At 39.4% G+C, this 72,089-nt stretch overlaps 1 protein-coding gene across 1 annotated transcript; it reads left to right on the top strand.

The window, feature by feature from the left end:
• Positions 1-2,819: 2,819 nt before the first annotated feature.
• Positions 2,820-31,542, top strand: LOC138889602 (uncharacterized). Its single transcript, XM_070172933.1, has 2 exons — positions 2,820-3,115; positions 31,368-31,542. The coding sequence occupies exons 1-2, from the start codon at positions 2,820-2,822 to the stop codon at positions 31,540-31,542; spliced, it is 471 nt and encodes a 156-aa protein (XP_070029034.1).
• The last annotated feature ends 40,547 nt before the right edge of the window (positions 31,543-72,089 follow it).

The raw sequence follows: 72,089 nt of genomic DNA on the forward strand, positions 1-72,089 counted from the left end.
ACACGAATCAACGTTCCCCTGTCGCCATCAGAAATGAAAGAATACATAGAATTTCTAAAAGAATATGAGGACATATTCGCATGGTCGTATGATGACATGACTGGTCTGAGTACGTCTATTGTGGCTCACAAACTGCCAACCAATCCAACGTGTCCACTGGTAAAGCAAAAGCTCAAAAAGTTCAAACCTGATATGAGTCTAAAAATCAAGGAAGAGGTCACCAAGAAGGTCAAAGCTAAGGTTCTCAGGATAGTAGAATACCCGACATGGTTAGCCAACATCGTGCCAGTGCCAAAAAAGGACGGGAAGGTCAGGGTCTGTGTCGATTATCGGGATCTCAACCGGGCCAGTCCAAAAGACTCTTCCCTTTGCCAAATATACACATCCTGATTGACAAATTGCGCCAAGCATGGGCTGCAGTCATTTGTAGATTACTTCATTGGTTATCATCAGATCTGGATGGATGAAGAATATTCTGAGAAAACGGCTTTCATTACGTCGTAGGTAATGTACTATTACAAGATGATGCCGTTCGGCCTCAAGAATGCAGGTGCCACCTACATGAGGGCCATGAATACCATTTTCCATGATATGATACACAAGGAGATAGAGGTATATGTAGATGATGTTATCATCAAATCCAAGAAGGCCACTGATCACATGGAAGATCTGAGGAAGTTCTTCAATAGATTGCGAAGGTACAACCTGAAACTGAATCCTGCCAAGTGCGCATTTGGGGTTCCTGCTGAGAAATTGCTTAGGTTTATTGTGAGTCGCCGAGGAATAGAAATGGATCCATCAAAAGTCAAAGCCATTCAAGAATTGCCACCGCCAAAGAACAAGAAGGATGTGATGAGTTTCTTGGGAAGGCTCAACTACATCAGCCGATTCATAGCATAGTCTACAGTTATTTGTGAGCCAATCTTTAAGATGTTGAAGAAGGACACCACTACCAAATGGACTGATGACTTCCAAAAGGCCTTCGATAGAATCAAGGAGTACATATCAACACCACCAGTCTTAGTCCCGCCCGAGCTAGGTAGACCCTTATCACTCTACCTTGCAGTGTTCGATGGAGCTTTCAGTTGCATTTTGGGGCAGCATGACGGAACGGGGAGGAAAGAACAGGCCATTTATTACCTCAGTAAGAAGTTCACCCCGTACGAGGCCCGGTATTCTCTATTAGGGCGCACCTGTTGTGCTTTGACCTGGGTAGCTCAGAAGCTAAGGCATTACTTCTGAGCCTATACTACATATCTCATATCAAGTATGGACCCCTTAAAGTACATCTTTCAGAAGCCCATGCCCACTGGAAAGCTAGCCAAATGGCAAATCCTGTTAAGTGAGTTCAACATTGTTTACGTAACTCAGAAAGCGGTCAAGGGACAAGCACTGGCAGACCACCGTGCTGAGAATCCCGTGGATGGATAATACAAACCCCTGAAAACGTATTTTCCTGATGAAGAGGTATCATTCATAGGAGAAGATATTGCAGAATCCTATGACGGTTGGAGAATGTTCTTCAATGGAGCAACAAATTTCAAAGGAGTTGGATAGGAGCAGTCCTTGTATCAAAAATTGGTCAGCATTATCCAGTGTCCACCAAACTCAGGTTCTCGTGCACCAACAATATGGACGGGTACGAAGCCTGCATCTTAGGGCTCAAGATGTCTATTGACATGAACATTCAAGAATTTCTAGTGATTGGAGATTCAGACCTACTCATACATCAGGTGCGTGAAGTATGGGCAACCAAGAACTCCAAGATATTCCAGTATCTGCATCATGTACAGGAACTGAGGAAAAGGTTCATGAAGACGGAGTTCCATCATGTTCCCAGAGTCCATAATGAGTTCGCCGATGCATTGGCTACCCTGTCATCTATGATACAACATCCAAACAAAAATTTCATTGATCCCATTCCAGTAAAGATCCATGATCTGCCAGCTTACTGTGCCCATGTTGAAGAAGAAGCAGACGGAAAGCCTTGGTTTCATGATATCAAGGAATATTTGGCAAAAGGAGAGTACCCAGAGCTTGAAAATCCTACTCAGAAACGCACACTTCGGAGATTGTCCAACAACTTCTTTCACAGTGGGGGAATCCTGTATAAGAGGACTCCTGATTTGGGACTATTAAGGTATGTCGACGCAAAGAAAACATCTAGGCTACTAGAGGAAATTCATGCTGGGACCTGCCATCCACATATGAATGGTTTTGTCTTAGCAAAGAAGATACTCCGAGCCGGTTACTTTTGGATGACTATGGAGACGGACTGCATCCAGTATGTCCGAAAATGCCACCGCTGTCAGATACACGCAAACATGATAAAGGTACCTCCAAATGTGCTCAATGCAACGAGCTCGCCATAGTCGTTCGCCGCCTGGAGAATGGATGTTATCGGACCAATCGAGCCTGCCGCTTCAAACCAGCACAGGTTTATCCTAGTAGCAATAGAATATTTCACCAAATGGGTCGAAGCAGCATCTTACAGAGCAGTAACTAAGAATGTCGTGGCAGACTTTGTCCACAACCGCATTGTTTGTCGATTTGGGATTCCAGAGTCGATCATTATTGATAATGGCTCCAACCTCAGCAGTGACTTGATGAAAGCTATGTGTGAAACCTTCAGGATCAAACACAAGAATTCCACAGCTTATAGGCCTTAGATGAATGGAGCTGTAGAGGCCGCCAACAAAAATATCAAGAAGATATTGAGGAAAATGATAAAGAAGCATAAACAGTGGCACGAGAAGTTATCGTTTGCTCTATTGGGGTATCACACCACAGTCCGCACATCAACCGGGGCAACCCCCTATATGCTGGTTTACGGTACGGAGGCTGTCATTCCCGCTGAAGTAGAAATTCCTTCCCTAAGGATCATACAAGAAGCTTGGCTCGACGATACAGAGTGGGTAAAAAGACGTTATGAACAACTAGCCCTTGTAGACGGAAAGAGAATGAATGCAGTTTGCCATGGTCAACTCTATCAGAACAGAATGTCCAGAGCCTTCAACAAAAGAGAGAAGCCAAGACAGTTCACACCGGGGCAGGAGGTGTTAAAGAAATTTGTTTCATATCAAGATGAAGCCAAGGGGAAATTCTCTCCCAACTGGCAAGGTCCATACATGGTTCACCGGGTTCTAACAGGGGGAGCCCTCATACTTGCAGAGATGGACGGAGAAGTCTGGCCAAAGCCAATTAACTCAGATGCAGTCAAGCGTTACTATGTGTAATCTTTATGCTTCCTTTATATGATGTAAATTGAACTACGCCTGACCTAATTCCCATTTCAGAGGGGATATATAGGCAGCCCTGTGGGTTCGGTCACAATGCAATAAAAATTTTCATTTCCCCCACAATTGGAAACTGGGGCAGAATTTTGAGGAGGACCCTTAAAATTCCGAAGTAATTAAAGCCAATCGTCGCGAGCAGTAGTCAGAAACATCAACTCATCAAACTGGGGCAAAATTTTGAGGGGGACCCTCAAAATTCCATAGCTAGAGAGGTTGCAATGTCCCGAGCCACGTCACAATCATCAGTTCATCTAAAAGCTACCCCAATGATACGTACAGTATCACTAGATCAAAGCCGAGCAGGACAAGTAAAGCCAGCGGGGATACGAGCTAACCTCCCCCTCTACAAAACTCACGATTTTCCTTTGGATGCAGGCACCAGGATTGCAAAATCATTAAACATACTATACACTCATGGCCAAACATTATTCAGGAACACGACTCTCCGAACCGTTACACTTGCAAACAGTTGATATCAACATACACCAGTGACGTTCCATCTATCATAATGCTCTCAGTAATCACGACATCGCAATCTGCTATCAGCTAAGAAAACTCTACTATCATTCGTTATTTCGTTTTTGCATAAGGCTACCATTCTGCCTTCCGAGACTAAACGTTGTCTCCATCTGCACTCCTACATAAGGCTATCATTCTGCCTTCCAAGGTTAAACTCTACCTCCATTTGCATTTGCATTGCATAAGGCTACTCTTCTACCTTCCAACTTGCATAAGGCTACCATTCTACCTTCCAAGACTAAACGCTATCTCCATCTGCACTCCTGCATAAGGCTACCATTCTGCCTTCCGAGGTTAAGCTCTACCTTCATCTGCATTAGCATTGCATAAGGCTACTATTCTACCTTCCAACTTGCATAAGGCTACCATTCTGCCTTCCGAGGTTAAGCTCTACCTCTCTCCGCATTTGCATCTTTGCATAATGCTAGCATTCTGCCTTCCGAGGCTAAGCTCTGCCTCTAATTTTATTCGGAACTAAGCACTATCTCAAGCATCGTTTATTTCGTTTCTCTTACGGGCTAAGCTCAGCCTTTCAATGGGCAAGACTAAGCTTTGTCTTGTCCGCATTATGCTACTGCATCTCATGGGCTGAAAGATCGCCTCATACTACATCTCATGGGCTGAAAGATCGCCAAATTATCCAAAGGCGTCATCGTTCGGAGGCACCATCTTCATAGCCCGAGAACACCATGTCATGGCCTGATGATCCCTTTCAATCTTTTGCATATCATTATTCAAAGGAACGATGATTCGGAGGCACCATCCTCATAGCCCGAGAGCATCATTTCATGGCCTGTGAATCTTTATCATATGCTTCACGGCCCAAGACTTCATGGTCTAAGGACGTTATCCTAATCGTCCAAAGACAACATTCATGGTCCGACGGGAATTTGCATCATGTTTAAATTTATGCGCGATATACACTTGTATTATTTCTAATTGCAGGTAAACCGGCGAGCAACGACTATCCCGGTAGGAGCGATCCCACTCCAGTTCCCGCAGCCACATCAAACCTAACCATTCCCGTAAACCTTTCACTCACCCGACCCTAGATATTGCGTTCGTTCTTGAAAAGCCTCCATCGGCATACTCCGCCGATGGATCCTGAACTACATATAGCCTAATTCCTATAAAACCAGGGATATGTAAGTAGCTCAGAAGTCAGGGAATGACCTAAACCTCTTCGGTCAAAATTGGCCATCATATCTTTACCCGACAACTCTTTCATCCTTCCCGGGTAAAGAGGGGTAGCTGTTGATACCCAATTTTTCCCTATATATTTTCAATATGCAAAATAACTTCAAATAGCATATATATGCATATGTAAGCATATCCAAGTGTTTTATTTCAACCCAGTTTTAAATAAATCTTTGTATTATGCACTTCCACTATATTCTTAGAACCTAGGTTCTGCCCCTCTTATGTGGGCCTTGCCTTGGGACCCTTAAGCTCCCTCTAAACTTGGACACATAGGGGATGTCCCTTCCACACTGCACTCATCTCTATCTGGTTATGCAAACCTGGGTGTAAGCACTGCCGAGGTCCCTTGAGACCCTTAGGGAACTTTGGCATACCCAGGTCTGAGAAAGGCTTTGAAACAAGTGGCATTTGAGGTGGTTTATTCTATAACTCAGAGAGGAAGTCCGAATTAGGCTTCCTATGGTTGTAACTTCTTATTTTACACTTTTCTGATGTAATTCAGTAATTAGTCTGTAATAATATGTAACAAATATTGGGGGCTGGCTAGTGAAAAAGGATGGGGTAATTATGGATGTTTTAGCTATTAGAAGGGTAGAGAACATGCCTATAGGATCTGTTCTGTTATAATTCAAGTTCTGCATGCTTTATTTTCACACAGATAAAGATCATGCCTATAGGATAAAAAAATCAATTTAATAGAAATCATGCCTATAGGAATTTCGCTTTAATCAAATAAATCCTGCCTACTTCACTGCATGTTCCATACTTATAGGATCAAAATCAGTCATTAACACTTAGATACCATGCCTATAGGAATTGAAATCAGCTATAATAGAGATCATGCCTATAGGATTTAAAACTAGTATAGTTAAAATCAGTTTGACTCGTACTGTTTTGAATCATTTTAAACAACCTACTCCTTTTATTAATACGGTCTAGAAAGCATGCCTATAGGATCCAAATCACCTGTTTAAATTAACCACTGCTCTGCTGCATTCTTAATTAGTGATAGATATCATGCTTATAGTACATCACCAATACACACTAAGGCAAGTCTTAGATAATTGCTTAATAAAACTGGATTCGCCTTTGTTTAATTAGCAACTGCTACAACCAGCAGGCATGCCTGATTCAGACTTCTTATCTGAGTTATATAATAAATATGGTCTGCTTCAACAATTAAAACACACTACCTTAGTACTTTAAATCCTGACCTTAAGTGTGTTTAAGTCATGTCATTTATGTGCATTGTCTGCGGAGGTATATATGATCCTCTTATTTGTTTTTATGTTTCCCCTAATATGTAGTCCTACGTGTTTTGTATATCGCCTTAGACTTTTTACATTAAAACCCAAGAGTCAGCCTAAAACCCTCTCTCTTATAGGAATAGTAGTCCTAAATTCCTCCGGGACTAATAGGAGTGGGACGGGTAATAGCATGAAATAGAGGTCGAGACCAATCCGCGCTTTAATACCTTAACTGGGTGGGAAGGGTAGATATGGATATGATGACAAGTGCACTAATACCATGTGTATCCTGTGAGCATGTGATTTTGCCTCACGAAAACAACTCCAAAATAAATCAAAAATAAATAAAACAAATCTCTGTTAGTATGCAATTTTTAGAATTTGTGTGGTGTTTGTTAATTATTTGTTTTGTCCGTAAATATTTTTTTTAAATAAGCAAAATTAAAATAAAAATACATGTTTAATGTATATCTAGGATTTAATTATGCATTTAATAATTGATTTAAAAATAAAAACACAAAAAATATGCATTGGTTCTATTTTAAATGTTTCACGGTGTGATTAATGTTTTGTCTATGTGTTAATAGTTGTTAAAAGTAATTAATATTTTGTAAGAGTAATTTAGTTTTTATAATTTTAATTAGGATTTTAATAATTGAAGAATTAAATTGGAAATTAAATAAAAAAAGTGGAAATTAAATGGGTAAAACAGATCTGGGCCAAAAATCCTAAACAAAAATCAGGCCCAAACAATTTCAACCCCCCACAGCCCAATCCCAACACTCCCATGTCCGGTCCAATTCAAACGAACCAAACGACAGCGTTTGGTCGTATTTCATCAAGGGCCGTTGGATCAAATCTATCCAACGGCTGAGATCTCACCCCTTACCCGTAACCCTTTACCCGATCCAGTACCCGGTTCAACCCGTCCCCCAACTTAAACCAAACGACATCGTTTGGTTAAGTGAATAGATCCTAGCCATCCATTCTGCTTGATCTAACAATCATTATCAATCCACCCCACCCCTATATAAACCCAAATCCTTACCCCGGCCCCCCTAACTGAACACCCCCCTTCCTCTCCTGTTCATCATCATCTTCAAACATACCCCTAACCCTAGCCGCCCTCATTCCCCACCGCCTGAAACCTGGCGGCAACAATGCCGCCGGTCACCACCTTAACACCCCGGAACCCCCTGACCATCCTCTATCCAAATATGTTAGCCACTTGGCTCGAATCCTCCTGAAGGTTCTCGAATCTTCATTTGAAGATTCGAGCCAAACTCAGATCCAAACTCAACCACCTCCGATGGTCCCCAAATTAACACCGTAGCTTCCCCTAACTACCCTAGCTATGGATCTGGTGTTGGTTTGGTTCGAATCACCTCAGAGTTCTTCGAATCTTCTTTTGAAGGTTCGAACCAAACATGAACTCACTCAGATTCGTTCCAAACTAACACCAAATGACCCCTAGGCCTCTCTCACCCTTGTGTCATCTTTGGTTCCCTTCGAATCTGCCCAGAAGTGTTCGGATTTAAGATCCAAGAATCTGAAACCCTAAAAATTTTCCAATCTTGGAATTTTTCCGATTCGAGTGAAGGATTGAGGTCTAAGAGATTTTAATCGAGGTATTCTCAACTGAGAATACTTCGAATAAAGTCTGTTCAACCTCAAAAATGTCCGAGTCCAAGTTGAGTCTGTGTCTGAATAAATTTGAAGATTCAGAGGTATTTTTTCTATTTCTTTTGTGTATTCTACGTGTATTTTATGTTTGTTTCATTAGTCTGTGTAATTTTCTCATCTTTTATTGTTATTCTGTCTCATACCCGTCTATATGATCAAAATATGAAACTGTTTCTGTTGGTTGTGATTATTTACAATGTGAGTAATCGACTAGATTAAGTTCGTCGATTAGTTATATTATGAATTCTCGTTTATGATAAATACTGATTGAAACAATCTGTTTACCTATTGTTTGTTGACAATTGTTATAGATAGTCAGTTAATTAGTCTTTTAAATCATGCTTGTTTGTAAATCAATGAGTCCGTCAAATGGATGTTGTGTGTGTATTGATTTCTGGGCAGTTAGTTTCAGGTAATGCATATACTGACAATGCCCCTGCACTTATGCTAAATTCAATTTCAATTCAGATTTTGTTCTGTTAAGTTCTGTGTATTGTTAATATGTTTGTGTACAAGTTCAGTGTTCAATCTGAATTTAGTTTTGTCCATTAGCTATTAGACATTGGGTGTTGGATCAATTAGCTATCATTGAAAAGACAGAATGTTTGTTTGATTTAGGAATTGGTTATTAGTTGCTAAACAGGTTTAATTCAGATAATTTGGTTAAGGTTTAAGCAGTTTTGGTCTGGGACAGTAATAACAGTAATATTAAGGGATTTTCAGGGGTATTTGAGGAATGAAACATTAGGGTAATGTAATAATAATAGTGTGCTTATAATAGAATGTTAGTGGCTATAATTTAATGGGATAATGGGAAACAAAGGGTAATGGAATGCTGAAAATAAAGGAAAGGTATCCTTAGTACTGTTTAAATAAGAAAAAGCAGTTCAGTGGCAGATTTTAAGGAAAAATCTGCCTTAGATAACAAAAGGCGGGGTCCGGGCAGCATTAGGGGAATGAGTTATATAAGAGAGGAGTTGGGACTGAGATTTTTGGGGGACAGATTTTAAGACTGAGATTTTTGGGGACAGATTTTAAGACTGAGATTTTAAGAGAGAAAAGATCAGTTTTAGAAAGAGATTTTGAAGAAAAGAAAAGAACTCAGATTTTAAAAAAGAGATCAGAAATTAAGAGAGGAAAACTGAACAGAAAAATCAGAAATAGGAATCCGAAACAGACAGAAGAAAGAAACTGAAATCTGAAATGTTATCTTTCTAGAATCTATCCGTTGTTTGTTTGTGGATATTGTTCGGTTTAAATCTGAAATTTTTCTCAAGTTTCTGTCACTGTTCATCTGGGTTAACGGGTCTTGTTCAGACTTGCTGTGTTATTGGTATATTCTGCCGGTGTTTTGTTGATGCTATTATTGCTGAAATTTACTCCTTCTACCTTCATTTCCAGGTACATATCTTTTAAACTCATGTTGTGAAGAGCTTCAACATGACAAATAAATGAAGCTTGAATTGTAATTTTGTCTTCTATTCGTTTAAGCTCATTAGTTTAAATTTCAGCTTTGTTTCATGTTGGTTAACTAGTAGTGAGTTCGACACGATGGCTATAAGTTAATTGTCTTATTTTGAAATTCGTATAAAAGCTTTGTAATAATGTTATCCATTTCGAAATCTCATTAGTTTAGTTATATTTGAATTGTCAAAATAGGGAACATGGCAGAAAGTTGGCCATTATTTAAACTTTATGGTATTGTTAGTTAGGTATAGCATAATATGGAAATATCAAGGAAAAATACGTTATTAGTTTATTTTGTTAGTTAGTTAGTTGTGGTTTAAAGCTAGATGATGTTGGTTGCAATTTGCTATATTTTGGCATAACAATGGTTATGTTTATAATCAATAGTTGAAAGATGCATTAATAAAATCCGCTATGTTCACAATGTCAAAATATGGCGAATAATGTTGTATGCAATATCATTTTATTAAGTCAACAGGTAGACTTGTTCTCTTTCTTAATAACAAATGGCCTAGGAATTTATACAATGCGAATGTTAGTGTTTAGCAATAATTCACATAGATTGAGAATCAAATTGGTTTGATTATATATATATATATCCCAAACTCAATCATAAGCAGAATTAATTAAAGTAATTTCGCCTATTAGATTAAAAACAAGTATATGAGAATGAGATAAGATGTATAAGCACGAATTGCAACATTTTATATCAATGGTATGTAGAAATAGAATTTGCATTAAATAAAAATAATGAAAATTCTTCGAAAACATCTCTTCCTTTCATAAATCATTTTTTTTAGTTTCATATGCAATTCATTTTTGGGTATATATATATATATATATATATATATTGTATTTACGAGAAAAATGGTAGTCTTAATCACACTTTGTTTACTTTTACTCCTAAAAATTTGAATGGCTCGAAAGAATATAATTCACACGTAAAAAAATATAATCAGCGGTAAACATTTAATAAATTGTGAATTCTTTTCAAAGAATTTAAGGGCACCTTAAATGGGAATTTCTCATGATTTTCACATAAAAATGTGTGGATATAATAAACAATTTGTGGAAAATCCATAATACCATTACAAATATTTTGCGCGATTAGGGATGCGTTCGCGTAACCTGATTATTTTTTTTAAAAGCAAATTCGGATTATGCGTTCGCGCAACTTCGAGCGAATATTCAATAAAAGGGATTTCTCCGAGGATGTTAAAATAATTTCATATAACCGAATATGTGCAGTTCACTGTTTAATAATATAAGGGTGATGATGTTCTTAATTTTATTTTTAATCTCGAGCATATGATTTTTAATAAAAAATATAATATGGTCAATTTTATTGTGTACACGTATGCGTGACATGATTCTTTATATCTATAAAAATGTATAAGGCGAATATACGTACGCGTGATTCGTTTCAAGAAAATCTTTAATTTGGTAAACAATATTAACGAAAGCGGTAACAAAATCATGCAATAAAAATGTATTTAATAAATCAAGATAATTAAGGCAAAAAAAAAAAACAGTTAAGCGACCGTGCTAGAACCACAGAATTCGGAAATGCCTAACACCTTCTTCCGGATTAACAGAATTCCTTACTCAGGATTTTTGGTTCGCAAAATAACAAACAGAGTCATATTCTCATTGATTCAGGGATTAAAACCGGTGACTTGGGATGCCTTAAAATTCTCAGGTGGCGACTCTGAAACAAATAAATAAATCCCGTTTCGACTGTCCTTCAATTGGAGAAAACTCCCTACGCGCCTCGCGGGTGCGGGAAAAGGAGGTGTGACAGCTCTAGCGACTCTGCTGGGGACATATTGTGAAAACTGTAACCCAGAACCACTGGTTCAGGGTTTAAAGAATTCGAGCTTAAAATAACTGTGATAATTGGCTTTATTTACTATATGATTTTCAACTGTTTATATGCTTAATATGCTAAATGTTGCTTTTTACCGCTTTAATATTATTTGAATTGTGAATATATACAACTGCTACGAAACCCCCTTCTTTCTGAGTCTTCTGAATTTATGGTGTACACGTGCGCGTGGCCCACCTTTCTGTTAAAGTCATACCAAATAAGACGGAGTTGGGACAAGTAACTAGGCCGGGTAGACTTTCGTGCTCCCGGTACGTTGCCCCCACTTCGGCTCAAACTGTCCGTTTGGGTAAGCCAGGTTTAGAACAATATGCCTCAGGTTTTTACCTAGAATAACTCAGACATGTACCGGATCCCTAGTAGGAACGTCTATTTGCATCATATGCACTTGACCTTGGAGACTCAACACAGGGGTTGGGTCTGTCTAGGACAGGTGAACCCGAAATAAAAAGACCATCATGATGCATCCTACTTGCTACCTGTGCATTCATTTACCTCGGATTTGCTTGTTGACCAGCTTAATCAAAATCATTGTGAGAGTCGAGGAATAAAATGGGTTGTTTTAAGAAATTCCCAAAAAATAGTTTTAAATCTTGAAATAAAAGTGTTTAATAAATAAAAAATTGAAAATGATTTTTTATATTTTCAAAATGAGTCTTGACTTTATTAAAATTAAATTTCAGATACAAAATGAGCACCACACAAAACCCCCCATCCATGAATACAGACGAGTTTCTATTTCAGCTTCAAATGTGGTGGTATGAATTAGGCGAAGATGGTCGAAAATGGGTTGTCAAGCATTTGGGAAATCTCACGGATATTATGAAAGTTAAACCCCGTGATGATCTGATTGCGGCGTTAGTAACTTTTTGGGACCCTGTGCACAATGTCTTTCATTTCTCTGATTTCGAGCTTACTCCTACATTAGAGGAGATAGCTGGATATGCTGGTTTTGACGGAAGTCTAAGAAATCAGAGCCTGATATTCACAAAGGCTCCCTCGGTACATCGATTCTTCGGTCTTCTGAACATCAGTAATCAAATCAGGAAAAGCAATGTCATCAACGGATGTTGTTCTTTCAACTTCTTATATTCAAGGTTCGGAAAGCCAGATGGATTTGAAATTCATGAGAAAGGCCTTACTAACAAGCAAAACAAAGACACTTGGCAGATTCACCGTCGCTTTGCCTTCATGGTGGCTTTTCTAGGAATCATGGTCTTCCCAAACAAAGAGCGAACAATTGATATTCGCACCGCGAAAGTTGTGCAAGTCCTCACCACCAAGGAAAATCACACCCTTGTCCCCATCATTCTCTCAGACATTTATCGGTCATTGACTTTATGTAAATCAGGAGAGAAAGTCTTCGAAGGATGCAAAATTTTGTTGCAAATGTGGGTGATTGAACATCTCCAACAACAACCCAAGATCATACAGTATGGGCCAAACAATGATAATTGCATCGAGAGTTATGAGGAAAGAATAAAAGATTATAAGTCTCCAGAAGGGATAGAAGCATGGGTATCTCATCTAAGGGCTTTAATGGCAAATCAAATTGAGTGGACTTTGGGATGGCTCCCGATAAGGGAAGTAATACACATGTCAACCTCAAACAGTTATTTGCTACTATTGGGATTGAGAAGCATCCAGCCATATGCACCCCTAAGAGTCCTAAGACAACTAGGGAGATACCAAGTAGTTCCTGATGATGAAGATTTGAGTATGCAAGTAATCGAATTACACCCAGAAGCCACTATTCCCGAGGCTCTAATTCAGCAGATGTGGAATGGATGTCGATACTTGAAAAGTGATACTCAAGTCCCAGACACTACCAAGGGTGAGATAAATCCTGGATATGCAAGGTGGTTTGGGAAACGGTCTCGCGTGGATGATGTACCAGAACCTGAGCTAAGAAGGCCAACAAAAAGACCCCATATTCAAAACTTTAATGATAAAATCCAAGAGCGGTTGATCTGGGGAGAAAAGGAAAAAGGGTACAAAGCAACTATCCATGCCCTAAAGGAAAATCTGAGGAGCCTCAGCCTGGAGAAAGATTTGCAAGCACAAGAAGCCGAAGGCGAGAAGAAGAGTCTAGCTTGTGAGAATGAAAATCTTCATGCTCGATTTCAAAAAATGAAAAAGGCTTCTGAAACACCAATGAGGAGTTGGAAGGATCAAAAAACCATCGCCAATCTTTTTGGAAGAATGCAAGATTATGATTCCATTCTTGCTACAAACGAAAGGGCGTTGAGCAAAGCAAAAGAAAGAATCCAACAATTAAACGAAGAAGCCAGATCTAATAAGGAACACCAAGTAAGGCAATCCGAAGAAGACAGGGCACAATTCAAGAAGGAAAAAGACCATTGGATACGATCAGAAGACCAACTTCATGCACAACTAGAAGAGGCAAGAAGATACAACAGAGAACATCAACAAGCGGACATCGATAGAGAAAGAGCGCAGGCAAGATTAGAGCAGGCCAGACTCCGAGCTCTATTAGAGTCAGCTCTAGATCGTGAAGACCGTGTCAGAGATATAGCCACCACTCGCCAGCAGCAATTGCAGAACCAAGACCAACATCTTCAAGATTTCAGGGCACAAATCCACGACCTGGCGGTCTACACCTCTCAAAGTTATGTAAACTGCCAAGGAATGGATTATGAAATGTTTACAGAGCATGCACCCATTTTTACCCGTCATCTAGCAATGGAGTTGGAAAGGATGTATCGTACGCTGGGAGGTCATCCAGGTCAAGCCCCACATTGAGCAGATAATCCAATAATTGACAACAAAAGTGGAAAGTGGGGAATGTTGTGAGATGTTAAGAGTTGTATCTTTTATTTTGATTTAAGTGTGTGTGTTTCAAACCATTTTCTTATAAGGTTTTCAAATGTAATGACTGTTCCATCTTTGTGTAATGAATAAAAGTGTTTGCCTTATGACCGAACTACGCAAGGTCTGATTCATGCGGGGGCATGATACATAGGCAATCTCTATAAGATTCGACCACAATAAAGAATATAATAAATAAAATAAAAGTGAGTAACAATAAAAATTTCAAGAAAGCTGGGATGACACAAGCAGCCGAGCAAATGCATAATAGAAAGGGGTTACTTGTTTAGGACCATTGCATCTCAACGTGTAATTATATGTGTTAAACTCTCAAAACTAACAAGTTTGTTCATTTCCAGAATTCAACCAGTTAGTTTCTCTAAAGAGTATACTGGCATATTATCATTATCATACGAGATCAAAAGGACCAATACCCGAAAGTATGTCTATCCCAGATGTTGACACACGTATTGAGCTAGAGGAGATGGATGTCGGGAAAATGAAAGAAGAGATGTTTAAACTCAAGCAGCAAATGGCTGAGATGTACCAAGCCTGGTCTACAGGGCAGTTACCCCTATCTTACTCAACTAACCCTGCTCCATCAATGACCCAAACTCAGGATAATATTACCACGTAATTATCCCCAAATTTCCCCATTTACCAACACTACCGAGGAACCACCTCTCAGACACCGTAGTCTCCCCCTCCTAAACCAGTTCCATACTTTCCTCCACCTGTAACTCCTGTCTTTGTGGCACCTCCCACAGCTACACTCCACAAATCTCCTAGTGAGCCTACATTCCAGGCCCAGGACAACCAATATTACCCCCGGAGCCCACCCTCAAAGCCTCTGAAATCCATTCAACTACTCCTCGTTTTGACCTCCCAACCGAAAGTGACAATCCAGCCAAAAATGCTGAACAAGAAGAGATGTTCAGGAAGGTCAAAAGTCTGGAACAATCGTTTCGAGACATGCGAGGGTTAGGTGGGCAAGTCAGTGTAGCATACAAGGATTTGTGTTTGTTCCCAAATGTACAATTACCAGTTGGCTTCAAGATGCCTAAATTTGACCTATACAATGGGCACGGCGATCCAGTAGCCCACTTAAGGGGTTTCTGCAGCAAGATGCGAGGAGCTGGGGGAAAGGATGAATTATTGATGGCTTACTTCAGTCAAAGTCTAAGCGGATCAGCTTTGGAGTGGTATACACGCCAGGACCATGGGAGATGGTACACCTGGGATGACCTGGCACAGGCATTCACATACCATTTCCAATACAATCTGGAAATCATCCCAGATCGACTATCTTTGACAAAATTTGAGAAGAAACACAATGAAAGTTTCAGAGAGTATGGTTTCCGGTGGAGAGAACAGGCAGCAAGAGTGGATCCTCCTATGAAGGAGAGTGAAATGGTAGACTACTTCCTCCAAGCCTTGGAACCAACTTACTATGCCCATTTGGTTTCAGCAGTAGGTAAATCATTCAACGAAGTAGTAAAAATGGGAGGTATGGTGGAAGAAGGCCTTAAGACAAATAAAATCATGAGCTATTCAGCAATTAAGGCGACTACTCAAGTTATTCAAGGCGGGGTAGGAGGAATCGGAAGAAAGAAGAGGGAGGAATCAGCGGTAGTTGATTCAGGAATTTGGTTGGGACCTAGAGGTTCACCGCCTTACTATAATCAACAACGACCTCGCCAATCAACTTACCACCACAATTCATCCCAACACTACTATCACACTTCAGAGCCTCATTTTTCCATTAACCATGCACAAGCATACAATCAGCCACCTGTTCACGCTAATTGGCGTGCTTCTGCCATACCAAGTACTTACCCACGAGCCTATCCCGGACCAGGTTTCAGGCCTAGGCCAACATTCAGGGGAGAAAGGGAACAGAAAAAGAAAACCTACACTCCATTGGGAGAATCTTACACTAGTCTGTTCCACAGGCTGAGACAGCTGGACATGCTAAGACCAATACAATCCAAGCTACCCAATCCTCCTCCAAAGAATCTGGACTACACCATTAGCTGTGAGTATTGCTCCGGTATACCAGGCCATGATACGGAGAAATGCTGGCATTTAAAAAATGCAATACAAGAGCTGATTGATACTAATAAAATCGAGGTTTAAACCCCCGAAGCTCCCAATATCAATAGAAATCCAATGCCAGCCCATCAGGAGGCCAATATGATAGAAATCATACAAGCTGATGGGGAGACAAAGAAGCCGTCACAAACTGTCATGATGAACAAGTCTCATGAAGCCAAGCCAGATAAGCAGTTAACAGAGGAGAAGCCGGTACCTAAGCAGAACAGAAATGGTGATGAACCATCTGTGGTAGACGAGAAGGGGTCTTCGAGCAAGGTTGTCACAAAGCAAGAAAGGTTGAAAGTGATAGTACCAGGGGTTGCCAGTAAACCCATTTTAGTCGTGGAAGGAGCCCGTATAGATCGGGTTATTATCAAACCTGTAACCCAGCTACCAGTGATCAACAACAAAGCTATTCCATGGAACTATGAACGGGTGACTGTAATGTACAAGGGAAAAGAAGTCAAGGAAGAAGTATGTGAGGTGCAAGGCTTGACTCGTTCGGGAAGATGTTTTACGCCCGAAGAGTTAAGAAAAACTAAAACTAATCCAACACCAATAAAGAGAGCTGTGACGGAAGAAGAAGCGGAGGAGTTTTTAAGAAAAATGAAACTCCATGACTATTCTGTTGTGGATCAATTGAAGAAGAGGCCCGCTCAAATTTCATTATTGTCATTACTGATCCATTCAGAGGAGCACCGTCTGGCTTTGATGAAAATCCTGAATGAGGCTCATATTCCTGAAAAAATCTCTGTAAATCATTTGGGAAGAATAGCCAACAGAATCTTTGAGGCAAACAGAATTACATTTTCTGATGATGAATTGCCTGTGGAAGGTACTGAGCACAACAGAGCTCTTTACCTCACCGTGAAATGTGAAAACTCCGTAGTAACCCGGGTATTGGTTGACAACGGGTCAAGTGCAAACATCTGCCCTCTCTCCACTTTAAGAAAATTGAAAATCAAAGAGGAGAGGATCCAGAAGAATAGTATTTGCGTACGGGGGTTTGACGGTGGAAGCAGAGATTCATTTGGCGACATAGTGTTGGAACTGACAATAGGGCCAGTTGAATTCACAATGGAGTTTCAAGTACTGGACATAACTGTTTCTTATAATTTGTTGTTGGGTCGACCATGGATCCATGCTGCTAAAGCAGTCCCGTCAACACTACACCAGGCGGTCAAGTTTGAATGGGATCATCAAGAAATAGTTGTGCATGGGGAAGAAAGTTTAAATGCTCACAGCAGTGCCATTGTACCGGTCGAGGGAATAGAAAATGACCAGGGACCATGGGTATACCAAGTGTCCGATACAGTGTCGGTAGAGAAAATTCCAGAGGGGAAGTACCTTCCGAATCCAAAGATAACCTCTGCATCAGTCATGGTAGCCTATGAAATGTTAAAAAATGGTTTTATACCCGGCAAAGGTCAATTATACAACCAGTATCTCTCCCCGAGAACTGGGAAACATTCAGTTTGGGGTTCATACCCACTATCACCGACGTGAAAAAGGCCAGAAAGCTGAAACACAAGGCATGGGTTCTTCCAAAACCAGTCCCACATCTGTCAAAGTCTTTTGTCAAGACCGGTGCTAAAAATCGCCCGATAACAACAATTCCTATATCCCTGGTCAATCCTGAGGAGGAATTAATTGAAAAATTCGAGAAATTGTTTGACGATGTGAATATGGTGGAAAGTGGGGAAGGTTGTAGCAACGCAGAAGTTCAATTCGTTGGGCCAGAAACAAAGCTTAATAATTGGAAAGCCACTCCTCTCCCCATTCGAAAGGAGTCTTGGTAGTTTATTTTGATTTTCTTTCAGTTTGTTTGGGTTACCTCAGGGTTGTAATCCCAATGCTTATCTTACAGTTTGTTTGAAGTGTGCAAACCTTGTTATCTTTCATCATCCAATAAAATACAGTTTCCTTTTTCATTATCATTCCTGATAGTTTTCTTTTCCTTTTCTTCTTTTTCTGTACAGTTCTTTTTACGCTGGCTCTAGTGATATGGCATGCATGAGGAATCCTCAGCCCAGTCTTAAAAATCAATCTGGTTCCGAAATAATAATTCAAGAAATATATTGTGATTATGAATCAGAATATGATGAAGATGAGGTTTTTGAAGAGATTAGTAAAGAGTTAATTCACTTTGAGGAAAAAATCAAACCTAACTTGAGTGATACCGAGGACATCAATATAGGGGACACGAGTAATATCCGGGAAACTAAAATAAGTGTCCATCTCGAACCAAAGATCCGAGAAGAGTTAATTAAAGCACTCATAGAATTCAAAGATGTTTTTGCATGGTCATATGACGACATGCCGGGCCTGAGCACTGATTTAGTGGTTCACAAATTGCCCACCGATCCAACGGTGCCTCCTGTCAAGCAGAGGCTGAGAAAATTCAAGCCTGATATGAGTGTGAGAATTAAGGAAGAAATCACCAAACAGTTGGAAGCAAAGGTCATTCGAGTCACTCGATATCCTGTTTGGTTAGCTAATATCGTTCCTGTACCAAAGAAAGACGGCAAAATTAGAGTATGCGTCGACTACCGCAATCTCAACAAAGCAAGTCCGAAGGATAATTTCCCATTACCCAATATCCATATTTTGATCGATAATTGTGCCAAGCATGATATAGGATCTTTCGTGGATTGTTATGCCGGGTATCATCAAATTCTAATGGATGAAGAAGATGCAGAAAAGACGGCATTCATCACACCATGGGGAACTTATTGCTACCGGGTAATGCCATTCGGTTTGAAGAACGCCGGAGCAACCTACATGAGAGCGATGACCACAGTGTTTCATGATATGATACACAAGGAGATTGAGGTATACGTGGACGATGTGATCATAAAATCAAAGCATCAGGCCGACCACGTTAGGGATTTGAGGAAATTCTTCTTAAGACTTCGCAGGTACAACCTCAAGCTTAACCCTGCCAAATGCGCATTTGGAGTTCCGTCTGGAAAGTTGCTGGGATTCATAGTCAGTCGACGAGGCATCGAGCTAGACCCATCAAAAATCAAAGCCATCCAAGAATTGCCACCTCCAAGGAACAAAACTGAAGTAATGAGTTTGTTGGGAAGGCTGAATTACATCAGCAGGTTTATTGCTCAGCTTACGACAACCTGTGAACCTATTTTCAAATTGTTGAAAAAAGATGCTGAGGTCAAATTGACCGATGAGTGTCAGGAGGCGTTTGATAAGATAAAAAGATACCTGTCAAACCCACCCGTGTTAGTCCCGCCAGAGCCAGGAAGACCTCTGATTCTTTACTTGACGGTCTTGTAAAATTCATTTGGTTGTGTATTGGGGCAACATGACCTCACCGGCAGAAAAGAACAGGCCATCTACTACCTTAGCAAGAAATTCACAGCTTATGAGGTTAAGTATACTCATCTGGAGAAGACATGTTGCGCCCTGACTTGGGTAGCTCAAAAATTGAAACACTATTTGTCGTCCTACACTACTTACCTCATTTCGCGTCTGGATCCGTTGAAATATATTTTTCAAAAGCCTATGCCAACGGGAAGACTTGCAAAGTGGCAAATATTGCTCACAGAATTTGACATCATCTATGTGACTCGAACTGCAATGAAAGCCCAAGCACTGGCTGATCATTTAGCTGAAAACCCGGTCGACGAGGAGTACGAGCCATTGAAAACCTATTTTCCTGATGAAGAAATAATGCATATCGACGAGATGAAGCAAATTGAAAAACCTGGCTGGAAACTTTTCTTTGATGGGGCCGCTAACATGAAAGGAGTCGGGATAATAGCTGTAATCATTTCTGAAACAGGGCATCACTATCCTGTTACGGCTCAACTACGATTTTATTGCACCAATAATATGGCTGAATATGAAGCTTGTATTTTGGGGTTAAGGCTAGCCGCAGACATGGGTATCCAGGAAATCTTAGTCATGGGAGATTCGGATCTTCTGGTACATCAAATTCAAGGAGAATGGGAAACCCGAGACTTGAAGCTCATACCATACCGACAATGTCTACATGATCTTTGTCAGCGGTTTCAATCAGTGGAGTTCCGGCATATTCCAAGGATCCATAATGAGGTTGCCGATGCATTGGCTACCCTGGCATCAATGTTGCACCATCCGGACAAAGCTTATGTGGATCCACTGCATATTCAAGTCCACGATCAGCACGCTTATTGCAATATGGTTGAAGAAGAATTTGATGGTGAATCATGGTTCCACGACATCAAGGAGTATATCAGGATGGGGATATATCCCGCACAAGCCACAGGAGATCAAAAGAGGACCATTAGGTGATTGGCAAATGGATTCTTCTTAAGCGGAGGAGTTTTGTATAAAAGAACACCAGATCTTGGATTATTAAGATGCATAGATGCCAGACAAGCTACGGCTGTCATGTCTGAAGTACATTCGGGAGTTTGTGGACCCCACATGAGCGGATATGTGTTGGCAAAGAAAATCCTCCGAGCTGGTTATTATTGGCTTACCATGGAGCGAGATTGTATCAGTTTTGTGCGCAAGTGTCATCAATGCCAGATACACGGAGATTTGATTCATTCTCCACCATCCGAGTTGCACACAATGTCGGCACCATGGCCCTTCGTTGCCTGGGGCATGGATGTGATTGGACCAATTGAGCCGGCAGCATCCAATGGGCACAGGTTCATTCTGGTAGCCATTGATTATTTTACCAAATGGGTTGAGGCCAAAACATTCAAATCAGTGACCAAGAAAGCTGTGGTCGATTTTGTCCACTCAAATATCATATGTCGATTCGGAATCCCAAAGGTGATCATCACAGATAACGGTGCTAATCTTAACAGTAACTTAATGAAGGAAGTATGTCAACAGTTTAAGATTACACATCGCAACTCTACCCCATATCGGCCCAAGGCGAATGGAGCAGTCGAGGCAGCCAACAAAAACATAAAGAAGATACTTCGGAAAATGGTAGAAGGTTCAAGACAATGGCATGAAAAACTACCATTTGCGTTATTGGGATATCGCACTACTGTTCGCACTTCAGTAGGAGCAACTCCTTATTTGTTGGTATATGGCACTGAAGCAGTAATTCCTGCAGAAGTTGAGATTCCTTCCCTTCGGATCATCGCCGAAGCAAAGATTGATGATGATGAATGGGTCAAAACCCGTCTGGAACAGTTAAACTTGATTGATGAAAAACGATTGGCCGCAGTATGTCATGGTCAATTGTATCAAAGAAGAATAGCAAGAGCATACAACAAAAAGGTGCGTCCACGGAAGTTTGAAGTGGGTCAGCATGTGCTGAAACGTATTCTTCCACATCAGGTTGAGGCAAAAGGCAAATTTGCCCCGAATTGGCAAGGACCATTCATTGTGACCAGAGTATTATCGAATGGTGCACTATGCTTAACAGATATTGAAGGCAAATGCATAGACATGACGATCAATTCTGACGCGGTAAAGAGATATTATGCATAACTTTTTGAATGTTTGTATTTAGCATTATTTCGAAGATTGGAATGACAAAGGCAATTTATTCTGCTATCCAAACACTATACCCTTTGCTTCCCCTTTGAGCCATATTTGTTTCTTTCCTACCCTCTCTTGGAATCAATGAAAATCAAATATGAAATAATAATAAATAAAAAAAGGAAAGAAAATCACTATTATTTAGTGAACTACGTTTGACCTGATTCCTCAAAAAAGGATACGTAGGCGCCTCACGGCTCGGTCATAGGGTGCAAAATATGCATAATGTGCACAAAAAGAAACATCAAGAGACCCCAATCAAGAAACTGGGGCAGGAGTTGTATTGGAAATAAGAAAAAGATTCCAAGAGTTGTAATTTTAAACCCATATCAAAACTGTTTAACTTTTGATACCTTTCCATTTTCAACCACATACCAAAAAGACCTTTCGATCAATCTTAGAAAAATGCTGAGTCAAGCAAATGAAGATGGTTCATAACACTCTGGTACAAACAAGAAAAGAAAGTAAAAATGAGAGAGTCTTATAGGTGAAAACCCACACGGGCACCATAAGACGACGGAAGTTGAGAGAAAGTAAAATGAGAGAGTCTTATTGGTGAAAACCTTCGCAGGCACCATAAGGCGAAAAGGAAGTAAGAAATGAACAAATGATGAAGGTTTGTCGGTGAAAATTCTTTGAGATATTGCAAGTCAAACAGGTCTGTAAAATGAAAAATGAAGTTAGGTTATGGAAATTTTGGGGAAAAATGAGACAATTGAAAGGAGATTGATTAAAAGATTGGGTTGATTAATCCAAATTGCATACCATGATCATTGTCGCCAGTGACTCCAATCAGATAAGTTCTTTATTCCTTCTCCAACAATCATCCAAATTTGGATTTTTCTTTTCGTTCTAGATTGACGAAATCATCATGTTTTCGTCACTAATAATCTTACTCTTCTAAAGCTTTTGAGATGAGTTTTGTTCCAAACAAATAAGAAAGAATGTCAAGGTATACTACCAAGATTCAAGGTTGCATAGGACAAAAATACGGCCATGATGGGCAGGAGGTAATAAAAAATAATAAGATATGGGTGTAAGAAAAGTGGAATCAAAAACGGATCAGCAATGACAGGAGAACATATGATTACGATTAAAAGAGTTTGAAGGAAAACATACAGATGGGGATCCTATAGTTAAGAATCAATTACAAGGACAAACATTTTATTTCAACCATTCCAAGGCAACAAAACAAGACAGAGAAGCCCCACCGTCGGCAAGAATGCCCCAGTTAACCATCCTATTTTAAAACTAACAAAGTTTTCTTTGATTTAAAAACAGGGGCAAAAACAACATTTGTGTCAGGAAACACCCGATGAAAGAAGTCAGGCGTCCACCTGGAGAATGAGGATGAAAATTTAAGAAGAAGTCAGGCGTCCACCTGGAGAATGAGGATGAAGAATTAAAAAGAAATCAGGCGTCCACCTGGAGAATGAGGATGAAGAAGTTAAGAAGAAGTCAGGCGTCCACCTGGAGAATGAGGATGAAAAATTTAAGAAGAAGTCAGGCGTCCACCTGGAGAATGAGGATGAAGAATTTAAGAAGAAGTTAGGCGTCCACCTGGAGAATGAGGATGAAGAATTGAAGAAGAAGTCAGGCGTCCACCTGGAGAATGAGGATGAAAAATTTAAGAAGAAATCAGGCGTCCACCTGGAGAATGAGGATGAAGAATTAAAGAAGAAGTCAGGCGTCCACCTGGAGAATGAGGATAAAGAATTAAAGAAGAAGTCAGGCGTCCACTTGGAGAATGAGGATAAAGAATTAAAAAGAAATCAGACGTCCATCTGGAGAATGAGGATGAAGAGATAAAGAAGAAATCAGGCGTCCACCTGGAGAATGAGGATAAAAAATTGAAGAAATCAGGCGTCCACCTGGAGAATGAGGATGAAGAATTGAAAAGAAGTCAGGCATCCACCTGGAGAATGAGGATAAAGAATTAAGAAGAAGTCAGGCGTCCACCTGGAGAATGAGGATGAAGAATTAAAGAAGAAGTCAGGCGTCCACCTGGAGAATGAGGATAAAGAATTAAAGAAGAAGGCAGGCGTCCACCTGGAGAATGAGGATGAAGAATTAAAAAGAAATCAGGCGTCCACCTGGAGAATGAGGATGAATAATTAAAGAAGAAGTCAGGCGTCCACCTGGAGAATGAGGATAAAGAATTTAAGAAGAAGTCAGGCGTCCACCTGGAGAATGAGGATGAAGAATTAAAAAAAGTCAGGCGTCCACCTGGAGAATGAGGATAAAGAATTTAAGAAGAAGTCAGGCGTCCACCTGGAGAATGAGGATGAAGAATTAAAGAAAAAGTCAGGCGTCTACCTGGAGAATGAGGATAAAGAATTTAAGAAGAAGTCAGGCGTCCACCTGGAGAATGAGGATAAAGAATTTAAGAAGAAGTCAGGCGTCCACCTGGAGAATGAGGATGAAGAGATAAAGAAGAAATCAGGCGTCCACCTGGAGAATGAGGATAAAAAATTGAAGAAGTCAGGCGTCCACCTGGAGAATGAGGATAAAAAATTGAAGAAGAAGTCAGGCGTCCACCTGGAGAATGAGGATAAAGAATTTAAGAAGAAGTCAGGCGTCCACCTGGAGAATGAGGATAAAGAATTTAAGAAGAAGTCAGGCGTCCACCTGGAGAATGAGGATGAAGAGATAAAGAAGAAATCAGGTGTCCACATGGAGAATGAGGATAAAAAATTGAAGAAGTCAGGCGTCCACCTGGAGAATGAGGATAAAAAATTGAAGAAGAAGTCAGGCGTCCACCTGGAGAATGAGGATAAAGAATTTAAGAAGAAGTCAGGCGTCCACCTGGAGAATGAGGATAAAGAATTTAAGAAGAAGTCAGGCGTCCACCTGGAGAATGAGGATGAAGAATTTAAGAAGAAGCCAGGCGTCCACCTAGAGAATGAGGATGAAGAAAAAGAAGAAGTCAGGCGTCCACCTGGAGAATGAGGATGAAGAATTTAAGAAGAAGTCAGGCGTCCACCTGGAGAATGATGATGAAGAAGTTAAGAAGAAGTCAGGCGTCCACCTGGAGAATGAGGATAAAAAATTGATGAAGTCAGGCGTCCACCTAGAGAATGAGGATAAAGAATTTAAGAAGAAGTCAGGCGTCCACCTGGAGAATGAGGATAAAAAAATTAAGAAGAAGTCAGGCGTCCACCTGGAGAATGAGGATGAAGAATTGAAGCAACAGAAGTCAGGCGCCCACCTGGAGAACAAGATAATATAATTGAAGCATTGAAATCAAAAGCTCGCTCATATGAGAAAGGAGCACACTTAGAGTCAATAAAGCAGAGGAGTCCAACATAGTCCCCAGCAGGAAACAACAAGAGTCCCAAACAGAGAAAGAAAATACGGGACACAATGAAAGGGAATGCGGAATAAGCCAAATGCCCAAGAGTCACCAAGATATCAAGACAACAAGAAACGCAAGGGCATGATCCAGATAAGATTTTATAATTCATGTACCATAGTCTAGTTTAGCTTTTTGTATTACCTTTAAAGCAAGGTGTAATAAGGAGGTCAGCAAGCAGTAAAAGCAGCACGAAACAGCAGTAACATCACAGTCCCACGGTAGTCCTAGCTACCCAAAACTTCCCGAACTACATTGACCTGATTCCTTTATAGCCAAGGATATTTAGGAAACCTTTGAAGCAGAGGTTCGGTCAAATCTTTCAAAAATGCTTCCCACGGAGTACTTGAACGGGCAAAAATCGCTCGTATCCGCTCACTTTATCTTTGCACGAAAACTCTTCGAGTTTCCGCGCAAAGAGGGGCAGCTGTGAGCACGTGATTTTGCCTCACGAAAACAACTCCAAAATAAATCAAAAATAAATAAAACAAATCTCTGTTAGTATGCAATTTTTAGAATTTGTGTGGTGTTTGTTAATTATTTGTTTTGTCCGTAAATTTTTTTTTTAAATAAACAAAATAAAAATAAAAATACATGTTTCATGCATATCTAGGATTTAATTATGCATTTAATAATTGATTTAAAAATAAAAACACAAAAAATATGCATTGGTTCTATTTTAAATGTTTCACTGTGTGATTAATGTTTTGTCTATGTGTTAATAGTTGTTAAAAGTAATTAATATTTTGTAAGAGTAATTTAGTTTTTATAATTTTAATTAGGATTTTAATAATTGAAGAATTAAATTGGAAATTAAAAAAAAAGTGGAAATTAAATGGGCAAAACAGATCTGGGCCAAAAATCCTAAACAAAAATCAGGCCCTAACAATTTCAACCCCCCACAGCCCAATCCCAATACTCCCATGTCCGGTCCAATTCAAACGAACCAAACGACAGCGTTTGGTCGTATTTCATCAAGGGCCGTTGGATCAAATCTATCCAATGGCTGAGATCTCACCCCCTTACCTGTAACCCTTTACCCGATCCAGTACCCGGTTCAACCCGTCCCCCAACTTAAACCAAACGACATCGTTTGGTTAAGTGAATAGATCCTAGCCATCCATTCTGCTTGATCTAACGATCATTATCAATCCACCCCACCCCTATATAAACCCAAATCCTTACCTCGACCCCCCTAACTGAACACCCCCCCTTCCTCTCCTGTTCATCATCGTCTTCAAACATACCCCTAACCCTAGCCGCCCTCATTCCCCACCGCCTGAAACTCGGCGGCAACAACGCCGCCGGTCACCACCTTAACACCCCGGAACCCCCTGACCATCCTCTATCCAAATATGTTAGCCACTTGGCTCGAATCCTCCTGAAGGTTCTCGAATCTTCATTTGAAGATTCGAGCCAAACTCAGATCCAAACTCAACCACCTCCGATGGTCCCCAAATTAACACCGTAGCTTCCCCTAACTACCCTAGCTATGGATCTGGTGTTGGTTTGGTTCGAATCACCTCAGAGTTCTTCGAATCTTCTTTTGAAGGTTCGAACCAAACATGAACTCACTCAGATTCATTCCAAACTAACACCAAATGACCCCTAGGCCTCCCTCACCCTTGTGTCATCTTTCGTTCCCTTCGAATCTGCCTAGAAGTGTTCGGATTTAAGATCCAAGAATCTGAAACCCTAAAAATTTTCCAATCTTGGAATTTTTCCGATTCGAGTGAAGGATTGAGGTCTAAGATACTTTAATCGAGGTATTCTCAACTGAGAATACTTCGAATAAGGTCTGTTCAGCCTAAAAAATGTCCGAGTCCAAGTTGAGTCTGTGTCTGAATAAATTTGAAGATTCAGAGGTATTTTTTCTATTTCTTTTGTGTATTCTACGTGTATTTTATGTTTGTTTCATTAGTCTGTGTAATTTTCCCATCTTTTATTGTTATTCTGTCTCATACCCGTCTATATGATCAAAATATGAAACTGTTTCTGTTGGTTGTGATTATTTACAATGTGAGTAATCGACTCGATTAAGTTCGTCGATTAGTTATATTATGAATTCTCGTTTATGATAAATACTGATTGAAACAATCTGTTTACCTATTGTTTGTTGACAATTGTTATAGATAGTCAGTTAATTAGTCTTTTAAATCATGTTTGTTTGTAAATCAATGAGTCCGTCAAATGGATGTTGTGTGTGTATTGATTTCTGGGTAGTTAGTTTCAGGTAATGCATATACTGACAATGCCCCTGCACTTATGCTAAATTCAATTTCAATTCAGATTTTGTTCTGTTAAGTTCTATGTATTGTTAATATGTTTGTGTACAAGTTCAGTGTTCAATCTGAATTTAGTTTTGTCCATTAGCTATTAGACATTGGGTGTTGGATCAATTAGCTATCATTGAAAAGACAGAATGTTTGTTTGATTTAGGAATTGGTTATTAGCTGCTAAACAGGTTTAATTCAGATAATTTGGTTAAGGTTTAAGCAGTTTTGGTCTGAGGCAGTAATAACAGTAATATTAAGGGATTTTCAGGGGTATTTGAGGAATGAAACAGTAGGGTAATGTAATAATAATAGTGTGCTTATAATGGAATGTTAGTGGCTATAATTTAATGGGATAATAGGAAACAAAGGGTAATGGAATGCTGAAAATAAAGGAAAGGTATCCTTAGTGCTGTTTAAATAAGAAAAAGCAGTTCAGTGGTAGATTTTAAGGGAAAATCTGCCTTAGATAACAAAAGGGGGGGGGGGGTCCGGACATCATTAGGGGAATGAGTTATATAATAGAGGAGTTGGGACTGAGATTTTTGGGGGACAGATTTTAAGACTGAGATTTTTGGGGACAGATTTTAAGACTGAGATTTTGAGAGAGATTTTAAGAGAGAAAAGATCAGTTTTAGAAAGAGATTTTGAAGAAAAGAAAAGAACTCAGATTTTAAAAAAGAGATCAGAAATTAAGAGAGGAAAACTGAACAGAAAAATCAGAAATAGGAATCCGAAACAGACAGAAGAAAGAAACTGAAATCTGAAATGTTATCTTTCTAGAATCTATCCGTTGTTTGTTTGTGGATATTGTTCGGTTTAAATCTGAAATTTTTCTCAAGTTTCTGTCACTGTTCATCTGGGTTAACGGGTCTTGTTCAGACTTGCTGTGTTATTGGTATATTCTGCCGGTGTTTTGTTGCTGCTATTATTGCTGAAATTTACTCCTTCTACCTTCATTTCCAGGTACATATCTTTTAAACTCATGTTGTGAAGAGCTTCAACATGACAAATAAATGAAGCTTGAATTGTAATTTTGTCTTCTATTCGTTTAAGCTCATTAGTTTAAATTTCAGCTTTGTTTCATGTTGGTTAACTAGTAGTGAGTTCGACACGATGGCTATAAGTTAATTGTCTTATTTTGAAATTTGTATAAAAACTTTGTAATAATGTTATCCATTTCGAAATCTCATTAGTTTAGTTATATTTGAATTGTCAAAATAGGGAACATGGCAGAAAGTTGGCCATTATTTAAACTTTATGGTATTGTTAGTTAGGTATAGCATAATATGGAAATATCAAGGAAAAATACGTTATTAGTTTATTTTGTTAGTTAGTTAGTTGTGGTTTAAAGCTAGATGATGTTGGTTGCAATTTGCTATATTTTGGCATAACAATGGTTATGTTTATAATCAATAGTTGAAAGATGCATTAATAAAATCCGCTATGTTCACAATGTCAAAATATGGCTAATAATGTTGTATGCAATATCATTTTATTAAGTCAACAAGAAAACTTGTTCTCTTTCTTAATAACAAATGACCTAGGAATTTATACAATGCGAAAGTTAGTGTTTAGCAATAATTCACATAGATTGAGAATCAAATTGGTTTGATTATATATATATATATATATATATATATATATATATATATATATATATATATATATATATATATATATATATATATCCCAAACTCAATCATAAGCATAATTAATTAAAGTAATTTCGCCTATTAGATTAAAAACAAGTATATGAGAATGAGATGAGATGTATAAGCACGAATTGCAACATTTTATATCAATGGTATGTAGAAATAGAATTTGCATTAAATGAAAATAATGAAAATTCTTCGAAAACATCTCTTCCTTTCATAAATCATTTTTTTTAGTTTCATATGCAATTCATTTTTGGATATATATATATATATATATATATATATATATATATATATATATATATATATATATATATATATTGTATTTACGAGAAAAATGGTAGTCTTAATCACACTTTGTTTACTTTTACTCCTAAAAATTTGAATGGCTCGAAAGAATATAATTCACACGTAAAAAAATATAATCAGCGGTAAACATTTAATAAATTGTGAATTCTTTTCAAAGAATTTAAGGGCACCTTAAATGGGAATTTCTCATGATTTTCACATAAAAATGTGTGGATATAATAAACAATTTGTGGAAAATCCATAATACCATTACGGATATTTTGCGCGATTAGGGATGCGTTCGCGTAACCTGATTATTTTTTTAAAAGCAAATTCGGATTATGCGTTCGCGCAACTTCGAGCGAATATTCAATAAAAGGGATTTCTCCGAGGATGTTAAAATAATTTCATATAACCCGAGATGTGCAGTTCACTGTTTAATAATATAAGGGTGATGATGTTCTTAATTTTATTTTTAATCTCGAGCATATGATTTTTAATAAAAAATATAATATGGTCAATTTTATTGTGTACACGTATGCGTGACACGATTCTTTATATCTATAAAAATGTATAAGGCGAATATACGTACGCGTGATTCGTTTCAAGAAAATCTTTAATTTGTAAATAATCTAAACGACAGCGGTAATAAAATCATGCAATTAAAATATATTTAATAAATCAAGATAATTAAGGCCAAAAATAAAAAATAGTTAAGCGACCGTGCTAGAACCACGGAATTCGGAAATGCCTAACACCTTCTTCCGGATTAACAGAATTCCTTACTCAGGATTTCTGGTTCGCAGAATAACAAACAGAGTCATATTCTCCTCGATTCAGGGATTAAAACCGGTGACTTGGGACGCCTTAAAATTCTCAGGTGGCGACTCTGAAACAAATAAATAAATCCCGTTTCGACTGTCCTTCAATTGGAGAAAACTCCCTACGCGCCTCGCGGGTGCGGGAAAAGGAGGTGTGACATATCCCCTCTTTTGAGGAGTGTCATACCGGTATCACATTGATGTGATCCATTTTGTAAATAAACCTAGTACCTCCCTCCTCCCTTTTATATTCTCAAGTGTTTGTAGAGCTGTAACTCATTTTCAAAATTCACCTTTTAATAATTATTTTCAAACTCTTATGTGTTCAAACTTAAATCCCCTACTATTTGAGCCTATATTTGTCTATCTGCTAATTGTACAAAATTCACAAAAAAGTGTCTCGCCGGGAACCACACTAGTGGATCCTGAGGGGTACTTAACACCTTCTCCTTAGAATAATTTCAAGCCCTTACCCTCTCTCTGGTTATCAAACAAACTTATAAATGAACCCTATAGGTGTCCTAATGCACCTTAAATCATTAGGTGACGACTCTCCAAATGCAAATCCAGTTCCCAAAAGGAATGAGTTGTCCCATACATAAAAAATGTCATAAACCCGATTTTCCGATGCGAAGAGGGAAAAAAGGGGCGCGACAGCAGCTCGAGCCCCCAATGGCAGCTCTTACGAGGGGCAGAGGACGAGGTCGTGCTAGAGGCTGAGGCAAGGGCAGGGCTCAGCCCAGAGCAGCAGCACCAGCGGCGGAGCCTCAGATAGAGTTTGATGATGAGGCTCCAGCCCAGACCGTTCCAGTAGGGCCAGCTCGTCCCAAAGGGGTTCATCGCTACTCCGGTACTCTAGGTTTCTCTGGTCTGTCTAGTAGGCTTTATGGAGAGTGTCGCCCAGGCAGACATACTTCCTGTAGCACCAGCCATCTCTCAGGTTGGGAGAGGAGCACAGACTCCCGCTACTCGCACTCTGGAGTAGATGACTCCCTAGTTTCAGACTCCAACAACTCAGCCAGTTGTGATAGTTCAGCCGGGTGTTGTGGCTCAGACTGGTGATGGAGAAGTTATGTCTGTTGATGCTTTGTGGAGGTTGGATATGTTCACCAATCTCTTCACTACTACTTATGGCGGTACATCTTCAGAGGATCCCCAGCACTATTTGGACAGCTGTCACGAGGTTCTTCGGAATATGGGGATAGTGGAGACCAATATGGTCGACTTCACTGCTTTTCATCTGTCAGGTTCCGCCAAGACTTGGTGGAGGGATTATTGTTTGGCTTGCCAGCTAGGTCGCCTGCTTTGACTTGGGATCAGTTCTCTCAGCTATTTCTGGAGAAGTTTCTTCCTATCACTCAAAGGGAGGACTATTGGAGGCAATTTGAGTGTCTCCAGCAGGGTTCTATGACTGTCACTTAGTAAGAGACCAGATTCATTGCTTTGGCCCATCATGATATTATTATACTTCCCACCGAGAGAGATAAAGGGTGAAGAGGTTTATTGAGGGACTAGCTCAGCCTATCAGATTGCACATGGCTAAGGAGACAGGGAGTGAGATTTCTTTCCAGGATGCAGCCAATGTGGCCAGGCGAGCTGAGATAGTTCTATTGCAAGGGAGTGGTCAGGGGCCTGACAAAAGGCCCCGTTATTCTAGCAGGTTCAGTGGTGCCTCATCTGGAGGCAGGGATTCTTTTGGTAGGGGCCATCCTCCCAGGCCGTTTCATTCAGCACTTCAGGCTTCTCACGGTGCTCCAGGTGGCCGTGGTTCTTATGTGCAATATTCTGATCAGCATTCGTACCGCGTACCACTAGCTCCTATCAGTGCTCCTCCGCTCTAGAGTTATCATGGTGGTTACTCAGGCCGTCAAGGTTAGTTTCAGGGTCTGCAGTCTCAGCAGTCGAAGTCTTGTTATACATGTGGTGATCCGGGGAACATTGCTAGGTTTTGCCCTCGAGCCTCGAGTAGTTCTGAACATCAGGGGTCTCGTGCTATGGTTCCAGCACCAGATGTTCCACCGCTAGCTCAGCTAGCTAGAGGTAGGGGTTGAGGTGTTAGAGGTGGAGGTCAAGCCGTTAGAGGTGGAGGTCAGGCCGTTAGAGGTGGAGGTCAGGCAACTGGAGGTGGAGGCCATCCAGCAGGGGGCGTCCTCAAGATATAGTTTAGAGTGGTAGGGACCAGTCCCGATGTTATGATATTCTAGCCAGACTTGAGGCTGAGGCCTCCGATGCAATTATCACAGGTACGGTTTTAGTTTATAGTAGAGATGCTTCAGTTCTATTTGATCCAGGGTCCACATATTCCTATGTGTCATCTTTTTACCCCTTATTTGGTTGTGCCTCATGATTCTTTGAGTGCTCCTGTATATGTGTCTATACCGGTGGGTGATTCTATTGTGGTAGATCGAGTCTATCATTCGTGTGTGGTTGTTATTGGGGGTGCAAGCGTAAATCTCCTGCTTCTCAATATGGTGGATTTCGCTGTCATTTTGGGGATAGATTGGTTGTCACCTTATCATTCTATCATGGATTCTCATGCCAAGACCGTGATCTTGGCATTGTCGGGATTGCCTCGTTTGGAGTAGAGAGGGAATCCTGGTCATTCTACTAGCATAGTTATCTCATATATGAAGGCTCGGCGTATGGTTGATAAGGGATGTTTGGCCTCTTTGGCGTATGTTCGTGATTCTAGTGCTGAGGTTCCTTCTATGAATTATGTGCTCGTTGTTCATGAGTTTCTAGAGGTATTTCTTGCAGACCTACCGAGTATGCCGCCCGATAGGGATATTGACTTTTGCATTGATTTGGCTCCGGGCACTCAGCCCATTTCTATTCTGCCGTATCGTATGGCCCCGCCCGAGTTGAAAGAATTGAAAGAACAGCTGCAAAACTTTCTTGATAAAGGCTTTATTAGACCTAGTGTCTCGCCTTGGGGTGTGCCGGTGTTGTTTGTTAAGAAGAAGGATGGATCGATGAGAATGTGTATAGTTTATGGGCAGTTGAACAAAGTCACCATCAAGAACAAGTATCCATTGCCGAGGATTGATGATTTATTTGACCAGCTTTAGGGTGCCAAAGTGTTTTCGAAGATTTATTTGAGATCTGGCTACCATCAGTTGAGGAGTAGGGCATCCGATGCCCCTAAGATAGCTTTTCGTACTCGGTACGAGCATTATGAGTTCTTAGTGATGTCATTCGAGTTGACGAATGCCCAACATCTTTCATGGATTTGATGAACCGAATGTTCAAGCCTTATTTGGATATCTTTGTGATTGTTTTCATTAATGATATCTTGATCTACTCCCGCAACCGAGAGGAGCATGAGCAGCATCTTCAAGTCGTTCTCTAGACTCTAAGGGACAGTCAGTTATATGCTAAGTTTTCGAAATGTGAGTTTTGGGTGAGTTCAATTGCATTCTTGGGTCATGTTGTATCAGTAGAGGTTATTCAGGTGGATCCTAAGAAGATTGCGGTAGTCAAGGGATGGCCTAGACCCACATCAGCTACAAAGATCCGGAGTTTCTTGGGTTTGATAGGCTATTACCGTCGGTTCGTGGAGGGGTTTTCATCTATTGCATCCCTGATGACCAGGTTGACCCAGAAGGGTGCCCAGTTCAAGTGGTCGGACGAGTGTGAGGCGAGCTTTCAAAAGCTCAAGACAGCTTTGACTACGACGCTAGTGTTGGTATTGCCCATAGGTTCAGGACTATATACAGTATATTGTGATGCATCTCATATTGGACTTGGTGCGGTGTTGATACAGAATGGCAATGTTATTTCTGAGCCCAGCTGTGTGCTAGCTTTCATAGTCACTCATTCTTCATTATTTGAGCGTATCAGAGATCGACAGTATGATGATCCTCATTTGCTTGTCCTTAGGGACACGGTGCGACACGGGGGTGCCAAGCAGGTTATAGTTGGAGATGATGGAGTTTTGAGGATGTAGGGTCGTATTTGTGTGTCTAATGTGGATGCACTTCGTGAGTTGATTCTAGAGGAGGCCCATAGTTCCCGGTACTCTATTCATCCGGGCGCCGCTAAGATGTATCAGGATTTGCGGCAGCATTATTGGTGGAGGAGGATGAGGATATTATTGCGTATGTTGCTCGATGTTTGAATTACTAGCAGGTAAAGTGCGAGCATCAGAGACGTGGTAGTTTATTTCAGAAGATTGAGATTCTTGAGTGGAAGTAGGAGTGTATCACTAGGGATTTAGTTGTTGGACTCCGACGGACTCAGATGAAGTTCGATGCAGTATGGGTTATTGTTGATAGGCTGACCTAGTCAGCACATTTCATTCCTGTGGCAGTTTCCTATTCTTCGGAGCTGTTGGATGAGATCTATATTCAAGAGATTGTTCGTATTCATGGTGTGCCTGTGTCTATCATTTTTGACCGAGGTATGCAGTTCACCTCGCATTTTTGGAGGGCAGTACAGTGTGAGTTGGGTACGCGGGTCGAGTTGAGCACAATATTTCATCATCAGACGGATGGACAGTCTGAGCGTACTATTCAGATTTTGGAGGATATGCTTTGAGCATGCGTTATTGACTTTGGAGGTTCTTGGGATCAGTTCTTGCCATTAGCAGAGTTTGCCTACAACAACAGTTATCAGTCGAGCATTTAGATGGCTCCCTACGAGGCTTTGTATGGTAGGTAGTGTCGGTCGCCGGTTGGGTGGTTTGTGTCACGCCCCAAAATTCGAGAAGCGCGATCGGCGCTCAACCGAGTAAACCTGACTGAGCAAGCCTGTTAGGTTTCATACTACCCAAATTCGTCTTTGAATAAAGAGGAAATGTACACCATTAATCAAATTCTATAAACTTGTCATTAACAATTCCATTTCATCTCTATTAACAACTTCGTTCACAATTTTGAAGATATTACAAGTTTTACACATCATTGCCAAACATCAATATTTCCACTTTAATTCCAATACCAGACACTACCCACAACCTATCTACGGAGCCTCTAAATACAACTGAAGAGTAATGTAATATGGAAATGCGGGTAACAAGGCTACGACTATACCTCAAAATACAAAATAAAAAATACATGATAAACAGATGAAATAGGACCTCGAAACGAGTGGGGCTCACCAAGTCAGCTGAAAGGATGATGCGGCACTATCTGCGACCAACACTGCCTGCTATAGAAACACCTACATCCATTTAAAGATGTAGCACCCCCGGCAAAAGGGATGTTAGTGCCATTGAATAACGCTAGTATGTATAACTAAACACCATCTAGTTAGAAAGAACTTTCATACAAGAGTAAAGAGGAAATCATTAAGACAACAAAGTTTCAAATAAGCACCATGTCAACAATATAAGGAGGTTCACATGATTTTCACATAGTTTCTGAAATTTTAGATTGGAGCATCCCACACTGTTGCATCATTATCCACTTTGCCACCGCTTCTTTGAGCGGAGTCCGATCACGGCCCGATCGGATAAGCCGTCTCCCAGAGACGTTACCATTATTTTATTCACACTTTCTAGTTTCAATCATCAATACATTACCACCATGTGTATATATAATGGCGTCCGATCACGGCCAGATCGGCTAAGCCGCATCCCCGAGACGTTACCATTTTCCATTATTCATCTCACTCCAATCTTTGGTTACACATATGTCATTTTAAAGGTACTTGGGGCCACATCTATCACGTCATATATTTGGCACTAGGCCACATTTCACATCATTTCCAATTTCAATGTTAGATTTGTAATTTAGGACAGTAGGTGCACACAAGAGCAATTTAAATTGTGAGCATAGATAAGACTTCACATAGATGGCACATATATGCATCTTCAATCTCAATTTAAGGTCTAAGCATTTCAATACATAATTCATACCTTTTGCCCCTTTCAAGTTATCAAGATAGCACGTTGATCATGTTGAGACACATCTTTCACGCATATAAGGTTACAACACCAATTCATGTAAAATAACAATTGATGCAACAATTCAACTTTAATCTTACCATATTCACACAAACATCGATGAAGCTCGATTTCTAAAAGATGGGATTTTAGCCATACATACCTTGTTTAAGCTTTCCTTAAGTTACTACGACGTTCCGGAAATTCTAGCAATCCCAATCTACTTGAGACATAACAGAATTGAACACAAATTAGGAAGGTATTCATTGTTTCAGCTCATTTGAGCATTTTATCAAACACTAGTTGAGCATCTTGACTTCAAATCTCTTTTCAAGGTTTCCTTCATTCCCCAACCCAATCTTTACTTATTTATGTTCAACAATCTTCCCACAAACCTAATTTGTACATGCATGTATATATAATACTATTACACCCAAGAATCATAACTCAATAACCCATCTCACAATCTCTACAACACCAACACAACCTAGGTTAGGCACATATGGCTTCCAATCTCCATCCCATGAGTTCTAACGTATATATCATACCTAAATAATCACCATAGAGTAGTTAGAGATGATAGACATACCTCTTGTAGTAAGAATTTTGAGAATCCCCACTTGTAGTGTTCTTGATCAATTTAGGGATTTGAATGGGAATCTATGGATTTTCAAGATCAATTCTTGTTAATATAAGTGTTTAGGAGTAGTAATCAACTCAAAATACTCCAAAAGCATTACCTTGGATCATAGAAGGGAAGTATGGGACGGATTCCCCTTGATAGAGCAACCCCTAGCTCAAAAAATGACTTAGAGACTCTCCATACCCGGTCTTGGGGTATTTAGAGGTCTGCTACTAGCGTGCCCACGCTAATGACCGTGCTAAGGCCGCGCTCACGAGGCAGAATACTCCTTAATATGCGCGGTCGCGCTTCCGCTGCGCACCTGGGCGTGCATATGACATATGCCCAGTTAAATGGTCATAACTTTCTGTATACACCTCCAAATGATGAACGGTTTGATGCATCAGAAACTAGACTCAAAGTGCTTTAATTTGATATATTGTGCATCACACAAAACCTTATATAACTGGAGATATGATTGTCCAAAGTGAGGTCTTGTGCGTACTCATTCACAACTTTAGCCCATTATGAAATTTTCCAACTTGGCTTAGACTTAGGCCTCTCCTTAGACTGAAAATCACTTATAATATGCTTTATACACTTATTATCATATTCAATTGATATCCATCATGTTAATAGCATACAATATTATAATTAGCCTATATGGCACCTCGAAATCTTAAATTACTTAGCAAAAATTTTCCGGGGCCTTACATTCTCCCCCCCTTAGGATTATTCGTCCTCAAATGCGGAGTAGAGTCTGTCCCCAAATACATATCATAACCTAACCATTTTCTCACACATCTTTAACTCCCAAATTTTGACTAACTCCCAAATTTTTCAGAAATTTTGGCAGAGTTTCCCTTGTAACTGGGCCTATCCACCTGTCAGAGAATCCCAGAAACACACCGCAAAAACATATATGTGATCAAATGACGCAATAGGACATAACAACACCAACCATAACCCTATAATGAACATATAATTAGAAAGTAATTCTTTTACATTAGCTGAACAATCAATACAAAATTATGTGAAACAACTTCATAGAGCTTATTCAAACAAACGGGGGTACCTCTTTTTCATTTCTTCCTCAACTTCCCAAGTGGCTTCCTCAATTTGCTGGTTTCGCCATAACACTTTCACGGAGGAAATTTCTTTATTTCTTCAACTTTCGGACTTGCCTATCAAGGATGACAAATGGAATTTCTTCGTACGATAATTCTTCATTAACCTCAATAGTCTCAATTTGTACAATAGCGGATGAATCTCCAACTACCTTCTACAACATGGACACATGGAACATCGGGGATACTAATGAGATCTCAGGTAGTAGTCAAGCTTGTACGCCACCTGACCAATCCTTTGACTGATTCAGTTTGGCCCGACATATCTCGGACTTAACTTTCCTTTTTTTCCAAAACGCATGATACCCTTTATGGGGGAAACCTTCAAGAATACCCAATCGTCTTCCTTGAATTCCAAATCTCTTCGATGAACATTCGAATATGACTTTTGATGGTTCTGAATAGTTTTCAACCGCTCCTTAATAATCTGAACCTTCTCTATAGCCTGATACACAAGGTCTGGCCTTATCAATTCATCTTCTCCAACTTCGAACCACCCAATGGGAGATCTACATCTCATACCATAGAATGCTTCAAATGGTGCCATTGGAAAACTAGCATGAAAGTTGTTGTTATAAGCAAACTCTATGTGTGACAAATGATCATCCCAGCTTCCTTTGAAATCAAGAATACAAGCACGCAACATGTCCTCAAGCGTCTGAATAGTCCACTTTGCTTGCCCGTCGGTTTGAGGATGAAAAGTTGTGTTAAGATTTACCTGCGTACCCAAACCTTGCTTGAAATTTCTTCCAAAAGTTGACTGTGAACTGATCCCCTCGATCTGAAATGATTGACACAGGAGTGCCATGTACCCTGAATATTTCTTTGATATACAACTGAACATACTGTTCCGCCGTGTCGGTAGATTTAACTGGCAAGACGTGCGCTGATTTTGTGAGTCGATCCATGATTACCTGATTTGAGTCGAACTTGGGCGGAGTGCGCGACAACCCTACCACAAAATCCATGTTGATCATCTCCCATTTCCACATTGGAATTTCTATGCTTTGAGCCAATCCACCAAGTCTTTGATGTTTGACTTTCACTTGCTGACAGTTCGGACATCTAGCCACAAAGTCCGCCACATCCCTTTTCATGTCATTCCACTAATAAAATTCCCTGAGATCATGATACATTTTCGTAGAACCTGGGTGCACGGAGTACTTGGAAGTGTGAACTTCTGCCATGATCCTTCCCCGAAGATCATCAATATCCGGAACACATAGGCGGCCTTGGTACCGTAGGGTACCATCATCCATGCCAAGGGAAAAAGCTGTGGTCTTGTGTTTATGAATCCCCTCTTTAAGTTGTTCTAACAATGGATCGTTGAATTGCTTCTCTCTCACTTCTGCCACGAGCGATGATTCAGCCCTATTTTACACAGTTACCCCTCCTTCATTAGAGTCCGCAGGGCGAACTCCCAAATTAGCCAACTGGTGAACCTCCCTAGCCAACGGCCTCTGATATGCCTCCAAATGAGCCAAACTTCCCATGGACTTTCAACTAGGAGCATCTACCACAACATTGGCCTTTCCCGGGTGATAGAGAATATCAATGTTATAGTCCTTGAGTAACTCTAGCCATATTCTTTTCCTGAGATTCAACTCCTTCTGCTTGAAAATATATTGAAGGCTCTTATGGTCCATAAATACATCCACATGCACCCCATACAAATAATGTTGCCAAATCTTTAGTGCAGACACCACTTCTGCAAGCTCTCTAAGTCATGGGTTGGATAGTTCTTTTCAAGATTCTAGGGTTTCCTAGAGGCATAAGCGATCACCTGGCCATGTTGCATCAATAGCGAACCATCTATATCACATTTCTCTTACATATGACTTCCTAGAAATTGAATTTTTCAATAATTTCCTTGATATGGTTACCATCTTCTGTGAAAACTTGCAACTTGCTCTTCCAAACTCTCAACAAAAGACATTACTGGATGAGTTTTTTTATAGGACCTTTTTATTTCAAAGGAATAACATCTTCTAGCCTGCACACTTACCTAATACCCTCAACCTGCATGACATTGCATCAAATGTAAGGTAATATTGTGCTCCGCCTTTTCTTATCCAACCTCTTCTCCCCATATGTGCCTTATAGAATTTAAGAAACCACACTACTTCCCCTGTGAATATTCTCACGATCCCTCTTTACGGTTAAACACTGCCCAAAACACATATCAACACCCCTTATATGTATACAATTTAGGAAGAGTCATTGGCCCGAGAAGGGCATTCTCTGAAACTTGAGATCCTCCTCAATTTTTCAACAACGACTTTTGATTTTACTCTTAAGTGTAAGACTTAGTCCACCTGATTCTATCCTCGATGAGTAACTCACCTCATTCCCCGTGTTGTAGCTACCAATAGAGTTCCCTGATATTGTGGTTTAAGAGTTACCATGTTAAACATGTCTGGTCTGTAACAAGTGTTCATCCCCTTTCAATCTATTTTAAACCTTTCATTTACCCCTTGGGTAGATTGTGTTGTCTTTCCCCTTTTTCGTCGCCCTTTGGCCTGGACAATATGCTGGTACTATCTTTACTTTTTAACTGGAATATTCATTCCCATTCTATTTTGCTCATAGTGCATAATTGATAGCATTATTGTGCCACATACTTGTCTACCTCCCGTGAACTTGTAATATCATTGTGCCTGGTTTAGTGAGTTTATCACACCACAGCTTTACCTCTAGTAGTCTCACTTTTCATTGTATGTAGACATGAACTGTCTCTAGATCCTTTAGTTGATATTCAGTATCACCCAAGTTGGTTGCATTACGGTTAGTCCTTTATAACTTTTATTAACACTTATGCTCTAAGCGAGTCCACCATTCTGATACAAGATATTTTATGATAACCATGACCATCTCAATTTATAGGTTTTCTCCCCATTTTTTCTCGCCTAGTTCTTCCTAGATAGTGAATAGCCATGCACTCTTCCTTATGTTATGTGGTCTTTTCCCTTAGTTATTTCATCCCGCTCACCTCTTAACTCTTGTTAGGATATCCGTGGGAAAGTGTATTCATCCGCATATCACTTAACATTTATTTGCTTGTAAGATTTCCATCAAGCCCAAATACCCTCTTGGGTTATTATAGCATCACATTTATTTCTCCCACTCGTTCCGCCTTTCTTAATGTCTTGGAACTTTTGTTGAATTGCAATTCCATGGTTAACCCATTTTAAAAACTCGAAAAACTTTCACCTTTGATCTATAGTACTTCCTTGGGTTGCATTGTCCCTGGCCCTCTAACAAGTATAGAACCCTTTTACAAACCTACTCTTAGTTTCTAGGATCATTGACCTTATCATTCAAATTGCCCTGTATGAAGAATTTACATTCCTTAACCTTCCACCTTTTTTTGGGGGGGGGGGGGTACTAGTGGTCTATCATTAGCATATCCTTCCAGATAATCACGTTATCAATTATCACTTTTCTAGACTACGCATGTCTTCAACAAAATATTCAAGCATCATAGCTACATGGTCTTACTCTTGTTTCGTTGTATTTAAGTGGACTTACTATGGCCCTTCCTCCCCCACTTAGGGCAAATGTCCCGGATTTTGACACAAGTCTTGAATTTAGCAACTTTATGGACATTTGTTTCATTTCTCTATCCCTCACATATATGTTCGACTATTAGGGAGATTGAAGTCACAATGGTATTAACCTCATAAGTTCTCTGCTCTTACTCAGCCACACGGGCTTGGGATTCCAATTCCTCATATCAATATTCTTTAGGAGTGTAACACAACTTCATACACTTATGGGATTCTTATAACATTCATAGCACAAGGGTCTTCTTGTTATGAGTTCAATTGACTCTCATTTCATGACTTCTTTTCTCCCGTGAGAGACCTACATGTTTGTCATTACTCTCCTAGTCATGCCTTACATATATCACATGCTTATACAACAAATTTTCTTTTACACCTTAGGATCATTTACATACTTCTCACACTACCCACAGATGCTATCCAAGCTTACATATCACTTATCAATTCAATGTTTCTTTGGAGGTGGGTGATCAATTTTAACACTTTTCTCATATAAAGTATGCTTCTGGTACTATGTACGTATCTCATATATCCGTACCATTTGTTCAACATGATACATGTGCCATCTCCTTAATATTCAGTCATTTGCCCATTGGTCATTCCATATGACAATATTACTTGAAATAGATGAAAGAACGTTTAAACTTATCTCGAATCTCAACGTACGAGTTAGAAGACAATCTTATAGTCAAGATTTATCGCACGATCTAGAGTGTTGAAGAAGGGTAATATTCCTAAATGCCCATGTAGCCTCCAACTTATAGATGTGGTCGACAACACACCGATAAGAAGAACTCTACTAGACACGGCTCCGAGACATCCTAGGACCCTTTGAAACCTTAGGCTCTGATACCAAGTTTGTCACGCCCCAAAATCCGAGGAGCGCGACCGGCGCTCAACTGAGTAAACCCGACTGAGCAAGCCTGTTAGGTTTCATACTACCCAAATTCGCCTTTGAATAAAGAGGAAATGTACACCATTAATCAAATTCTATAAACTTGTCATTAACAATTCCATTTCATCTCTATTAACAACTTCGTTCATAATTTTGAAGATATTACAAGTTTTACACATCATTGCCACACATCAATATTTCCACTTTAATTCCAATACCCGACACTACCCACAACCTGTCTACAGAGCCTTTAAACACAACTGAAGAGTAATGTAATATGGAAATGCTGGTAACAAGGCTATGACTATACCTCAAAATACAAAATACATAATAAACAGATGAAACAGGACCCCAAAAAGAAGTGGGGCTCACCAAGTCAGCTGAAAGGATGATGCGACACTAGCTGCGACCAACACTGCCTGCTATAGAAACACCTACATCCATTTAAAGATGTAACGCCCCCGGCAAAAGGGATGTTAGTGCCATCGAATAGCACTAGTATGTATAACTAAACATCATCTAGTTATAAAGAACTTTCATATAAGAGTAAAGAGGAAATCATAAAGATAACAAAGTTTCAAATAAGAACCATGTCAACAATATAAGGAGGTTCACATGATTTTCATATAGTTTCAGAAATTTTAGATTGGAGCATCCCACACTATTGCATCATTATCCAATTTGCCACCGCTTCTTTGAGCGGAGTCTAATCACAGCCCGATCGGCTAAGCTGTCTCCCGGAGACGTTACCATATTTCATTCACCCTTTCCAGTTTCAATCATCAATGCATTACTACCATGTGTATATTGTTGATACCCAATTTTTTCCTATGTATTTGTATGTACAAAATACTTTCAAAATAACATATATATACATACATATGCATACCCAAGTGTTTTAGTGTTTTTCCGATCTTTTTAACAGTTTTTAAAATCAATTTACCATCTATTTTAGCAGTAGAAAATCCATAATTATTCCCAAAATCATCAATTTTGGTGAATAATTTATTTTACTCCCATATTTATACCAAAATATAGTTAAGAAATTTTTTGTACATTTTTACAAATTTATTTGGTATTTAAAAGACTAAATTGCATATAATTGCAATTATAGCCTATTTTAAAATTAATAGGATTTTTGTAATTGTAAAATTTGTTCCAGTATTTTTAAATTGATACATATATATTATTAATTGGTTAAGGACTTTTACTTTGCTTTTAAAATCATTTTTACTATTTTTTATAAAGTAAAAAGAAAAACTGGCTATTTAACATTTAGCCTATTTCTATTTCAATTACAGCCTCATTTCCTTTCAATTTTAACCCCAATTCCACCCAAATTAAAACCAACCCAGTTTTAATCTGGATCTAACCCACGACCCAATTACAAACGGCCCAACCCGTTCCCCACCTACCACTTAAATCTGGACCGTTGATCACTCAAAATCAACGGCCAAGACTCGCCCTTCCATAATTAAACCTAAATTACTACCCTAATACCCCTCATTCGCACCTGACCCACCGCCTTGAAACCCTTCTCTCTCAAAACACTCTCAAGCTCTCTGAAACCCTAGCAATCTCCCACCTTATTCTACCATGTTTCCACCGGAATCCGTGGCTTCTCAGGGCATGGATGGTTGGTACTCACCCCCCTCCACCATTAAACCTTGGATGTTCGATGTTTTAAGGCCCGACTTCGATGGCTCTCTTCAGATCCTGCTCAGATCTGTAGATCTATGGCTTCTCCGGCCATTATTCCGGCGTGTTCAAGCAATATGAGTCTCTTCGACTCAGGATCGGATTTTCTTCCAAGCCTTTCTCATTTCTAGGGTTTCTCTGAAACCCTAAGCTATTCGAGGTTTTCTCTGGTTGTGTTTCTTTGATCTATGCTGTATCTGTGTTCTACTGGAATTTTAAAAACGTTTTCCCCAATCTTCTCTTTCAAAATTTGTTTCTCTTCGATTTAGGGTTTTTGAAAAAAAAAAGTTTTAAAATGTTTTATGACTCCTCTTCTTCTTTTCTTTTTGTGAATCTGTCTATGCTATATTTTTATGTTCCCTTCGAGGTAATTTCTAGCCCTTACCCAAACTCTGGTTCTTCAAACTCAAACCCTTCTTAGTGTCCTAATGCACTTAATCATTAGGTGGCGACTCTTCAAGTTCCAAAACCCAATTCCCAAGAGGGAACGAGTTGTCCTCCCAAATGTCACAAGCCCGATTTTGCGAGAAAAAGGGGGCGCGATAGTGTGGCGACTCTACTGGGGATATTTCTTTTAGGCTTTTACCATTTCATGTTATTTGTGACTTTACTGCTTCTTTATTGCCTTTATTTAATGTCTTTATTTCTCTTCTATAACGAAACTGACTTGGCTCCTTGTTTCTTTTCTTTAATGCTTTCCTTTACTGTTTTCCTTTAATACTGTTGTAATTATGTGTAATTATTGTAATCATTACTTTATGAACGTGCAAATACATGACAACTTGTTTCATTCTTGTAACTGCATATTCAACAATATATTCCACTCGTGCCCAACAAAATACCATAGCAACGCTTATAATGAGTGGTTGCGCCTTTCCGATATCATTACCCCCTAAATTTGGCAAAGGCGCATTACGGTAAAACCAGTCGATCAGCGGTGTAGTCGACAGTTCCGTGCCTTTCCCTCTTGAGTTGTACGCTCAAGGGTACCAGTCTAATACCTTATAGAAACCCTATTCTATTCAATTGTGCATGCATCATTATCAAAACCTAGCCAGTCAGTTATGTTGTCCACATAATGACTCTTTAAGATAGCCTTGTCCAAAGTCCACTGGGCTTCCTGGGAACCCAAACGGACGTTACCATATTCTGTGCATTTATTTAGAGAACTAAATGCTGCTTATGCTAATTATTGGTTTAAATAGTCGAGTCCGGCAGGGTAAGGGTCTAACACTTTGTTTTCCAGAAATAAGGCACGAAGCCCCCAGATTTGGCATGGTCACCAACATCCACCCAAGGTTGCTAAGCTGGTGGGAGGATCTTCACTCCAGTGATCAGGCTCTTGTCCGGAAATACCTAGGAAATTTGCCTTCTCTCCTGGAGGTCCAACCCAACAACAAAATCATAGAAGCTGCTACTCTGTTCTGGGACTATGATAGGTCTGTGTTTCGCTTCGGGGAGATTGAGATGACACATCTTCTTGAGGAAATAGGAGGACTAGCTGGTATTCCGTGGGAGACTCCGAGTTTGCTTATGCCGGAAAATCGCAAGGGTAGGGGTTTTCTCAAAATGATGGGACTAAAGAAAAACACAGACTTGACCTGTTTGAAGGATTCCTACATTCCTTTCGACTATCTATACGAAAGGTATGGCCATAGTAAGTCCTACCACATTTACCCAGATGAATTCGCCCTCACCTCATTGGGGCATATCCACAGAAGGGTCTTTACCTTTATGTTCTGCTTCTTGGGGTTGATAGTGTTTCCTATAAAGAAAGCAAGGATTCACACCAGGCTAGCTATGGTCACTAAAACCTTAATGGAGGGAATTGGCAGGCAACCCTTTAGCATAGTGCCCATGATCGTTGTAGAAATGTACAGAGCCTTGGAAAAGTGTCAACAAGGAGCCCTACACTTCGAAGGCTGCAACTTGCTACTCCAGCTCTAGCTTATGGAGCATCTCCAAAGGGGTGAATATCAGCAAGAGATTCAGCAGAGAGATTGAGACGATCATATAGCCTTCCTTCAACCAAGGCGAATGAACTACATGCCCAACATGTTTGCTCAACCAGAAGATGCCAAAGGATGGGTGGATCTGTTTAAAAATCCGACTGAGGATCAAATACAATGGATGTTCGAATGGTTCCCTACTGACGAGTTCATCGCCCGATCCAGGGACGTACCGTTTCTGATACTGATCGGTTTAAGAGGAACCTACCCTTATGTCCCCCTCTAGGTCATGAGACAGGCTGGTAGGAAGCAGGTTATACCGAGGGTCGACAAGATAAGTCACTTCCGGGCTGATTTCCAAGCTGATGACAGTCCTTATAAGTGCGAAGCTCAGCATATGTGGCATTGCAAGATCATCATGGGAAGAGATACTATCGAGCCCAACAAATACCATACTGGCTGCACCCCATACTATTCGGGATGGCTGGAGGATAATCACAATGGTCTGGGCTAACCTGGGTTTGTTCGAGGTCACAGGATCATCGATGAAAAGGCTGAACCACAGGTCAAGTACAACCAATTGCGAAAGAGGATACGGGAATGCGAAAGTGAGCACCGGGAGATTCAAGAAGCCCATCAAAAGTTGATTGAAGAATGGAAAGATATGGATGTCAGCGCCAACAAGCGACTAGGGTATTTGGAGCGGGGTTTAGTGGAATTGGAAAGGAAGTTCATCCAGAGGATTGAAAACTGCCAGAACGCTGAGGGAAATGAAGGAGGACGCCTGGCTAGAGCCTATTTGCTGTTGGGACTGCGTGAGCTGGTGAAGATGTTCGATGGAGCTAAAGATGCAGTGATTGTAGGCTCTCCTTGACCCGCTTGAAATTTTTCATGTCCCACCAATGATGTTATCCCTAGTCAACTCATTTGGGCCTAAAACCTTTCTCATTTGATAACCATGTTTCAAGCCTTTACCCATTTTGTAGTGACCCTCTCTTGGCACCCGAGCTTTCCTTAACATTATTGGGAAACAATTGACTAAAACCCAAGTTTGGGGGAGAGATGAGGAATTGAAAAAGGTATCAAGGCACAAAAATAGAAAAGAAATGAAGAAAAGGAAAGGCAAAGAAAAAGAAAGATAGAATAAAAAGAAAAATGCAAAAAGAAAGTGAATAAGTTGTAAGAGTTGAAGGGATTCAAAGAAAAGTAGCGATGTAAAGCATGGAGAAAACAAAGAAGGAGAAAATAAACATCATGACCAAGAAAGAGTGATGCTAAGTCTTTCTAGTTCCCCTAAGGAAAAAGAAAATGCCTCAAAGAGTTGGCAAAACATGAGCCAAAAAGAGAAGATGGAGTGCTTAAGGAAAGATGAACCCATTCTATTCCAACATATCTAACCTTAGTCCAAAAGCTTTCAATACATTCCGAAAAAGCCCTACGCGATTTCAAGCCGAGTGAACTTACATTAGTGGTGATTTACATGAGGGGCAAACATATGGTACTTAGAGCCGTACTTGTTACATTCTTTTGAGAGAGATGAGTGAACGTTTCACAAATCGTTGAATTGGGTGCTACATTCTTAAGTGAGATATGCTAACGGAAAGTAGAGGAGGAGAAGTTTGGGATACACAGTGACCTACATGAAAGAACGAGCTTCCTTGATGAATAAAGTCGACTCTTGATACTCAAGTGTCACATTAGAACTTTTTGTGCTTAAAAATTCAAATCATTGCCTTGTTGATAATTCATAAGTGTTGTGGGTTATTGTTGGTCCCAAATGATGTGTTATTGATGCACCTTAGATTAGCTAGAATAGCTCTTAACTTGTGGAGGTAGGAATTACCTTATTTGCTTGAGGACAAGCAAAAGCTTATGTTTGGGGGAGGTGATAAGTGGTGATTTTGACTATTTATTATCACCTTTAGCTTTCATTTTAGTCTAAAAGCGTTTAATTTGTTATACTCCATGTTTTCATACGTGAAAGTATGCCATAAGTGAATTGATGAAATCTCGGAATGAGATTATTTTGAGGTTAAAAATATTATCTTATCTCAAACAAGTAATAAGTAAATTCATGAAGGTGAGAGGGTAAGCGAATCGAAGAAAATGAGTTTTGTCGAAAGTTGTCATTTTGAGATAAAATGCGGTCCGAGCTATAATACCCGGTATTTATGGACTAGTGCCACACAAGATACCACATGACCATGATAGTAGGGTGTATAAGGTGTATTAAAAGTGAGTAATATTTTAAGTAATTTGTGATAATTCTTAACTATGTAGGTAATTGTTTAATTCTTAGATTAGTGGAGGATTAAAAATGTTGATTAAGGAGTTGGTGGATGATTAACTAAGGTCTTTGGATAAGACTAAGGAACCCAACGTGGCAGCAAACCTTGTCCAAATTAATAACTCATAATTCTTATGATAAGGTGTCACATTTAGTGGCTTAGTCATTAAAATGCTTATATCTAGATACAAGTAACAGATGGAACTCTCAAATTTAAGAGATCTCTTATCTTATTCAAAGTGGGATGCTAAGGCTTGCTAAGTAAAGAATGTAGATCAACATTTTGTATAAAACTACATCAACGTGAAATCGTGATTCTAAGGGAGTACAGTACAATCTTTCTCTATAATACGATACGGATTTATTCCTACTTCGATCCATCATTACGTGATTTGTCGCAATTGACATGTGTTAGAGGGATTGTCAAGAGAATTGGATCAAGTATGTTAAATCTAATCCTCCATTCTTTTGGCATGATCCAAGTAACGAAACATAAACGTAATGTTATTCAATAAGTGGTTTTACTCTTACCAGTTAAGGAGGTCTATGTTATTCATTCATGTAAAGTGATATTCAAGCATGTATAAGTATGTTCCTAAGTTTCTATTAGGGTATATGATAAAGATGTTAATGTTTATAATATAGTGATGCATGCATCTTCATTTATTTACTACCGTGCTACGGCCGATTGGGTAGTCATGCATATTCATTTACCACCGTGTTACGGCTGGTTGGGTAGTCATGCATTTTTATTTACCACTGTACTAAGACCAATTGGGCAGTCATGCATATTCATTTACCACTGTGCTACGACCGATTGGGCAGTCATTCATATTCATTTACCACCGTGCTACGACCGTTTGGGCAGACATGCATTTACCATCGGACTATGACCGGTCAGGCAGTTACTACCGGTTGAGTAGTTATGTATCATTATTTACCACCGGTTGGGCAGTCATACATTTACCACCATGCGACGACCGGTCGAGTAATTACCACTGATCAGTTGGGCAGTCATGCATCATATGATTTGGATAAGAGTCTCAAAGATATATATATATAAGTATAATAAGTATGAATATACCTGGCACTTCAGAGATTCAGGTTGATTTTTATATGTTTTTAATTAATGCTAACTTATTGTTATGTTTCAGTTCTGCCTTACATACTCAGTACATTATTCATACTGACATCTTTTTATTGGGGACGCTACATTCATGCCTCCATGTATAGATAATCTGTTTGACGAGCCCTCATAATAGATGAGGTTGGCATTCAGCGAAGGATCGATAAGACTCCACCTCATTCGGAGTGCAACCGAGTCAATAAGTAATCGTGTCAAAGTTTCGCTATAGACTTATAGGTAGGCTGGTACCCTATCCCATTTGATGTCGAATAATCTTAGAGGCTTTGTAGATAGAGGTTCATTTTGTATAGTATGTCAGAGTCCTTGACGGCCCATATGTATTCATCTATTTAGAAAGATGGTTTATTGATACAATGTTTGCCCACTTATAGTTATACATTATGAGTTGTGGCCATATTGGCCCATGATAGTTATAGAAGAAAAACAAATAAGTTATAGAGTGGTTCGCTCGGGCTAGTACGGCACCGGGTGCCAGTCATGCCTCCTCGGGTTTGGTGTGTGACATAATTGTATTCCCGAAAACTGATGAAATATTTCTTAATTGTAGGTGTATTGGAAAATGAGCCACTAAGATGAAATCAACCTCAAGAAGGAGTGATCTGAACTCAAGGGCAAAGTCAGGAACAAAAGCTCAAAGTGCGGACCGCAGATTTCCATCTGTGGCCACAGATTGTGAAGGAAAATTTACCAAAGACCAAGTGCAAAGTGTGGTCCGCACATGAAATGAGTGGCCGCAGAAGCTAGGCAAAAGCAAAAATTCAAAGAGAGTTCATTTAAAGCTCAAAGGAAGTGCGGACCGCACAAATATTATGCGGCCACAGAAGTCAGCTACACGGCCACACTCATAAATATGCGGTCCGCAGAAGAGCCCTACGCGGCCGCACTCAAAAATGTACGGTCCGCAGAATATGAGAGATGCAGCCGCGATTCTGAATTATGCGGCCGTAAAGATTCAATCCTGTGAAGCTGAAGCAAAGTGTGGAATGCACATGGAATTGTGTGACCGCAGAACCTCTGAAAGGACATTTTTATCCGAAAATTCCATCTTAGTATAAATAGAATAGTTTCATGAAATTAGGTCAAGTTTTGAATATTCAAAGTGTTGTAGCCATTTCTTCTTGCTTCTTTAGGAAACTTTAGCTTATTTTGGTGATTTAACATTGGCTTTTTATATTTTAATCCTTCAATATGAGTTTTATTATATTTTCTTCTTTGTTTTCTTCTATACCTATTATGAGTAGCTAGATTTTTTACTAGGGTTGTGACCCAACCCTTGTGTGTAAACCTTATGGGTTATTAATTTTATGCTTGTTTATGAATGAGTGTTTGTTATTTAGCTAAGTTCATGCTTCAATTGTGAAATTAATGATTGCAATCATTGATTTATGCCTATTTGACTTAGTCTCTTCTTGAGAAAGAGAGACCTAGTCTGGGTTAACTTAGGTAACAACGAATTGGGTTAATTGAGAGATTGATTAACCTAATTAAAGGGTTCAATCTAGAGATAGTAACAACCCGACTTGAGCTCTTATAAACCATTTCGGCAGATATCCATTTGATCTTGAGAAAGCCAAATTGGGCAAAAACACTCTCTGACCGAGAGGTATTAAGTGGGCAATGTAGTGTTGTGAGCTATAGCACACCCCAGTCAATAAAACAACATAAAAGTATTTATCCCATTAGTCAAACACCTAGGTTATGGTCACAGTCCGATGCCTATTTATGTCTTTCAAAAACATTCAAGAATAATCTTCTCTAGTTTTATACATTTAGAATTTCAATCCTTAGCGTAATTTTAGAAGTAAAAATGATACCATGTTAATGGAAGTGCAATCTAGATACTTCACGTACTCACTCCAAATATATACTACTAACTCTCATCTCAGTTCCCTGTGGATTCGATCCCGACTCCTTGTTGGATTTTATTATTGCAAATGATCGTGTCATACCTCGTTAGAGGCGTGCATTTGGACGTGATCAGTATAAATTTGAGATTTGGGAGTCGATTTAAACTCGATTTTGGAATTTAATTACATATTTGGACTCGTGGGGTTATGTATAGTCGCGATCTATCCCTTGACTAGAATTTTGACCATGTAGGCCCGGGTTGACTTTTAGGTATTTGATTAAAGATTGGAACTTTACTGTTTGAAATTAATTCCTATAGTTTTTTTTGAAGTTATTGAGTTCTATTTGACTAGATTTGAAATTAATTCCTATGTATTTGGAGGTTGATTTGAGAGAGAAAGCTATTTTGGAAGGTTGAGCACTATTGGGTAGAGGTAAATTTCTTGTCTATCCTTGTAAGAGAGAATTCTCTACATAGGTGATCTATTTGCTATTTCTTGCTTGGTTTAGGAGCTACGTTTTTGCAAAATGATGAGCGTATATGCATCTCTAGATTATGACCATATCCGATAAATGTTTGGCTTACGGCTATGCCTTGTTTGAATCATGTGAGCTTAATATTCATGTTTCATTGATTCTATGACTATGTGATGGCTCGTATTTGTGGCTTAGAAGCATGTGTTGGCATAATTGATTATGTTCCATATTGAGCTTCCTTGTTGAGCCGTAGTCACATACTCGTCTTATTGCTTCATGCTTTAATGGTTAACTGGATTATTTCATCCATGGTAAATGTCATGATAAAACTCTTGAATGATGAAATAGTTATGATTGTGGAGAAGAATTAAATTACATGATTAGCCATAACTATATTTTCTCCATTTATGCTTTATCCTCATTTTTATTATTATGATTCAGTGTCTTTGATTATATTGCCCATATGCATATATATATATATATATATATATATATATATATGAGTTGGAGAGTTAAATATTGTGAAAAGATGAGAGTTTGGCACCACAGAGATTATGATCAGATATTGATTATTGATGAGATTGTTGTGGATCGGGTTGCACGTCGCAATGATATTATGTATGGATTGGGTGGCATGCCACCACGGGAACATGTGTGGATCGGGTGGCATGCCGCCACACGAATATCTATGGATCTGGTTATGCACCGCAATGTTATAATATTTATTAGTGGATCGGGTTGCATATCGCAATTGTTCTTGAATTTGGTATCGTTCGTTAAGAGTCAGGTGATTACCCATGTTACTTTGGGCCCTGTAAGTGCAAGATACTCAGATTGGTATTGATTTTGACACTTGGTCTATGTCGGGTATATGGAAATCGTGCAGATAATAGGTATTGGATTGTGAGCATGCATTGGTAGCTTAGACTAATGCGATGAATCTTATGATTATTTGACTGTTGTTTAACTCATTTCATGTTTGTGAAACATTTGAGATGTTTGATATTGTGTGCCATCTCCTGTTTGAAGCATGTACATACCAACTTTATTGTGCCTTTACTGGTAGAATTGATTAATATAACATATTTTATTTGATATATTGTTTATGCCTCTCATGACTATTGAGCTGATAGTAGGTTTGACTATTGACCTCTTGCTACTAGTTTTCTCGAGGCTAGACTTGATACTTACTGAGTACCGTATTTTATACTCATACTATACTTTTGTACATTTTTGTGCAGGTTCTGAGGGTAGTTTTGGTGGAACACACCTAGTAGAGTAGGAGTGCTACTAGGAGACTTTAGGGTGAGCTGCTTACTTGATTTAATCCGCAGCACATGGATTCCTCCCTTCTATACTCTTTATATCTGTCTTTGCATTTGTTACCTCCGAATAGATATTGTATTTAGTCACCAGGGTTTTGGGAGAGTTTCCAAGGTAGTTGTGGTCGTGTGGACTCTGTGTGAGTTTTTTACATATTTCATGTTTGAGTTATGACTTATTCCGCTTGTTTTATTATCTTAAATTAGGTAATGACTTTGTAATTGAATTATGCAATTGGTATGAGTGTTGGATTGTCTAGTGAGTGGGTTAGGCACCATCACAGCCTTTGGTGGGATTTTGGATCATCACAAGTTGGAATTAGAGATTCAGCTTCTAAGGGTCTCACAAATCACGAGCAGACCTAGTAGAGTTAGGAGGATCGATACAAAAATGTCAGTATCTATCTGCGAGAGGCTGTAGGGCTTTAGGAAAACTTCCATTTTCTTGGTTCCATGCCATTCATTGATTATTGTTTGAGCCTAAATTTTCTCTTCTAATCTCTCACAAATGGTTAGAACACGAGCTTCAGTAGCAACCGATGATGGAAATGCAGTACCTCTAGCTGCAACTACGAGGTGTAGGGCCCGGCTAGGGCCAGGGCTCCCACTAGGGGTCACATAGTGCAGGCTAGGAGCAGAGCACCAGCTAGATCCCAGGAGCATGTTGGGGCAGTATTAGTGGATCTGCTTGTCAATCAAGTAGAGGATCAATTTGTTGATGATTAAATTGAGGCCCTAGTGTCACGACCCAAACCGATGGGCCGCGACGGGAACCCAGTACCTTACTCAACCGAGTACCAACATAATGTATCTTTCATATCATTCTATCATAGGTAAATGAACTGGAGTAAAGCATGAGGGAATACAAACTTATACATATGAATTATGGGCCTATAAGGCCAGTATGATACTTTATATACTCGAAATATAGGCCGACAAGGCCATACAAGTATCCGTATACATGACATATATCTACAAGCCTCTAAGAATACATAATATCATAAAGGTCGGGACAGGGTCCAGCTATACCCATTAATATATGTATTAATCATATTGACCAAAGAAGCAACTCCGAAGCAAATGGAGCGCACCAACACTTTCCAGTGAGCTGATTTCTTACTTGGAGGACTCTCGACCTATCTATCAGGACCTGCAGGCATGAAATGCAGCATCCCCAGGCAAAAGGGACGTCAGTACAAATAACATACCGAGTATAAAAGGAATAAAAATCAGTAACTAGTAGACATGAGAGAAATATGGAGTAAAAGACTCAACATGTATATCTGAATAACTCTGTAAATCATTTAATATTATAATATCGTGTATATGCGTATAAATGTCATACCATGCATGGATATATGCGTTCATAACATCATCAAGTCTCTGAGGGTATCCCATCATATCATCTCAGCCATTGTGGGCAAATCATCAACGTATACCTGTTGATCAGGTGGTGGTGCATATATAACGCCATAACCTTTTTTCATATCCCATATACATATATATACACATATACGCGTATATAATGCTATCTGGTCATGGGTCAATGTACATGAATACAATGCATGCGAAGTATGTCAATAAAATCTCTTGGAATGTCATAAGACCATTATGCCTTCGAGTAATATCATGAAGTAAACTTTTTTTTTCCACTTACGTGTTTTTCTGAGACTCATGAACAGATGATAGAGTAATATGATACATGGAAATTCAAGAACATAGGCGCCTCTAATACTTCTATGAATAGTCATTTATAGAAGTTGTGCATTTTGTCATTTCTTTTGTGTCGTATAGATCATGCCAAAAGAAATAAGGGATAGTCTTAACATACCTGGAGTAGGGAAAAATTCGTATGATATTCTTGGAAAAGATTTCACCGTATTCCTTTAGAACCACAAAATTTTTACGTTGTTAAGCTTCTAATAATTCTCGTTGGATTTTGGTTGAAAGATGTTTGTTGAAAGCTTTGTGAAAATGGCTAACGTTCTGGTTGTGTCTTTGTAGGAATTTGAATTGTAAGAATTAACAGAACATATAAAGTGTTGAATCTAACATATGAAATGTTCTGATATGAAGTCTCTTTATTCAAAGATAGTCTTTGATTTAAGACTATTTTTTTGACAATTTCAAGATTACTCTAATGACTAAGAGTCATATCTTTATAATACAATGTTTTTCCACCTATAATTTCAAGTTATGAGTCATTTGATTTGAATGGAGGTATTGCCATCTCATGCTTTTTAATACTTATCTAGTATATCACCAATTAATTAGGTAATGTTCTGTTACCTGGTAATTAACTAATTACCCGCATAATTAAGAATTATTTCAACTTACTTAAAATACTACTCGTTGTTAACATACCTTGTATACCTTACTATCGTGGTCATGTAGTACCTTGTATGGCACTAGTCCATAAATATCAAGTATTAACGCCCGGCCCATATTTTATCCCAATATGCCAAACTTGGACGAAAAGTTCATTTTCTTTGACTTGCTTCCCCTCTCACCTTCATGAATTTGCTCATCATTTGTTTAAAATAGCATAACACTTATAATCTCCAAATAATCTTTTTCCTTGGACTAATGTCAATTACCTTACGACAAATTCAACGTACAATACTACAGGGTACAACATCATCGTAATTTAATACTGCAAAGTGTAACATCATCATAATATAATACTGCGGGATGTAATATTGACGTAATATTGTAGGGCGTAATATCATTCCCCCCGTTGGAACATTCATCCCCGAATGTTGATTGATGCTCCTATCATTCTCATAACCCATAGGTCATGAGAATACTTTAGTACTCGTCTTGCGATCTAGGCAACAGTTCTATGAATGAATCCCAAAGGCCAGGGCATTCCCCCCTTTAAGCCTCTTTCTCACACCACGACTTGTAGTCGAAATCCTTCTAATCTCGTAACTATTGCAACCTTCTATCATGCAGCCTTTACGACTCTAACTTTGTATGTGCGCCTGACTCTTCTCTTCTCTTCTAGCTTTTAGCCAATCTCTAGGTTTCACTTTGTGAACATATCCAAAATTATGTCAAGCTGTCCCTCTGGCGTCGTTAGCTTTACTACATCTAAGTATTCCATACTATACAAAAATTCTTACTTCAATTTATCATTACTAACGTCTGCTACTGAACTCCAGGTTACTATCGTTACTTATCCTATATACATATAGCTAAATCCTTTAACGCTTCTTCATTACTGTTAATCTTAAGACTGATGGCCCAATCTCATCTCGTACTTTGAAACTTTTACCCATCCATTGTTGATTCACCTCAATGTTGATCAACAATCATCCATTGATAACTTGAAATTTCTTGCGTAATATTTTGCCACTAGGGCTTACATTACATCATGGAATATTTGAAGTGATTTTTCTGATCCACCTAGGTGATACGATATTATACTTCCATAACCGTATTTCATAGCATCTCAATGTGACTCGCCTTACGTGGCTATTTTAATCTTGTCCAATTCATGAAGTCCCTTTCTTTTTTTGTCAGACCATTACTCAATCGAAGGCCCAAACATCGTCCTTTAACTATCATAATCACACCCCATTCTCCAACATTCCATCTCTTCTAAATGCTATTAGTCTTAGACTCCTTTGAGTTCATTCAGGTTATAGTGAGTTTTGTATAACTTAGAGAAACTGTCTGCTCTTCTTGTTTTCATGGTCTTAATCCTAAGGACTTATCTATTTTCGTTACCTTCTCACTCGCCCTTTCTTATCCTTACTCATGTCTTCTAGAACCTTGTTGCTTCACCATACAATATCTTGCGACCTACACATATCTATTTATATTACTTGCAACCTACAACTTGGTTGCATCATAGATTTCCTTATGTCTTTCTGGAATATCAAGCGAGACATCACCTCGTCTCTAACTCTTCTTTATTCTCTTAATCAGGCTTCTCTATACCTAGACCATAGGCTGGGGGACATGCTACTGACGATGCCGCTGTTATTCCTAGATATTGAATCCCTGCACTTCTAGCCTTCTATCTGAAGTAAGGACGATTCACAATCTTCTATATTTGAGTATCTTGTACATTGTCCATCTTTACCTTACTTATCTTAAAGTCTCACATCATATCTTTTATCTCTTTCATGACCTCCCTTTCACATAGGTATAATCACATCCATAGCTTGAAGCTCTCTTATAATACTTGCAGCTCTGGTGCATACACAATCTGGTGGTAGCTCCATACTGGTACTCTTCTAACTGGCTCTATCATAGAACCGTTATAGAATATGGCTTGTCACACCCCTTTTTTCCCTCCTCGCTGAGAGAGTTCCGGGTTTCAACATTCCATGGGGTGCAGTGACTCATTTCCTTTTGGGAATTGGGTATTTGAAGAGTTGCCACCTAACAGATTATGGTGTGTTAGGACACCTAGAGTGATTAACTCTTGGGTTGGTCTGCATTACCAGAGATTAGGGTAAGGGCTCGAGATAACCTCGAGAGAAAAGTGTTAGGCACCCCTCTTGGTCCACAACTGTGGGTCCCGACCGAACTTATATTTATAAATTAGTCCATACAAATAGTTGAATCAAATAAGTACATCACGTTTGAACAAGTCAAGTAGTGAAATAAAGGTTGAACAAATTATTAAGGGAAGTGTTAAACAAGGAGAAGGTTTGGGGTAAAGGGGGGTCCTAGGTTGTTTATCCTATAGGATCACCCCATGCAATGTCCGGTAAACACTCCTCATTGAGGGGCTACATGTGACATTAACGCGTAGTCATCGTATCCCATGTCTACCCTTCCCATCCCCTTATTGGTCATGCAAAGCGAGTGTTGGTCATTGATTCCTATTACGTGCTGCTACCCGTCCCTTCTTAATAGTCTCGGAGGGATTTAGGACCTCTACCTATAGGCAGTTCTAGACATACCCCTAAGGTTTTAAAGGCAAAAATCTAAGGCAACAGTCAAAGATAATCATTTAGGAATTTCACATAAGTGGAGCAATTAAAGGCTCATAGTTTCCTCCAGAAACAAGCATACATGCAGCATGACTCAACCACAAGTAAGGTCTTTAGTAATTAGAGTCCTAAAGTAGAATTTCTAAGTGATTATGCAGGAATAAACCACTTTCAGATACAGAAGTCACAACCTATTAATTTCCTAGGATCTCTTTTAAAAACCCATTAGAATTCAGAAACGTTGAGTGACATAAACAGCTTCAGAGAAGTGCAAGTTTTAAAAATGCCCTAAGGCTTGCCTATATGGAGGACTGATATTTATGTTAATGCAAAAACAAAACAACTTCAGAAATAGTCCCTTTTTAAACCTATAGACAGGATATCTAATGAGATTATAGCAGTTTTGAAAGGACTAATTTTAGAAAAGTTATCGCTTAATATGGGCAGTTTTGAGAAGTAATGTAACGACCCGACCGATCGTTTTGAGATTTTGCACCTTGCTCGTCAGTTCTCGGGCATGACTTTCCCATGCAATGTATTATGACCTATGTAAATCGTTGGTTTTGATTTTCAGGGTAATCGGAATGAATTTGGAAGAACAGTTCTCAGATTGAGGCTTGAAATTTGAAAATTTTTACCAAGATTTGACTTGTTGGTATAAGATCTCTGATCAGAATTTTTATAATTTGGTTAGCTCCGTTAGATGATTTGGGACTTAGGAGCATGATCGGAATGCATTTTGGAAGTCTTTGGAAGGTTTAGGCTTGAATTGGCAAAATTGAGATTTTGGCGTTTTCCGGTTGATAGGTGAGATTTTGATATAGAGGTCGAAATGGAATTCTGAAAGTTGCAGCAGCTCTGTTGTGTCATTTGATTTCAGGTCATTCGGACATGGTTTGGTTGGGTTTATGATCAAAAGCGGAATTTGGAAGTTCTTGAAATTTTTAGGCTTGAATCCGATGTGATTTTGGTGTTTTGATGTTGTTTTGATTGTTCCGAAAGTTGGAACAAGTTTGAATGAGGTTATGGGATATGTTGGCATGTTTGGTTGAGGTCCCGAGGGCCTCAGGTGAGTTTCGGGTGGTCAATCAGACCATTGCATGTTGTTTGGAATTGCAGAAAATTGCTGAGCAGTGTTGCAGAGAAATAACCTTCGCGTTCGCGAGCAGGCCCTCGCGTTCGCGAAGGGTTAGTTGGTGAAGGTGGGAGTTAAGCCTTCGCGTTCACAAGGAAGACTACGCGTTCGCAAAGGGCTGGATGTTTGGTCATCACGTTCGCGTAGAGTAATTTGGTCAACTGGACTTGAGGCATTTTTATTCATCGCATTCGCGAGTGGTGTAACACGATCGCGAAGGTCTAGTCTAAGGAAGCATCACGTTCGCGATGGGCAAGTCGCGATCGCGAAGCGGAAATTAAGGTCAAATTTATTCTGTGCTTCGCGAATGCAAGACTTTGACCGCGTTCGCGAAGGAGGATTTCAGGCCTGGGCAGAATGTTTAAATATTCGTCTTGTCCGCGATTTTGGGGTTTATTTCCACCATTTTTGGTCCTTTTTGGAGCTTTTTGAAGAGGATTGAAGAGGGATTCAAGGGTATTCACTTGGAGGTAAGATTTATGGACTTTATACTCATTTCTTATGTGAATTCTACCTAATTAATCATGGAATTTAAGCCTAGTATTGAAGAACTAGGGCTTGTAATTGGAGACCTAGAATTTGGGATTTGAGGGGCCATTTGAGGTCCGATTTTGATGTTTTTGGTATGTATAGACTCGTGAGAGGATAAGGATTCTATTGATGTGACTTTTATCGGATTCCAAGACGCGGGGGTGGGTTTGAGCAATTTCGGGATTTTTGATGTAAATTGGATATTTTCGAATGGGCTTTGTTCCCTTAGCATATTTTATTGGTTATGTACTGATTATGGCTAGATTTGGAGCATCCGGAGGTCGATTCGTGAGGGAAAAGGCATCGCGGGCTAGAGTTTGGACCGGATTGAGGTAAGTAATAATTGTAAATACTGTCTTGAGGGTTTAAAACCCCAGATTTCACATCGTTGTGCTACTTTGAGGTAACACACACGCTAGATGACGAGTGTGGAGTCGTGCACCGTTGGGGATTGAGACTTGGTCTGTCCTGTACGACTGTCAAATCGCGTATTTGATTTGAAATCTTATGATATTCCATACTTTAGAGATTGATATTATATCTTGGGTTGTATGCCATATTTGGGGCCTTGTGCCGACCTGTTGAGACCCTTAGGGGAATTTTTACTATTTTTCCTCACTCTATTTGTTTTGAAAGCATATCCTCAGTCATGATTTACCTGTTTATTGTTTAACCTTGGTTTTATCACTTTACTTCTTAAAAATGTGAAAACTGTTTGGGCTGAGTTCCCTGTTTTATGGATGGTCCGAGTGATTGTGAGGTTGATGACTGAGATAGACTGAGGGTCTGATTGTGAGGTTGATGACTGAGATAGATCGAGGGTCTAATTCCGAGCTTAGTAACTGAGAGAGGCCGAGGGCCTGGTTGTGAGGATTATATATCTATGGATCGGGATATATATATATATATATATATATATATATATATATATATGTATGTATGTATGTATATGGATCGGGCTGCACGCCGCAGCAATATATATATATATATATATATATATATATATATATATATATGTGTGTGTGTGTGTGTGTGTGTGTGTGTGTGTGTGTGTGTGAGAGAGAGGCTGCACATCGCAGCGATATAGCGCTTGGGTTGTAGGAGCCCCTCCAGAGTTTTCATACCCCCTGCGAGCGCAGTCGACTATATATATGGATCGGGCTGCACGCTGCAGCGATATATAGATCTGGCTGCATGTCGCATCAGTTACTATATGGTACTTATGAGTGTGAGTGCTGAGTGTGAGCGCTGATTGAGGAGAGTTGAGTCTCGAGTGACTGAGAGGCTTGCCCGAGGGGCTGTATACATATATGAGTGATGTTTTGCCCGAGGGGCTTGTTTTTATGAAATTGCAGTTTCCACTCCTCTTTATACTGAGCCTCTGTTTAAAATGTTGAACAAATGCTTTTAAACAACGTTCAATTAAGCTGGAGTTTTTATGAGATATTCGGTATTTAATCACTGATTTTGGCTTTATTATTTCCACTGAGACTTTTATGATATGAGGTGTTTATGATTCCTATTTTGCCCTAGGAGCTGTATACGAACTATGTTTTTGCCTGAGGGGCCGATTATGGTTTTCATATTTTTTATTATAAATGGTATTGAACCCCTACTAAAACTGTTGGAAAGAATTTTCAAATGATTTTTACCAAAAGCTGGATTTTAAATGAGACGATTGACTCATATTCTTATTTGAAATACTGTTGTGCTTATTGAGTTTATCATAAATGTGGATTCATCATTTTCTACTGCTCAGTCTTTATTTACTCTTATTACTTACTGGGTTGGAGTACTCACATTACTCCCTACACCTCGTGTGCATATTCAGGTATTTCGGAACCCGGTAACGGGTGTTGATTACTCAGATGCGGAGTCATCGGAGTTAGCAAGGTGGTTGCACGACGTTCGCATCACTGCTTTCTTTCTCTTGTTTTCATTACTGTATTTAGTACATTTTTAGACTCTTGTTATATTCAGACCTTGGTTGATGCTCATGACTAGTGACACCCCGATGTCGGGCTTGTGTAATTATTTTGTACTTTTCTTTTAAATTTTCATTATGAGATTATTGGTTTATAAATGGTATAAAAACAACTTTTATTGGAAAATGGTTGATTCGGGAGTTGTGTCAGCTGGCCTAGTTTCATGATAGGTGCCATCACGACCGGGTCAATTTTGGGTCGTGACAAGTTGGTATTATAGCCTAGGTTACATAGGTCTCACGAGTCATGAGCAGGTTTAGTAGAGTCTCGTGGATCGGTACGGAGACGTCTGTATTTATCCTCAGGAGGCTACAGAACCTTTAGGAAAAACTTTACATTCTTGAATTCTTATTGTGCATGTTTGATTCAGCTTGTAAAGTAACTCTTGGAATTCCTTCCACGCGTTCGTATGCGCGCATGAGCGCTCGATATCCGATGTATATCGATGGCTTGTGATTCCCTGATCAAAGGGCGAGAAGTGATCTTTGTGTGTTGATGTTGGGCCAGTCTGGAAGACTTGAGGCCGGATTTTTGCCTATAGCTCGAGCCTTGAGCTGTTGATTTCGTGAACGCGAGCTTCTGGATCTATATGTTCTGTTGTGTCCCTATTAAGGGGAGTAATGACTAGATAGCTACGTAATGAGTATGTTATGACCGCGAGGTGTATTCATATGATTTGGAAACGACGAGAAGGGTCTGCTGGAAGATAGAACAACTATTATGTACTTGATTTTCATCTCGATTTGAGGTATAGCCCCGAGTTATGGGTGTGTGAAGAATCTTTTCATGTTTCCTAGTTGGGAGTGAAGTAAATTTCATGTTGCGGTATGAGTTCAGACTCAAGAAGATTAAGTGACTGCGTAACGTTCATGACGGTGGAAGGTATACAGAAATGTCAGTTTGAGGTAAAGTAGGTGGGTTATCTCCTGCGGAGTGTTCTGAGGTTGTATGATCCTCATGTTGTCTGTTAGAAGATCTCATTTACAAGTGAAATATAAGTGTTGAAATTTAAATTTGGGCCACTTAAGAGAGTGGGCTTGACTGTTGCGAGGATGAATGTGAGATTTGCAGAAGATTTAAAGTACCAGATGGTCTGTGTTTCATGAGCTTATGAATGGTTGAGTTTAAATATCACTATGGTGTTATGACAACAATAGAGTATATGTGTTACGAGTTATTGTGTGTGTTTTGGTCTATGGCTTCGAGCCAAGTGGGGGAGTGTGCTATTGATGAGTTGATTGCACGGTTATGTGCTATATTGGTTCTAGTGTGAGGCGTACTGGTGAATCAATTATGGCTTACGGAGATTGAGACCGAGGATTGCTCGAGTAACGGAAAATTTTGACAAAGGTTATGACATGCTTCATAGGTGTATGAGAATGATGGAATGTCTTGAGTTGTTGTTGGTAATGGATACTCGGTGCATAGAGTAGGAAGTTGCTTGGTTGTTCTAGGATGAGGCTACACTCTATGGTGTCGGAGTGCTATTGAGGCACGGGTGGTTCTGTTCGTTTGATCATGCTAATTGCAATTGGAGTAGAGTGAATGACTCTCGAGAATGGTTCTAATGTGTTCAAGATTTTACATGTAACAATTGGGTATTTTCAAGTTGTAGGTGTGGCTAGAAACCGAGTTTTCTTTGGAAGATGTCAAGATTTGTGGCATTTCTATATCAATTATGGGATTCTATGTATCAATATCAGGAAGGTAAAGGTAACGAATTTAGATTCGCAGGAAGTCTCTTTTGAGTAGAGTATTTTGAATGTGGTGCTTTTGGGAGTATTTAAGAGAGTATTCAGCGGCTTATGAGTCTTAGACGGTGTGGTTTTGTGCTTGGGTCTCGTGTAGTGAGTCTAGGTTGAGGAATTGTGGTGTTGTATCAAGAAAAAGTGTGAAGCTGATGGTAGATCAGAAGGAACTCGAATAGATGGGATAGCTTGGTAGTAGGCCGAGTTGGTATGATAAGGGTATGATTAGTTCTTCGGATGCTTACAAGGTAATGAGTTTCTACAGGTGTTTTGTGGCAATTCCTTTGGGTTTTAGTGACCTGCGTAGCTCGGTTAAGTTAGAAGGACTCAGTCCTGACGATTTAGAGTTGTGCAAATGGAATTCGGAGAGTTCTAGATGGTTTCCACCACAGTTAGAGGGGTATATTTTTCCTATTGGCGTGAGGAGCATGGATGTATAGCGATTTTCTTCTAAATGGGATCAATGAAAAGTTCTTGGCTGGTTGAGTAAGTAGTTGCTTGTAGCTCGGAGTGGATTGTGAAGTTCTCATAATTTTTATTTGGGTGGTATAGTATATGCGGTATGTTGTGTGGGGTTGAGATTTGCATGTGTAAGGTCACGGTTCAGTTTTGAAAGAAAGGTCATAAATTATTAGACAACATAGGTAGCTTCAGGTGACTAGATAAATGGGATCACTGATCGGTGTGGCTTGATGAGGGTCTACATTCCAGAAAGGGTGATGTGTTTGAGTTATGGATGCTTTATTGGTATTGCGGCACTATCTTGTCTGATCGACTGTTGATATTCGAGCTTGCTTGGTGGCTCAGAAGAATTATAAGTGTACCTCTCATGAGATGATTGAGTACTAGAGGTGTGTTATATATATGCGAGTAGCGAAATCTGGATCAGATATGGTAATTCGTGTGCTTTATGGACTTGGAGACAGGAAGTTCTCATATACAGGTTAGCTCGTGGTTGTGGATGGTAAATATGTGGGTAAGTTTGTCAGATGATAGTATGTGCTATGATTCAGTCATTGTGAACCTTCGGAGGATTATTTATCTGTTGTGGGTAACTAGAGTTGATGTGTGGTTTATTGGTAGACCTATATGGATATGTGTTCGGCATTGAGACGGCTTTGTTGACTTTGAGTTGCCATTGGTGAGGGATGTGTTGATTCGGTTGTTATTGAGATATTAGTAATCAGGGGGATCTATGAGTTACCTTTCTGTGTTGCGAGCCGTTAGGATTTGTTGATTATAGGCACATGTGGTGCGGTGTTATTAGGGCCTTTCAGTGGAATTCGAGCGGGAAGAGCACTGGGTACGGCTCGGTGGATGGTGTATCGGTTATGTCTTTTCGAGTTGTGTGGTGTTATGTAATTTCCTCGCGGTGGTTGTGATGATTGCTTTGGTTTTAGACATCATATTGCGCACGGTTGTTGATTGTGAGCATAGTAACTTAAGGTGCCTCATGTGGACCAGTGTGGATGAGGTCGCGCATTGGAGCGAAGCTATGTGGAAGTATGATCCTGCGGGTTAGATTCGTGTGTTCTGTTTCTACAATGTGTGGCGGGTTCTCAGCCTTGTGTTGTGGTGGTACTAGTGAGCTTACGGTACAACCCTTTCGTTTGAGTCATTTTCATGATTTGAGTAAGTTCAGATTGTGGCTTATTGGTGCACGGATTGCACAAGTCGTGGCTTTAGTCTATATTGATGTGTCAATGTCACCACAGTAGTTGTGTTGGATTAGATGAGATCGTCGGGATCTTTAATGACTGCAAACGGATTTGATTTCAGCATGTTGGAAGGATAACATCGAGGTTTGGCGCAGAAATTTGCTATGGTGTTCACCAAAGGAGGAGTGGCTTCATGAATGGTTGATCTGAGAAAAACGGTTATGGCTTACTGCGTGTTTCATTTATCATTGGCAGTATATGAAAGTGTTGGAATGAGATTTTAGTTGATAAGAAGTTTCCTATCGATATTCGGTTGTTGTGTACAGCTGCTGTGATTAGAAGTTATCGCTGTAACCGTTTAAGTTATGTGGTATGTCATGTAATTGCACCGAGGTTGCGGGTATGGGTTATTACAGCTTGTTTGGGCTTAGTCAGAGTATAGATGTGAGATTTTGATCTTGTGGATGATTTCAGAAGTGGAAATGTGGTTCTTAGGTTCATGGGCTAGGTTAGACTGTGAAATTTTAGTTACATTGTGTTATCGGCCCTATACGAGATAGGGTGACATGGGATCACCCCTGGGTATATGTTCATGGTAAGGTTATTCAGCGATTGGTTGGATTTTGGAACAACTTCGGGCACGTTCGAGGACGAACATATGTTTAAGTAGGGGAGGATGTAATGACCAGACCGGTTATTTTGAGCTTTTGCACCTTGCCCATAAGTTCCTGGGCATGACTTTCCACATACGATGTATTATGACCTATGTAAATCATTGGTTTTGGTTTTCAAGGTAATCAGAATGAATTTGGAAGAACATTTCTCAATTTGAAGCTTGAAATCTGAAAAGTTTGACCAAGATTTGACTTGTTGGTATAAGATCTCGGACCGGAATTTTTATGATTTGGTTAGCTCCGTTAGGTGATTTGGGACTTAGGAACGTGATCGGAATGCATTTTGGAAGTCCGTGGAAGGTATAAGCTTGAATTGGCGAAATTGAAATTTTGGCATTTTCCGGTTGATAGGTGAGATTTTGATATAGGAGTCGGAATGGAATTCCGGAAGTTGAAGTAGCTCCGTTGTGTCATTTGTGACGTGTGTGCAAAATTTCATGTCATTCGGACGTGGTTTGGTTGGGTTTATGATCAAAAGTGCAATTTGGAAGTTCTTGAAATTCTTAGGCTTGAATCCGATGTGATTTTGGTGTTTTGATATTGTTTTGAGTGTTCCGAAGGTTGGAACAAGTTTTAATGAGGTTATGGGATATGTTGGAATGTTTGGTTGAGGTCCCGAGAGCCTCGAGTAAGTTTCGGGTGGTCAATCGGACCATTGCATGTTGTTTGAAATTGCAGAAAATTGTTGATCAGTGTTGTAGAGAAATGGCCCTCGCGTTCGCGAGCAGGCCTCGCGTTCGCGAAGGGTTAGTTGGTGAAGGGTGAGAGTTAAGCCTTCGCGTTCGGGAGAAAGGCTACGCATTCGCGAAGGGCTAGATGTTTGGTCATCGCGTCCGCGTAGAGTGGACCGTGTTCAGTAGAGTAATTTGGTCAGTTTGACTTGAGGCATTTTTATTCATCGCATTCGCGAGTGGTGTAATGCGATCGCGAAGGTCAAGTCTGAGGAAGCATCGCATTCGCGATGGGCAGGTCGCGATCGCGAAGAGGAAATTATGGCCAAAGTTATTTTGTGCTTCGTGAACGCGAGACTTTGACCGCGTTCGCGAAGGAGGATTTCAGGCCTGGGCAGAATGTTTAAATAGTCGTCTTGTCCGTGATTTTGGGGTTTATTTCCACCATTTTTGGTCTTTTTCGATGCTTTTTGAAGAGGATTGAAGAGGAATTCAAGAGGAATCGCTTGGAGGTAAGATTTATGGACTTTATACTCGTTTCTTATGTGAATTCTACCTAACTAATCATGGAATTTAAGGCTAGTATGGAAGAACTAGGGTTTGTAATTGGAGACCTAAAATTTGGGATTTGAGGGGCCATTTGAGGTCCGATTTTGATGTTCCTGGTATGTATAGACTCGTGAGAGGATAAGGATTCTATTGATGTGACTTTTATCGGATTCCAAGACATGGGCCCGGGGCGGGTTTGAGCAATTTTGGGATTTTTTATGTAAATTGGATATTTTCGAATGGGCTTTGTTCCCTTTGCATATTTTAATGGTTATGTACTGATTATGGCTAGATTTGGAGCATTCGGAGGTCGATTCGTGAGGGCAAAGGTATCAGAGGCTAGATTTTGGACCGGATCGAGTTAAGTAATGATTGTAAATATTGTCCTGAGGGTTTGAAACCTCGGATTTCACATCGGTGTGCTACTTTGAGGTGACATACACGCTAGATGACGAGCGTGGAGTCGTGCACCATTGGGGATTGAGACTTGGTCCATCACGTACGACTGCTAAGTCGCGTATTTGATTTGAAATATCATGATATTCCATACTTTAGAGATTGATATTATATCTTGGGTTGTATGCCATGTTTGGGGCCTTGTGCCGACCTGTTGAGACCCTTAGGGGAATTTTTACTATTTTTCCTCACTCTATTTCTTTTGAAAGCATATCCTCAGTCATGATTTACCTATTTATTGTTTAAATCTGGTTTTATCACTTTACTTCTTAAAAATGTGAAAACTGTTTGGGCTGAGTTCCCTATTTTACGGAAGTCCGAGTGATTATGAGGTTGATGATTCAGATAGACCGAGGGTCTGATTGTGAGGTTGATGACTGATATAGACCCAGGGTCTGATTGTGAGGTTAATGACTAAGAGAGGCCGAGGGCCTGGTTGTGAAGATTATATATATATGGATCGGGATGCACGCCGCAGTAATATATATATATATATATATATATATATATATATATATATATATATATATATATATATATATATATATATGTGTGTGTGTGTGTGTGTGTGTGTGTGTGTGTGTGTGTGTGTGTGTATATATATATGTATGTATATTATACATATGTTATGTATATATATACATGTGTTATGTATATATATTATACATATGTTATGTATATATATACATGTGTATATATATATATATATGTGTGTGTGTGTGTGTGTGTGTATCTGAATCGGGCTGCACGCCGCTGCGATATAGCACTTGGGCTGTAGGATCCCCTCCGGAGTCTGCACACCCCCAGTGAGCGCAGTCGACTATATATATGGATCGGGTTGCATGCCGCAGCGGTTACTATATGGTACTTATTGAGTGTGAGTGCTGTGTGAGCGCTGATTGAGGGGAGTTGAGTCTCGAGTGACTGAGAGGCTTGCCCGAGGGGCTGTATACATATATGAGTGATGTTTTGCCCAAGGGGCTTGTTTTTATGAAATTGTTGTTTCCACTCCTCTTTATACTGAGCCTCTGTTGAAAATGTTGAACAAATGCTTTTAAACAACTTTCATTTAAGCTGGAGTTTTTATGAGATATTCGGTATTTAATCACTGATTTTGGCTTTATTATTTCCACTGAGACTTTTATGATATGAGGTGTTTATGATTCCTGTTTTGCCCTAAGGGCTGTATATTAACTATGACTGAAAGGTCTATTTTAAAACCAATTAGTAACAGAGGTTGTTGAAAAGAAGTTGGCTTAGTAAATAGAGTTCAAACATTTCAGGATAGGACCATATACAGTAAGTAAATGAATTCAGTAATCATATAGAGGTTAAGGGGTTTGGGGATACATAGACATTGACTGCAGACACCTGACCCCAACAGGAGTATTAGGACTAGTTTGGACCTGCTCAGAGATAGTTTGACACTAGCATAATCACAAACCAGTCATGAACACATAGAGGGGAATAGGGATTTGGGATTCACAAAGTGGCAAGTGCACAATAGGTAAAAGAATACAATTGTTCAGGCATGCTTGAATCACACAAAGGGAATACATGAACTTAAAGGGAGGGGGGCCATATTAACATGCTTAACTACAAACTTCACAACAAAACCACAAGTGAAAGCAGGCTAGAAATAAAAGAAACTGAAACAAGAAGAGAAACATGTTGTTGTTGAGACTTTAAATTAAACTAGGACACACCAGTGAAGATAAAAAGTAAGCAGAATGAAAGAACCAAAGAGTACAGATGATTAGTCTTGGCTTGCAGTAGGCTAGTAATAGTAGAATAACATAGAGATTTTAAGTAAGAGAGGTGGTTTTGAAAGCCAAGTGTGTGTTGTTTGTGAAAGACTTAGAGTATTTATAGTTAAAAGTAGGTAGTGGAATAAGGTAAAAAAAATCATAGTAGTATACTAGTTTAAGAACTCAGAATCAATCATCTAGAGAATCAAGGAAGCACTTTCTTGAGTTAAGGGAGTCAAGGCCAAACGGGAAGATTCAGTACCATATAAGGGATGAAGGAAAATCAGTGCATGATTAAATAAGGAAAGGGTCAAGATTAAGTAGGCATAAAGTAGTCAATTAGAACCAAATTCAGAAGGACCCAATTAAGGAAAGACTAAGTAAAACAAAATACCATAGTAAATAAGGTAATGCAATCAGTTAATTCAAACAGACGAGTAGAATTCTGGGACATTGATGGAAAATCTTTCAATTACCAAAAGTTAAGGAAAATCAGAATCAACCATGGGGAGTCATAATTCTGCATACCTCAACATATAAATAGAGACGATTGAACAGAAGTAGCAAACAAATAAGGTCGATTATAGGCAGAAAGAAATAAAATATGAGCAAACACAACCATGTAAAGGTGATGTAAGTAGGCTGGAGATTCGGTAGAACATATTCAAAGCATGGTGACCACAAGAGATTAACAAGAACCAGGTACACAGGATAACACACAGAAATGAAGTAAAGGAAAGTCATGCAAACACACAGAACCAAAGTGGAGAACATCATGCTAACACACAGAAACAAAGTAAAGAAAATCAAGCTAATACGCAGAGACAAGTAAAGAAAATCATGCTAACACACAGAAATAAGTAAAGAAAATCATGTCAACTCACAGAAACAAGTAAAGAAAATCTTTAAGAAATTAGGGCTTTTGAACAGAGTTGAGTCTAAAAAGTAGTAAAAACTTAGAATCGGTCGAGATAAACAAGGAAAAAGGTTTAATCATAAAGAAATCAGTCGAAATAGGTATAGAAAGAACTCCGAAAACCCTAGTTTTTCAAAGGGAGTAAAAATGGTTTAGAATAGAAGATCTTTCAGAAGAAAGATCTAGAATAAGCAAATCACAGAGGGAAATAAGCTTAAAGCATAAAAATAACATAGATCTGAGAGATTCAGAAGAGAGTTAGGGTTTCAAAAAGAAACCCAAGTAAAAATCAAAAAAACCTGTTGGAACTTCACCGATCGTGACATATAAGGTGTGATTTTGCCCAAAATCACACCGGAGAACCCATAAGTAACAGAAACAGAAACCCTAGGTCCAAATCGACATGGTCCAGGATCCTTGAAGGCCTTAGAGATGATGAGCATGGTGATAAGAGACTCATTGGAGGCTTGGGTTGAAAGGGATAGTCGCTAGAGATGACCAGAGATGGAGGGGAGTGGAGGAGTCTAGGGTTAGGTTTGGGAGAAGAGTGGAGATGAGAGAGCATCTGAAGGCGGCAGATTGGGGAAAATGAATTAGGTTTAGGGGTCGTTTGGAAATTAAAAAGGAAAGGAATTATTTGGATCGTTGATCTAGGAGATCAACAGTCAAGAATAAAATGGGTAGGTGGGTTCCGGGTTTGGGTAAGGGTTAATAGGGTATGGGTTGGGTTTTTTTAATTATAAAATTGGGCTAGGAATTGGGGTCCGATTTGGCTATAAATGAAAGCCAAATTGGCTATAATTTAAATAGCCAGTTTTTCCCTATTTAATTTATAAAAATAATAGATAATTTCTGGAAAATAATTTAAGGTGCCAAAATGATTTAAAGTACATAATTAATAATTTAAAAATACAATATCCAATTTTATGCATATAAAACATAATTATATCTCAAAATGGGCTAACATTGCAGTTATATGCAATTTAGCTTTAAAATACCAAATGTAATTGTAAAAATACATAAAAATTACATTAGCCATATTTTGGCATAAATATAGAAATTAAATAGATGAATTATCAAAATAATAATTTTAAAAATAATTATTGGGGATTATATGGATAAAAAGGAAGAAAATAAATCTATTTAAACCCTTAAAAAATTATGGAAAAATAATAAAAACCTTGGGCATGCTTATATATGCATATATATGCTATTTTGAAGGTATTCATGCATATTTAAAATATATAGCGAAAAATTGGGTATAAACATGGCTACTATACTATTTCTCTTGTACCTCTTATATTAAGAGTGATTCTACAATGTTCTCAACCATGATGTGTGTAACTTTCTAGGTCCAATTAGCAGACTCCTAATTTACTTAGTTGATGTAATTCTTTAGTTTCCTCTTTCTTCTGATTAACCTTTATGTAGGCTCAATCTATCTTCCAATCTGTGGCTCATGGCATTTAGTTATTACTTTAGCCTTTTATGGACACTATGGAAAACCATGATATAGTCTTCTAATGATTCAATCCTTTGTCTATGACCCGGACGCAATTCCTTCTTTTAGCTTATACTGGAGTCATCTACGGCTGATCATTAATCGAATAATTTCTTTCGTTCCATTTCAGCTTTCTTCAAATGTAGGCAATTGCTTTTCACTATCTTTTTGCCCCCTTTTGCGTGCATACTTAGCTTATCTGAGTTCTCACACATACCAAATTTTTTGTGCAACTCATATGGTCTCGAATATTACTTTTGGTTTTACTCCCCGGTCATTAGCCATAGTAGGTGCAACTTTCTTTTGGAGTGCATACAATTTTGTAGTTAAACTGTTGTTACACAACCCTTTCCTCTTTAGGTCACTGTGCTTTGCTTGAAGCCTTCTTCCTTATTTTTTCAACTAGTCTTTCATTGTGGTACTTGAGGGGGAGGATCCTCTGACTCTTATAAGGTTGTGATCTTATCACATCGTGTGCCTGACAGAATTTTGATGTTCTTCCTCGCCTATAATCTCCTTGCTCTTGTGCTTGTAGGATTACTCCTAAACTAATATTTTGACTGTATTCACGGTGGCACTTTCTTTTATTTCCGTAACACTCATATGGAACCTTTTTAACTTTCCCAACT

The sequence above is a fragment of the Nicotiana sylvestris genome, chromosome 4 (genome assembly GCF_000393655.2).
Source record: "Nicotiana sylvestris chromosome 4, ASM39365v2, whole genome shotgun sequence".
Lineage (NCBI taxonomy): Eukaryota > Viridiplantae > Streptophyta > Magnoliopsida > Solanales > Solanaceae > Nicotiana > Nicotiana sylvestris.

Coding starts and splice junctions, on each gene's coding strand:
- LOC138889602 (XM_070172933.1), top strand. CDS start 2,820: ATGCTGGTTTACGGTACGGAGGCTGTCATTCCCGCTGAAGTAGAAATT. Junction 3,116..31,367: donor GGGAAATTCTCTCCCAACTG/GCAAGGTCCATA, acceptor TTCATCTGTCAG/GTTCCGCCAAGACTTGGTGG.